The sequence below is a fragment of the Lynx rufus genome, unplaced genomic scaffold (assembly GCF_022079265.1).
Source record: "Lynx rufus isolate CCGP_SWC_20201006 ecotype Redwood Valley unplaced genomic scaffold, mLynRuf1.p SCAF_8, whole genome shotgun sequence".
NCBI lineage: Eukaryota > Metazoa > Chordata > Mammalia > Carnivora > Felidae > Lynx > Lynx rufus.
Window position 1 is genome coordinate 49,767,445 of NW_025814896.1, and position 65,178 is coordinate 49,832,622.

The 65,178-nt window shown below is 45.7% G+C and overlaps 2 protein-coding genes and 1 non-coding gene across 9 annotated transcripts in view; 2 read left to right on the forward strand and 1 right to left on the reverse strand.

Moving 5' to 3' along the window:
- CST7 (cystatin F) overlaps nt 1-12,359 on the forward strand; it is a 12,679-nt gene extending 320 nt beyond the window's left edge. The window contains exons 1-5 of one of the 5 annotated variants that reach the window (XM_047068311.1): nt 1-151; nt 9,291-9,463; nt 10,867-10,947; nt 11,133-11,249; nt 11,827-12,359. The exon at nt 1-151 is cut by the window's left edge and continues 124 nt beyond it. In XM_047068311.1, coding sequence (XP_046924267.1) covers nt 1-151; nt 9,291-9,463; nt 10,867-10,947; nt 11,133-11,249; nt 11,827-11,904 — 600 coding nt within the window. In that variant the 3' untranslated portion in view covers nt 11,905-12,359. Of the gene's footprint in view, nt 152-9,269; nt 9,464-10,866; nt 10,948-11,132; nt 11,250-11,826 lie in introns of all 5 variants that reach the window. The other 4 variants (XM_047068314.1, XM_047068313.1, XM_047068312.1 and 1 more) reach the window with 4 other exon arrangements.
- Nucleotides 12,360-15,641: 3,282 nt separating this feature from the next.
- On the reverse strand, nt 15,642-57,644 carry APMAP (adipocyte plasma membrane associated protein). Of its 3 annotated transcripts, XM_047068101.1 has the most exons (9): nt 57,511-57,641; nt 40,220-40,336; nt 35,183-35,298; nt 28,976-29,068; nt 26,270-26,386; nt 24,885-25,059; nt 24,150-24,284; nt 23,504-23,696; nt 15,642-17,913 (listed from the first exon to the last, which is right to left on the reverse strand). In XM_047068101.1, the coding sequence occupies exons 1-9, from the start codon at nt 57,600-57,602 to the stop codon at nt 17,704-17,706; spliced, it is 1,248 nt and encodes a 415-aa protein (XP_046924057.1). In that variant the 5' UTR covers nt 57,603-57,641; the 3' UTR covers nt 15,642-17,703. The 3 variants fall into 3 exon arrangements, with proteins under 3 accessions (XP_046924057.1, XP_046924058.1, XP_046924059.1); XM_047068102.1 differs by lacking the exon at nt 24,150-24,284 and having other exon boundaries at nt 57,511-57,644; XM_047068103.1 differs by lacking the exons at nt 35,183-35,298; nt 40,220-40,336; nt 57,511-57,641 and adding an exon at nt 37,963-38,161.
- Nucleotides 29,513-29,614, forward strand: LOC124504437 (U6 spliceosomal RNA). Its single transcript, XR_006960418.1, has one exon. It is a non-coding gene; the product is annotated as a U6 spliceosomal RNA (small nuclear RNA).
- Nucleotides 57,645-65,178: the final 7,534 nt, after the last annotated feature.

The window sequence follows — 65,178 nt, forward strand, 5'->3', positions numbered from 1 at the left end:
GGAACTGCCTGGGGCGGGCGGGGGGAGGGGGCGGGCAGGGAAGCGTCCTTTGTTTTCTGCCCCTCCAGAGACCGGGGGCCTGAGAACCGTCTGCCCGAGGGAAGCTTTCCTGTGGCTCCTCCACGGGGACCTAGCCCCGGAATGTCCAATGGTTAGTTCCTGCTGCTGTCCTTCGACTTGGCTCCCGGGAGACTGAATATCAAATACTTCCTGCCGGTCCAGCGCTGGGGGAGAAGGGGAGGGAGGGAGTCGCTGCTGTGCTCCTGGCAGCTGAGGCAGGAGACTGGGTGACTTGCCCAAGCTACACAGCCAGTGAGCACCTGTCCTCACTGGAGCACGGAGAAGCAGGCGATGCCCTCCCATCACTGGAATCATAGGCCAGGGTCACTGGTGGGGACTTAAAGGGCCCCCACTCCACCTCCTTTAACTTATATGGTGGAGGCCTCACATGCCCTCATGGTGACACTGCCTCTGACCTCTGGATTGTCTCAGGTGGGTGCTGCATTTGGGGACATCAGGGACAGGACACCCTGCTTCCTCTCTCTCCCCAACCCTCCTTCTTAGCTCTCATGGTTAGGAGACCCCCCTTCTCCCCGGGATGCCACTGTCTTCCTGTGCCCCCTACTTAGTGCCCATCCCAGGAGGGGACATCAGGGGAAGAAACTGGATGTTCAGCACATTCCTTCTCAAAACCTTAGTGAAGGGTCTGCTGGAGAGATGTGGAGCCTGCCGTCTTAACTATACTGGGATTTCATTATTCACACTCATTGTCAATTGTTTTGCCACGTTCCTCTGCTTGCCTCTGTTTCCTCACTGAACAAAGCAGGGACAGGAACAGGATTGAGTGGGAAATCCAGAGACAGGTGGCACTGGCCAACTACTAGTGGCCTCTTGCTGGCAGGTGCTCCCTCTGCTGCTGCTTACTGCTGGACCAAACCCTCTCCAATCCATGCCCACACCAGAGCCGCCTGTCCCCTTGGGAGGTAGGGGAGATGGGCTCTACCACAGCAGCAGCCCTCTGCTGTGAGACCTACTCTCTGTCACTGAGCAGCATCTGGAAAGTCCAGAGCCCACACTCACAAGCAGAGAGCCTTGGGGCACCATAGACTCCCCAAACCTACTAGCTGTGGAACCTGCAGCCTAGCCTCCCTAAGCCTCAGTGTCACCATCCATGAGATGGGTAAATAACTGCATCACCTTGGAGAGTCCTGACTGTGGGGGCCCATGGAAAGCACTCTCACTGGGTCTGGGGTGCTTGGGAGCCACCCACCCACATCCCTGCTCTGAGTCTCTGCCATGTCTCTGCCATGCTGATAGCTTCCCCCACCCCCACCCCTCTGATGTAATCCCTTCTGGTGCTTCCTTCATTTGACAGATGAAGGCCTAGCAAGAACCTCAGAAAGAGGGGCTTGGAGGCCCCTCTGTCTGGTGGATGGACAGAGACAGGAACTCAGCCCAGCCCCAACTCTGCCTCCATGGCTGACAGCCTTTCCCTTCCCTCCTCTGAGAACAGATTCCAGAGCCTTCCCATGGGGGAGTAGAGTATGACAGGGCCCCTGATGATGGTGCCATTTGGGTATATGACTTCCCCACACACAGACACTAAACTGCACTGACAGAAATGCAGAGCCCCATGGCAGCTTCCCTCTCTGATCCCTTCAGGACTTGGGAAATTGCTGCATCATTGTCCTTAGCCCATCTGTTATCTCTCTGGGAGGCTCCACTGGGCTGCCATGTCATACTCTGCCTCCCTCCCCTGCCCCTAGCCAAACTTGCAATGGCCCATCTTCCCATTTACAGGGCTGCCAGAGCAGAGGCCCCAGAGACCAGCAGCCACCACTCCTTCCACCTGTAAGATGACATGAGTTCTTGTTACCAGTAGCAAGGGCTAGGTACATCTGCCACACCCAGAGACCACCAGCAGCAAGGTTCACATTCCCCTGCATCCTGGGAAGGGGCCCTGAGAACTGCTATAGGCTGCATCTGGGCCCATGGGGGTCACCTGTTTACCCTCAGAGACCCCTGCTGTAGCCATATTGCATATTTGATATTTGATAATCATTACACTATTGCATGTCATTTGTCCATAAAGCTTCATGTGTACTGGCTCCTGTCTTCTCATCACTGCTCTGTGAGGCCAGTGCCATTAACATCCCTATTTTACAGAGAAGGATACAGAGGCTCAGAAAGGGGTAGGCAACTTGCCCAAGGCTTCACAGCCTGAGAGGCATAGCTGGGATTCAAATTCTGAGCATGCGTCAGTGGGTTAAATCAGGGACTTACCATATGTAGCCTCAAAAGGATGGGCCTATCCTTAACTGAGAGCCCCCTGAACACAGCTGGGTGGGTGCAGCCCCATGGAATTCATGGCAATGACCCAGACTTACTGAATTTTTGTGTCTTACAAGAAGAGCACACGGATATGGGGCTCAGGGTGACATCTCCAGGTAGGGGCAGTACCCTACCCCAGTGGACCCCAGTACCCATGAGCCTAACATTCACCACCCACCACCCAAGTTCTTAAGCATAGCCTTCCAGACTGTAAGCTCTAGGAGCAGGAACCTATAGGGCCTCCTCCCCAGGGGTCTCAACACCTGACCCACAACAAGGGCTCAGAGATGCTGTTGGGGAAAGCCCAGCGTGGATGTGTCCAAGCAGCTGCACAGAGGAAACCACCCCAGGTGACAGGGGAAGAGGCATCTGCAGGGACTGTCAGCATTTGGCTCTTGGGCACCCTGGTTCCCTTCTCAGGGATAGTTTCACAAGCTGGGGTTCCCTCCACCTCCAGTAGAACACTCCTGAAAGAGAAAGGTGATGGGGAACCCCAGCCTCCCCAGAGCACCCCCTTTTCCTTCCACTTGCAGGAACTAGCCCCCCCCTCATAACTGGGACCCCCAAAGTAGCAATCAGGGTGGGGCAGGGCAGACCGGAGGGGACCACAGCTCTCTCCAAAGGGTCTAGGCTTCCAAACAGCTTCAGTACTTGGACACATGGCCAGCATCCTGGGTTCTACTGCCTTCCTACAGGACATGTGTCCAACACATCTTAGTTTTTCAGAAAAGTAAATTAAGGAACATCTACCAAAAGCATTTGCTACTGGATTATTTTACCAGCTGTTCTTGGTGAGGAAGTCTTTGCCCCATGTCTCTTACAGACATTGCTTGTAAATTTGGTGGTAATTCCAAGGCAGATTACTCCTCTTTACTCTGTGTAGGAACAGTCAACTGTTGCAGCAGGTAACATCCTGGCAGTGTCCCCAAGCTCTGGCATCATCTGTCCAATTGTGGATTTCATTTAAATTCTTAGGTGTTCTGGGGCCTGTACGTGCAGTACTCCCCTTAGAGAGGAGGTGCTCGGAGAGCACCTTGGGGTGGCCTGCAGAGCCTGGCACACAAACAGGGGTCAGTGTCATACCTCTGAAGGAAAGGGTGTGGAGACAGATGGAGAACAGGACAGGATGTTGGGAGTAGGAATCATTTGGGATTTATATGGAAAGTTACATTTTTAAGCAAGGAATAGCAAAACATTTCCTTGAAGCTCTGCCTCCCATTCTGATCAGAGGGAGAGGAGACTTTTAGACTCCTCTGGGTGTTGAACAATGAGGAGGGGTGGTTTATGGAAGACGACACGGGGAGATCCCCTGGGACAGGCCCCAAGCAGCTGTGGAGACTGTGGGATCCCCGGCTGCCCCCTAGCTGATTCCTACCCACAGGTTCTGCTGCAGTGCCCACTGTCCTGGGCCTGCTGAGTGCACGGCCCCTGGAAGGAGGCTACAGCAGCCTCAGATAAGCAGCCCTCTAACTTTAGCATCTTGCATCTGCACCCCGAGTGCTCAGTCCCGGGTGCTGTAACAACTGTGCATGCTGGGGGCAGACCTCAGTCCCCCACTCAGCCCAGCACAGCCTGCTGTCTCCCTCATCTGCCCCCAGGTCCCCCTGTGCCCTGGTGTCTTGCCTAGTCTCTTGAGTCATTTTCTTCAAGATCAGCTACAGTTATTCCTCTCCTGAGAGCAGGAAGGGTCCCTGGGCATCCTGCTCCCGGGGCTGCTCTGGCAGAGCCTGCATGCCCTCCTTTCATACTTGTCCACCCTGGCCAGGCCCCACAAGGGACATCTGCCCACCTTCATCTTTGCTGTTCCCCCAGGCTTTGTGCCCTTCTGGGCGTGCCCCCCACTCACTCCCCAGCTGGCATCAGAACCATTCAGGCTGTGATGCAGAATCTGGGACTGCACTCCCTAGGGAAGGCCCACCTGCCTGGGCAGGGGCAGCACAGTGCAGCTCCATGCAGAATTTCTCATTTCTCCTCACAAAACTGCTCCTCTGCCCATTGCTCTTTCTATTGTCACCCAGGCCATCACCATGCCCCCGGTCTGAATCCTGGATCAACCTTTGCTTGCTGCCCCCGCCCCCCAGCCTCCAGCTGCCCTGTCAGTCCTGTCTTAGCACAGCCTTGTCCTCTTCACCTGGGTCACCTCCACAGTTTTTTCAGTGGCCTCCCATCTGCCAGCCTCCACCCCCTCCCCCCAGGGCTCTCTTCTTGCCCAGTGTCAGCTTCCTGGGAGCCTCCCGGCCTGCGCACCTCCCCTTCCAACCTCCCCTCCAGGACTGTGGGCTCCCCAGGCTCTGAGTCATTTGGCGTTACCTGTAGTGTAGCACCTACAAGAAATACTTCTTGGATGAGAAAAAAAAAAAAATGTTTGGTCTTTATAATTATTTGAAGCTGATTTAAACCCACTCTGCACTCCTCTGGGGCCTTAGTCTCTCCTGGGTGGAATGGGGACACATGCTGCCCTTGGTTCTGACAAGAAAAGAACAGTTTTGGCTCTCCTGCTCCCCAGACTTCAGCTGCACAGCACACACCCAGATGCCCCATCCCTGACGACAGCCCAGGGCCCCCTTCGTGTGGGAGGGGCTCACCCCTGGCCCAGGCCACCCAGCCTGCCCTGTCATCTCTTGCTCAGAACCCACGTGGTGGCTCCTGTTCTTCTCTGAAGGACCACTGCCTCTTTGGGACATTGATTCTCCATGAAAAGCCTTTCCCTGTTGATTTCTCTTGAAGGATCCTAAAAATAGATTTGACTTTTCAACTTTTTTTTTTTAATTAAAAACCGTTCAGACAACTGTGCTGATGAAGTTTTACTGACTTGAAGCCTACATTTTAGGAAATGTGGTTAAATAAAAATAAACCAACTTCAGTGTTTTCCCTAAACTTTTTGTAACATTACTGAAATTGCTCAGGAACCAACATCACATGTTTGAACAGGACACTTATCTAAGGTTAGGCCGCACCTATTTTCACTTCATTTTTTAATCCTGTTAAATTCAAGGAAAATTAAATTTAATACGTTTTATTTAAAAAAACATTAGCAGTGGTTACCTTTGAGATCATGAGTGACTTCTAATTTTGTTCTTATATTCTTCTGTATTTTTTGAATGTCCCACCAAAAAATACATAAGCTTATAATCCGAAAAAGCAATAAATGTAATTTATACAAAGCAAAAAATAGAAGTCATATTGATCCATAGCAAGGGGGGGGGGGGTGGTCCTCTAATCTCTGAGAGCAGGAATAACATTAGAGCTTCAATCCTTGTACCAACGTGGTTTCATTCTTTCTCTGCCATCTAGACTACATTGATGAGCAGAAATGAAGCTATCAAAATGGTTTTTTGTTTAAACTAAAGATCATGCTACACTTCCTGTGGTCAACAGGCACAGGTGCTAGAGGAGCAGGCCCTGGGCCCAGCCCCTCCCTCCTCACGTTAGCATGTTTGTGTGCAGGGGCCAGGAGGCCCCCCCAGTAACACCACCTGAGTCACAACCACGTGGGAAGCTGGGGAAATGCAGGTTCCAGGGCCTGACCCAGCCCAACCAGCCGAGCTGCTGGTGCTCAAGGATCACAAGTAGTTTTCCTTGTTTCCATCTTCAGAGACTTTAACCAAAGACTGTCCTGCGAGTACTGGATTCCTGCAAGAGAATCCCAGTGTTGTAAGGGACAAAGCTGTGAGGGAAACTGAGGCCAGCAGATGGCCATAACCCTGTGTTGGTAAGGGCACCAGCAGTATGCTGTTTTCACAGGGGACAGAGGGCCAGGTCCTTCGGGCTGCTAAAGCTTTGGGAGCCTTGCAGAGGTATCATGAGCTTAGTCTTGATGTTTCGCCTTTGGCCCAAGGAACCAGCTGGGGAAGATCCATCTGCCAGGCAGGGCCCTGCTTGGTCAAGCAGTGCTGGCCCTCCCCAGACAGCAGGAAGCCCAGGGCCACAGAACACACAGACCTGTACCTTCCCATGCCAGTCCTCCTTCCATTGTACTACTCACACAGGGGAGGAGAGAGCAACCAGCCAGTGCCCACCTCCCATCCCACCTGTCCTGGTTCTCACACTTGGCAGGGGTCTCATGTACACAAGGAGGTGTACAGCATACAAGGCACTATGTGCACAAGGGGGTCTTGTGCCATAGCAGGGGCACAGCACACAAGGCACCATCCTGCTCAGCACTTCCTAGGCCCAGCCAGCCCACTGGCTCTATCTAACCCCTACCCCCACTCCCATACAAGGTAACAGGCATTTCCCTCAGCCCCCTTCTGTCAGTCCCCATGGGTGGGGGACTCCTTGTCCCCAGTGGAACATCCCAATGCAGCTTCCATTCTAGAAGCTCCCAGAGCTTCTATTAAAGCTCTGTTGAACTTACACTGCCACTTCCTCCCCTCAAGTTGAGATTTCTTGACAACCCAGGGAACCAGCAAGTATCTTGACTCCCTGAAGGCCTGCATGCCTTGTCACCATTATCTTCCTCAACCCAAATACACTTGAGTGTCTCCGACCTGAGCCAGACTTTGTCTCTCAGGAGGGGATGGGGTGGGCTGGGGTGGGCTGGGGACAGGTCAGGACTAATCTCTCCACCTTACATATGCTCAGCCCGGAAGCTTGGTTAGTGCTGCTGCTACCCACACATCCTGAGTCTCCACTTCCTGCTGTTTCGGCACCTCTGCCTGGTGCTAAACTCAGGCCTCCCCCGACTGAACATAGCCGCCTGCACCACAGGTGCTCCCCAAGGTCACAGTAGAGGGAAGCAAAGTCTCAGAGCAGCTCAGGACACCATGTCCCTATCTGTACCCACAGCCACAACCACGTATAGCTACTGAGCACCTGAAATGTGGCCATGCTACTGAGGAGCTGATTGTCACAATCTGTTTAATTTAGTTAATGAAATAAAACCACTCAGCTCAGGATCATCTCTGGCATGCTAATATTTCAGGGAACTCTGGGAGAAAGTCTTAGTAAAGCAGTTTACGAATGTAAAATCCTCTTCCCATTCTCCCTCCCACCAGTTTATTTAGACTTTTCCCTCCAAACTTTTGACTTTTTATTTAAAAAAATTTTTTTATTATTATTTTTTACATTTATTTATTTTTGAGAGACAGAGAGACAGAGCACTAGTCGGGGAGGGATAGAGAGGGAGGGAGACACAAAATCCGAAGCAGGCTCCAGGCTCTGAGCTGTCTGTCAGCACAGAGCCCAACGCGGGGCTCGAACTCACAAACCATGAGATCATGACCTGAGCCAAAGTTGGATGCTTAACTGACTGAGCCACCCAGGTGCCCCTGACTTTTTATTTTAATACACCAGTTGTCCACTGTAGAAAAATTGACAAATGCTGTAGAAAAACTGACAAACAGAGAAACCTAAATTCACCATGAGATGAGCCACCAACCAGAAAAGGCCACCATTGGCTTGTTGTGATACAGAACCTGTGGGGCTTTTTTTTTTTTTTTAAGTTTATTTATTTATTTGGACAGAGCATGAGTGGGTAAGGGGCAGAGATAGAGGGGGACAGAGAATCTAAAGCAGGCTCTACACTGTCAGCACAGAGCCAGATGTAGGACTTGAACTCACAAAACTGTGAAATCATGACCTGAACCAAAATCAAGAATCAGATGCTCAACCAACTGAGCCACCCGGGCACCCAATATATTCGTGTTTTCTAGTTTGTAACCCGAATTGGCACACACCCATGCCTCGGCTCTCAGCCCTTCTCTACATGCCCTCCTTGCTTCAGCCATGCTGGGGTCCTGGGCCCTCAGACTCCTCTGCCCTCCTGGCCCACAGCTTGCCCCCGGGCTCTCTGTACAGATTTGTGCAGATGGCACAGCCTGATCCTGCATCTCCTGTGGACAGACCCCTGCACAGCTCCTGCCTTGCTTCACCTGCCTGCTTCTCTAGTGTTTGTCTTGCCTGTTTATTTACGGAATGTGAGCTCCAGTGAACATAGATTCTGCACCCCCTGAGCCTGCGGGATGAGGAGGGCTCCAGAAGGGCCGGTGAGTGAGCTGGACAAATAAATAAAGTCGGGTCCTTCTTCAGAGTGTGGCCTGGCTATGCTTCTGTGGGAGCTGAAAGCAGAGGATGTGGAGAGCAGGGAAGGGGTGTGGGGGTCCCTAGTTCTGCCAGGCTCTGTCAAGCACTGAGGGACCCAGCTGCTGGGGGAGAAGCCCCTCATGTTGTTTATCCCATCTTTTATCCAAATATGGGCCTCTGTGGAATAGGAAGAGCATGGAAGGATGAAAGCAAGCCAGCCATCCCTCCCTCCACCATACACCAGCTCTGCAGTGGAGCTGGGTGGGAACGTCGCCCAGGCCTGACCCCCATCCTCAGACTTGTATCCAGAACAGCACAGAAGGAGGCAGAACGTGAGGGGTACTGGGTGCTATGCTGCTGCCGGGAGCTGGGGCCCCTGGGGAGGCCAACCCAGAGCCTGGAAGCTGGGCAGATTCTGACAAGAGTCACTGAGGCAGGGTACAGGAGTGTAACCACAAGTGAGAAAGTAGGACAGGCCTTTGGGCACTTCCCCATGGTCCACTTCTTGGGGACAAGCTGAGGAGCTGGGGCCAGATGGTGGTGGCCTCAAAGGCCAACTGGGGTGATTCTTCTAACCCCTGGGGCTGCATCCTGCCCAAAGGCTCTGCCACCTGGAGACATGTTTCGGTTTTCTTTAATGCATTAGGAACCTGGGTTCTGAAGGAGGCTGTATGGGCAGGCACAGAGAGACAGGACTATATTTTATTCATCACCAGACCACTCACTGCTCCTGGTCCTCAGCTCTGAGTAGGGACAACCATGGGGACGCATGATAAATGCCCTGTGGGGTGTGGGGTGGCTGGTTGAGGGGGTAGGTAGATGGCTGGAGGCCACACTGGGAGCAGACAGGAGAACCAAGGTATGAGGTGCAACACTGGCCTGAGGACCCTGCTAACAGTAATGTTCTTGTCTAGTTCTGTGCTTCTCTCTTTCAGATTTTTGTGCCCAGACCCTTAACTCAGATGTGAAACCAGGATTTCCTAAAACAATAAACCCCAATGACTCAGCAGTCCTCAAAGCGGCCAGACACAGCGTTGAAAGGTTCAACAACTGTACAAATGACATCTTCTTGTTCAAGGAGTCCCACATCAGCAGAGCCCTGGTCCAGGTGAGGGTCTGGGTCTCACCAACAGCCCATTAAGGACATCCCTAAGAGGCCAGGCTGCAGTGACTCCTGTCTTACCAGGGGCTGGCCCACCTAGTACCCATCCATCAAGAACACAGACCCAGGCAGGCCAGGAGGCTGAGAGCAGCAGCCACACAAACAGCCCATGAGCAGCCAAAGCCAGAGTCACCCAGGGCACAGCCAAAAGGCCCTGAGCCACCTCTTACGAAAGCATGCTTCTGGGTGGAGCCATCAGGTTGTGGCCCACAGCACATTGGAGCTAAACCAAGGAGGGCAGGGGTGGAACGGGGCAACTGGCACTGGGCGTGCTGAAGGCTGCTGGGTGGGAGTGGGGGGTGGTGGTAGTGGGAAGAAGTGGAAAGCCACCCCACAGGAACCAAAGCGAGGAAAGCATTGCTCCTGCAGAGTGCACACACTTGCACCACCCATCAGAGCCCCTGCCCTGTCTCGCCCCCGCAGCAGCCCCATAGGACATCTTGCCATTCTCCATTTGGGCCATGTTCTTTCACTCACAGAGCTTTGCCCAAACCACTGCCCCTTACCCACACACAAACCCCAAGGAAAGGTGGTGAGGTGGTCCTACTCTAACAGTTTTTACACATACTAATAATGGTACCCCTGTGTGACAAGATTATTGGAAATTCTTATCATCTTTATACGTTTTGAAAATTGCAAACTTCTTTATTTTTGAGAGAAAGCATAAGTGGGGTAGGGGCAGAGAGACAGAGGGACAGAGAATACCAAGCAGGCTCCAGGCTGACAGCAGAGTGCTTGATGTGGGGCTTTAATTCACAAACCATGAGATCGTGACCTGAACCCAAGTTGGATGCTCAACTGACTGAGCCACCCAGGTGCCCCAAAACTGCAAACTTGTTAAAGAGCAGCATATTTTTATGATCAGAAAGTGTGTTGTAGAAAGGCAGTCTGGTGTACAGTGGGCTTTGAAAAGCTGTCCCATGGAAATAGCCAAAGTGTTAGCTCTGCAGGGACTCCCCTCAAGGGGCTGTGGGATCTTCTCAAGCCTGGCTCTCACCTCCTGCGGGAACACCATAAGCTCGTGGTGCTCCTGCTGGTGCTCGAGGGCCTACAGGAGCTGGTGGTTGGGAGGTTATCCCTTGGTGACATTGGGGACTTTATTTCACCTGGTTCTTAGTGGGGCTGAGGCTTTATTGAGAGACCACAAACAAGGAGATGATCCAGGTTGCTGCCACATGCAAGTGGAGATTTATTTTGAAACTGGGAAAAAATTAACCACTGCTGGCATGCAGGGCAGGGACTAACCAGCAGGTCAGCACAGGCTGCAGGTGAGTGTTGGGCGTGGAGGGGGCATCACTTCGCCTTCACGGGCACAGGGCCCATCCCTGCTGATGGAGAGTTCTGGGCAGGAAGGAAATGTCTTGGACACAGAGCCGCAGTCTCACCTGGGGACCAAGAACTGGTGCCATGAGCAGGACCAACATGAATGGGTAAGAAGGGAGGGTTCTGGGGTCCAGGCGGCAGTGTCCCTCCCAGAGCTCTCTGGTGAGTCCCAGATAGGCCTGCACACCCTCAGCCCCTTTCCAGGGGTCACGTCCAGGCTTCTCTCCTCCCTGTCTCCATGCCTCCTGCTGGTGTGGCCAAGTAACACAGATGTGGCCTGTTTCCCCCTTAGATTGTGAAGGGTCTGAAGTACATGCTGGACATGGAGATTGGCAGAACTTCTTGCAAGAAGACCCAGCACCCTAGTCTAGACAACTGTGACTTCCAGACCAACCACACCTTACAACGGGTAATCAAAGGGGTCTCACCTCGTTACACGCACTCACTGCTGTCCCAGCCCCTACCCACTCCCCAGGACTTTGGGAAACACCCCCTTCATCACCTCTCTGCCTGCAAAGTTCCAAATCTCACTCACAGACCCAGGAGAACACACAGATGAGACTCCCAAGAGAGCACCTCAACCTGCCCACCCCACACTTCCTCCTCCCGGAGGGACATACCTCCAGGAAATAAACACCACGAACTTGGGGACAGGGGTAGTTACAGCAAAAAGAGTTTTCAAACAGTTCAGAAATTATAGACACACATATACATGCAGGGAGAGAGCAAATGTGGCAAAATTCAATTTGCAAATGAAAGAAGTATATATTCTTGAATCACTCTTTCAACTTCTTTGTAGATGTGAAATTCTTCAAAACAACTTGGGGCAGGGGGAGAGCTTAATAAGGAAAATGCACACACACACAGGTATGTGTGCACATGCATAGCCCACAGGCAGCAGCACCAGAACTTAACCTCTGTGGAGCATGTCGGGAGGGCGGCCTCTGCCCCAGGAAGATTCTCAGGAGGATTCTTCTTTGTTTCAGACTTTCAGTTGCTACTCTGAAGTTTGGGTCATCCCCTGGCTCCAGAGGTTCGAGGTGCCCGTCCTCCACTGTCAGTGACTTCCACCTCACAGCAAGACTGCACCTGTGCTGTTTACTGTGCTCAGTCACAGCCCTGTCCTGGCTGTCACGGACCCTTGGACCTTCTATAGGAGCTCAGCAGTGAGCAGAAGTGCTCACAGGTTCACTGCAAAGTAGCCGGAGTGGAAGAAAAAGATACTACCCCTGGCTAGATTATTTCACATTTTTTTCTAAACTTCATTTTACTAATGCTGTGTCCCAGACAGATTTGGGGTCTGGACACACAGGAGCGAGTCCTCTGGTGGGAATTTTTCAGGTTCTGGATCCCTGAGCAAGCCCAATTACCCTGTGGTCCCACGCTCACCAATGAAAAGCCCAGAGATCCATCCTTCTGACTGAATAACTGTTACAGCACTGGGCAGAGGACCCAAGTCTGCTATTAAGCATCTTTGGCCTTTCATGGATGAATAAAGTCATGAATAAATAGGAATAAAGAACTGACCATCTCAAAGCATCTTTAAAGGGACAGTTAGGAAAGTGAGGTGTTGTGAGGGGTGCCCCTCTTAGTGGTCTAATGAGTATAAGTGACTTCCATAAAGCCCCTTGGAGGCTTTTCCAGCCACTCACTGCTAGCTAAAATATACTGAAGACCAAAGCAGCCAAAACAGGCCAGCATATATCTACATCATGAACTGGCAGGACAGAAAGCACCCGACTTTGGAGGGCACTTACCCTCCAGCTGGGTATTCTTCTGACAGGGAGCCATACACCCAAGTTCTCTCCACTGCCTCTGAGGCTCAGCATGCACACAGCAGCACCTGGGCAGGTGGGGTGAGGCAGAGTGCTGGGACCACTGCCCACAGCACCTCAAAAGAAGGGAGTCGAGGTTAGGGATGGAGGTGTTGTGTTGAGGAGTTGGGAGAAGGAGGGGACCACTGTGAGGTGGGAGGCACTAGGGTCCTCGTAAAAGACAGGGATTGAGCTGGCATTAGAAAGTGCAAGGCTGGGCCACAGAGACACCCAGGAGCTTGTAGACAGAGGCTTCACTCAGAGAAGACAGCCCCCCCAGCCACCTTGTGTAACCCTGGGTTCAAATGCAGAGCCCCTCATGTTGGACTTCTTCCTCTCCAGGTCTCTTCAAACTATAGGCAAAGTACACTGTTGCCTTTAAAAAAAATACAACTTGATAATTCATAGGAAACAGAAAATCTACATTAAATATGTATGACAACTTAGTACACAGTTATAAACTCGATCAGTGTGAACATCATAATGAATTATCCTTTGGCTTCCTTCAGTGAGGACAGAACTACTTTAATAATCCAAATCCTCATTCATTTTTGCTGGCTCGCCGCCTTCTGGTCATTTAATTCAGGGACAGTAATGGCAACTATGCCACAAGACATTTAATTTATTCGATGATTCTGAAGGCCATCCTTTCATAAAGATAAATGAGTTCACCCGGCCCTGTTGATCCCATACATACATTAACAAGGTGGCAGGAACACCACCTTGGACACAGACAAGGGGACAAGAAGACACAGCAAATGAAGGGATGACCCCCTGCTAGCTCCCAGTCAGTCCTCATTTACATTTAAATACGGATCAGAGCACAGAAGGCCAGGCCTCTCCTGAAAATTATTACTAACCCTCCAGTCCCACTGGCCAACGTGGTATCACCTGGCCTCAAGGTCAAAGACGAGAATGCATACATGTCTGGGGTAGAGCAGCCTCACAGTACCACTGCTCCAAGCTGAGCTGCATTTGAACTCCCCCTGCTTAGCCAAGAGGTAGGGCTGACCTTCCCTCTGGGAACAGAGAAGGAAGCCTCACAGTTTAATCTCAAAACTCTCAGGTTTCAACACTAACCTATCCCCACAATTTTCAAAACATCATTTGAAATCTTGTCCTACAGGGATGCCTGGGTGGCTCAGTAGGTTAAGAGTCAGTCTGACTTTGGCTCAGGTCATGATCTCACGGTTATTGGGTTCGAACCCGGCATTGGGCTCTGTGCTGACAACTCAGAGCCTGAAGCCTGCTTCAGATTCTGTGTATCCCTCTCTTTCTGCCCCTCCCCTGCTTGCACTCTGTCTCTCTCAAAAATGAATAAACATTAATTTTTTTTTTTAAATAAAATCTCTTATAAAGTAAAGAGAAGTCTTAGAACTAAGGCAAACCAGCTACCGAAGATGCCAGTTGGCCGTGGGCCCCCAACCTCAGGCGTCTGCAAACCTTCTCTACTTGGGGAGCCTCAGGGACCAAACTCCAGGTGGAAATGGGACATCTGCTGTTTTATTATTTCCAATCTGCTTTATGTACTACACCTCATAGAAAACAATGCTTTAAATAACTCTTACACCAGCCATGGTCACAACAGAAGAGGCTGGGCCAGTGAGCCAGTGTGAGGCTATTCTGATTTTTGGAAGACAAGAGCTGGAATACCTGTGTCCTCCATAGAGACATATCTACCAATCATACTCTCGCAGACGTTTTTTGTTCTGGCCACCCCTGAGCAGGCCCTGAGGGCACACTGTTTGTTCCATCAATGCACTTTGGCCCTATCAAAGATTTCTCTCCAGACTGACCTGGGAAGGGATGCCAGAGAGCCATTTGGTAGGATTCAAACAGATGAAACTAAACACCCACACAGAGATGGTGTAACTTACTGCAGGGAGCAGATGTCAGCCAGTGATGCCCTGAAGTCTCGTCTTGCCTACCCAATTTTACCTGCTGTTTTCAACTTAGAGCTTTACTCTGACTAGGAGAGAATGACTGATACAGAGGGAAGCTGTGATACCATCTAATGTTATTGTCACTGAGAAATGTAAAGTTAAGTACCTGGGATTCTAAGACATACCAGAAATAGGACTGAAGAGAAGAAATACTAATTGCTCAAGGTCTTGAAACTGAGCAAAACCAGTCAAAATTCTAACAGTCTTGCCCTGAGTGTTCTAGCGCTTTCCCCAGCCATGCCTCCTCACTAACTATACACAGACTCTAAGGGATTCAGCTCTACTGTCCCTTCTCCAGGGGTGCAGACAGGCCCCAGCCATGACGGGTGCCTCCCCAACTGCCATGGGGGCCACCTGTGAAGCTTGAAACTATGATGATGCCAGGCCACTCTAGAAGGCCAGGAACCCCAGAGGACTCTGATGTGCAGCCAAGGTCCAACCCCTGGGCTGGGCAGTGACCACCAAAAGGCCAGGTCCTGGGAACACCACCCTGCCTCATCTCCCAGCTTCCCCGGCACATTTTATAGTCAGAGCACGGTTTCTGGCCCAGCAGTGTACTGGCCCTGTGTTCCCAGTGACTTTGGGAAAATCACTCCCCCCAGCTTCCATTCCCCTATAAAATGAGGCCACATCTCTTTCCATCAGTAAAAGGTCAGTGTATGTGAAAACCCCTTTTTTTTTAATTTATTTAAAAAATAAATTAACTCAACACTTTCAGAGAGAGAAAGCACTCATTGGGGGAGGGACAGAGAGAGAGGGAGAGAGAGAGAATCCCAAGCAGGCACCATGCTGTTAGCACAGCACCCAACACAAGGCTCAACTCCAACTCAGGAACCATGAGATGATGACCTGAGCCGAAATCAAGAGTCAGACGCTTAACTGACTGAGCCACCCAGGAGTCCCTGTGAAAACACTTTCTAAACTACAGACCACTCTGCAAATGCATGTTGATGATAAAAATCTCAAAACAGGGCCTCTGTCATATGAAAGGCAATAAGTGAATCCTGACAGAATTTTTGTAATAGATAATAAAGAAGCACACAATGAATGAATCACTTAATTTAATTTTAAAAGCATGTTAGTAATTCACATTAGTGCAAATCTGCTTCATGTTTACAACAAAAGCACACCACATACTTAAACCTAACAAGGCTATATTTTGTACCTCACCATGGCAAATTACCAGATAAAACACAGCAAATGACACTTTGAGACAGAAAATCAAAATCTGAGTCAAAATCAAGACTCCTTTGCTGAAAACTCTGGAAAGCAATTTACCAGCTTCTCTGCACTGCTAAAAAGTAAGCACTAAAACCAAAGCCCTCTGTTCTCAATCAAGAAGTCAACTTATATATGCTCCTCACATTTAAATTGTTTTTTATGGCAGAATGATCAGGCTTTCCCTTTTCCTGTACAGCTGATGTATGGGATGCACCATTATCTACTAAGAAGTATTTAATAATCACTACTCAACTTTCTTTCCTATAAAGTAATATAAATAACATTAAGTCATTCACCCAATACATTCTGCATTGCATCAACTGGACTGAAGCCAATCTCTGACCCTGTGCTACTGCTGCTGCACATAAAGCCATCCCTGAACAGGTAACACCAGATGAGCCAACCACCAGATCCTGCCTGTTTCCCCTAAAATGAGGCCAGCCCAGCACATGGGAGGGGGGTGGCCGCTGTTGGGAAAGGGAATGAAGGGATTAGTGCCAGCTAGTGCAACACCACATAAATGGTTGAGATTTTACCACAGCTATCAATCCTCTTTGAATTTTAATGTCATTACCTATTGAAAATATTTCCTTTGTTAAGTTACTTAAAACAATTCCAGAGAGACAATCTCCTATGGATTCTCACAAACAGGACAGAAAGGAACAGATATCAGGCCCATTTTGTAGGCTGGAAACAGGAACACAGTATGACATCAACAAGCCCAAGAATAAAGCACTTCCAGGAGGCAATGGCTGGAGGGGCTACCCTGTGCCCTGAGCCAGTCAGATGGACTGCTTGTCCCTAAACAAGGTCCTGACCAAAATGATCCTCTTATCAGCCCTCAATGGAATCAAATTCCAGTCCCTGTTAACATAATTATATTAGAGAAAAACTCCCAGGCAACACCATCAAAAAAGATTAATCAGCAGAAAAGTCAATTTAATTATCATTATTACATGGGTTCCCCTGACAAAATTAGGACCAGTGTACAGGCATACCTGTCAGGATATACAGCAACTTCAGGCTTGTGACCCTCTAGCAAATGGCACTAGCATGTGCACTATTCATCTGTGGGCCTAGTGGTGAGGAACAAAGGTATGTAAACAGGACCTGCCTAAATTCCCCCCTGCAGTACCCAGCTGCTGGATCATTCCATCAACGTGGTAAGTTGTTCACAGAGAAGAGCCCAGGGAGTCCTGAGCTGCTGCTTCTATGCATTTACTCGGGTCCTTGCCTTTAAATGGTTATAGGGACTCAGGAGTCTTGAAAAGCCTCTGGTTCAGAGTGGGGCAGGCTGGAGGGTGTGAGCTATGGAAGGGAACACCCAGGATCAAGGTCCCAAGTCCCACACAACTCTACATCTAGAGTTAGAATATGGCTGTAAGGTCTTTACTTACATAGCTCCGCCCACTGGCCTCAATACATGTTTGCACTGAGCTCTCCTTGCCCTTCCCATGCCCCTCCCCCAAAGACAGGTATTACCCCATTTTACAGTAAAGACACTGAGGCTGGCTGGACAGCCAGTAGCAAAAACAAGATCCTTAGACAGCTCATCTACGCTCTATCCACCAAACCTTGAGGCCTGTTATAAGTGTATGAAGTCTCCTAAGTCCTAGAGAATCACTGTACTTAGAAAGGTTTTTTTTTTTTAACAGAAAATAGTTTAACATGGACTTATCCTCCCTATGGCAAATTATGCTTCCCTCTAAATGCAATGTCAAACCCAGGGGAGAGGTATCCCACAGGGGCCCAGACATCCACAGGGTCTCACTGTCCACTTCCAAGGACTGGCAGGTGCAGGTGGAAAGGGCTGTGTGCATAGTACCTCCTGGAATAGGAGTGGTGCCCAGTGTGAGGACTCCTGGCACAGCTACAGTCAGGCTGGCTAAACAGACTGAAGGTTGAGTCTGCAGAGGAAGGGGGCCCTGAAGGAGCCCAGGTATAGGTGCCCATCATGCTCGTGCACTTCACTGATGTAGGAGGCCACCTGCCCGTCGGGATCGTGCAAGCTTCTCCGGAACGCCCCGCTGTCGCTGAGTTCTAGAACAAGGCTGTACCGTGGCACAAACTTCATCACAGTCTCCTGACTAAACAGCTGGGAAGGAAACGGCATGAGGAGAGGTTAGTTTCTGACCAAGGGAGTGGTGTGAGCAGATCCAATTTGCTAAAAACAAGACCAAAGGCCCAAAATGGAATCACTTATGCTCAGTCCCACATCACTAAACCAGATCTAACTTACTTACAGTTTGGGCTCTCCCAGAAATAGAATCTTACATGAGTCAATCAGAAATCTCCTGATCAGCACTAGCAAGGTAATGTGCCTGACAGACCCCTTCCATCCCCTAAAGGAAAACAGCCCGGCAATAATCAACCTGGGTTTTTTTTGTTTTTGTTTTCCCAGTGTAACCCCCTTGTTCCCACCTCTTCCTGCCTGGAAGTCTTTCATTTTGTACAGTTCCTCCAAACTCCTATCTGCTCAACTAGATGCTGCCCGAATCAGGAGTCACTGATCAAAGCCAATAAGATCTTTGACATTTACTCAGTTAAATTTTACTTTTAACAGATGCCACAGCCACTCGCCATCTCATAAGGACCCAGCTCTTCCAGTGACAGGGAAGCCACATAGAATAAACCAGCTCCCTGCCCTTGGCACAGGACCTGCCACCCCACAGGCATCCCCCACCTCTGCCCCCATGCAGATCAGGCCAAGGAGCCTCCTGTCATGTGCACCCAGAGGCAAGACTAGCCCAGCACAAGGATTACAGCTTTCTAACAGCCCTCTGCATGGTACCCGCTAGACCCAATGCAGGCACTACTCCAGACAACCCAGCTGAACCCAGAGAAGGGTTCAGGGCTCCCCACATCTGACAAAGACACAACACTGAAGCCAATGTCCAGACTGACATGGACTCCAGCACAGCTTAACCAGAATGAACGCCAAGCTCTCAGACTAAGTTTAACACATTTCAAACATGCAAGGTGCAAATGATGGAGACATGACGGCAGTTTGTATTGATGAGAAAAGACCTGGACAAGTTAAATGAGCATGTCCCTGCCCCCTGAGCCCTGGCAGCTCTGCTCAAGGCCAGAGTACAGATGGAGGAAAACCCCTCCATGCTAAGCAAGGCACCGTCTAGCAGCCTCCTGACTCAGCCAGGTCAAGGGCCACATGGGGCTACTGAAGGGTTTTAAGAGCAGAGAAACCAGAGGGTGAAATATGAAATTTCTGGCACAGCAGGACACTAGGGAGGAAATGATGCCAGTACGCGACTGCATAAGGCCAATGAGCGCAAATTAATAGGCAGATGTCTACCTCTTTTTAATTTTTTTTAATGTATTCATTTTTGAGAGAGAGAAAGAGACAGAGTGAGTGGGGGAGAGGCAGAGAAAGGGAGAGCGAGAATCCCAAGCAGGCTCCGTACTGTCAGCACAGACATGGGGCTCGAACTCAAAAAACCATGAGATCATGACCTTAGCCACAACCAAGAGTTGGATGCTTAACTGACTGAGCCACCCAGGCGCCCCTATCTACCTCTTAATGTAAGGGGAAACAGCCAAACAACTGCACGTGTCCAGTGGATAATGTCTCCTAGACAAAGGAGAAACCTTGCAAAGGTCCAAACAGACATACAAGTTGACTGAGTTCTAAAAAGTTTTATGGCAACCAAAGTTACATTATAACTTAAAACACTCCATAAGACTTCCCACGGCCTGTGCCATCTCACTTCAGTGTTAGGTCCTCCCTTTTCTGCTCTATCTTATCCCTAAGACATCTCACCCTCTCTCTTTGGTTTAAGTTGCTTTCCCAGAAAGCCCTCAAATCTTCGCCCCAATTTCTAACCCCCAGTGCTGAAACTTCCCCACCCAGACTTTCTAAAAGCTCTTCAAACTCAACAGACTCCCCAGCAGAGGAGACCAGGCCCCTGACACCAGCTGCTGATGCCAAGAACCCTGCCCTCATGCCTGATCCCTTCTCTCCAAGCCATGCAAGCCGGGCTCCATGGGGTCTTATCATGTGTATGTACCTCCCACCCCAGGCTCTGCCCTACCACCCTTCCTGGCTGCCGCAGCCTCCTCCACGCCAAGCTCCTCACAGCCAGTGGAGCCATGCCACAGGCTGCTCTCCACACAGCAGCTTCAGTTGTCACTTTAAAATTTCCTTTGTGCTATATCACTCCCCACCCAAACAATTCAGTCAAGAAGTGACTTGTGAAACCCAGCAGGGTAGGTGTGTGCAGAGGCTGGAACCACAGTGGCCTAGACCAAGAGTCAGTCTTAGCAGGGTGAGGGACAGTCCACGCTGGGGGTAAGGAGAGGGCAGTGGCATGAAGCAGGGCATCAGAACCCAGGCAGGGTGAGACATGTTCCTACAGTGGGGTGATCAGGCACAGGCTGGCAGAGCTCAGGCAGAGTGAGGAGGGTGTTTGCTTGGGGACGACTTGGTGCAGGTACCAGAGCCTCTGAGAGGAAAGGCAAGCCCCTCACATGGCTGGGAGGAGGAAGAAGGCCCAGTGTAGGATGCTAGAGCTCTAGCAGGACCCATGATGGAGGGACAATGGTCAGATTGGTGATGTCTGGGGAATCTGATCAAATAGGTAGGAAAGATAATAGGATCTAGGTTTCTCACTACTAGAGAAGGGAAATACAAATACAGAAGTGGAGAAAACTAGAATAAATCCTGTGGTATGAGACTGGAAGCAGCAATACCAGCATTACTTACCAGCATCAAATTAAATAAACAGATGGCAAATAAACATGTGTGAACATGTGTACATACACTGTATATACAGTTGACCCCTGAACAACACCGGTTTGAACTGCAGCAGGTCCACCTATATGCAGATTTGTTTTGATAAATATAGTGCTGTAAATGCATTTTCTCTTCTTTACAATTTTAATATTTTTTTCTCTAGTTTACTTTATTGTAAGAATACAGTATATAATACATATAACACATAAATTATATGTTAATCAATTGTTTGTTATCATTGAGGCTTCTGGTCAACAGGCTGTTGGTAGTTAAGTCTTTGGGGAGTCAAAGGTTATAGGCATATTTTCAACTGCACAGGGGCCAGTGTCCCTAACCCCCATGTTGTTCAACGGTCAAATGTATTGATAAATGTATGAATACACATGCATATATTCCCTGGTTTTGTCTATTGAGGGAGCCTGGTGGCAGTGATACACCAAAAGCAATGAGCACAAGCAACACCAGATCCCCTCTAGAAGGAACCAGGGCTCCTTGGAGAAATGGTTGATTACAGAGCTGGAACATGGAAAATACTGGAACATGGAAAATACAAGATGAGCCTAAACACTGTATGGTGCCAGAAAGTAAGGAACCACTCCAAAAATGTTAGGAATATGTGCAAAGGTCAGGGAGCCACACTGAAGGGGCTCCCACTGGCCATAGCCAGACAATTTGAGCCTCAAAATAAATAATGATAGTAATAGACTATAATCCATTGAATAAAAAAGACAACCATGAGATCATACTGATGTTTACTTATTTAGAAAGTACTTCTTCACAAAATATGTGTTAATTACTAGTGGAAAAAGAGTGACTTCACAATGGAGAAGCCTGACATTCACCACAGAATCAAGTGGCCAACACTGCCACCACCAGCATGGGACAAGCTGACATTATGTGCCTCCTCACAGGACACACTGAGAACACAACTTCACTTCATGGTCTTCCTGCCAGAGATGCATAACCTAAATCTAACCATTAGAAATGCCAGATGACCCAAATGGAAGTATACTCTGCAACATAACTGACCTGTAATTCTCAAAAAGATCAAGACTAAGGCACTGTTCCAGACTGAAGGAGAATAAAGAGATGTGACAAGTCAAGGCCACTCCTTGTCCTGAGTTGAATCCTCTGTTACGACATCACCAGGGTAACTCCCAAAACTCAAATGGGGTCTGTGGATTGGATGGCCACCACTATCCATGTGAGTTTCCTGTTTCAGTGGGTGGTCATGGGGAGAATGTCCTTATTACAGGAAAATCACAAAAGTATCTGAGGATGCAGGGCATCAGGTCAGCAACTTATTGCAATAGTTCAAGGACAAAAGTCCTTTGCTGCTCTTCTAAGTCTGATACTGTCTCAAAACTAAAAACACAGAAAAACTAAAAACATACCAAAATCCTCAATGACTTCAATCACATTTAGAATAAAATCTAGCCTCTTTTTCACATCTGCAAGGCCTGTGGTCCTCTCCCATTGCACTCAATCTGCCATCTCTGCGGCCACACAAAGGTGCTGAGCTCTCCCGCACCAGGAACATGTGTCACCACTCTGGCTCCTTCTCACACCTGTGGTCTCAGCTCCCTGAGCACACATCCTTCCACAGTAATTCTGAGAGCCTACCGTGTGCCAGACACTGTTCTAGGTGCTGCGAACACAGGAGCGAACTAAAGATGGAGCATGTGTTCTGTCATGCGAAGAGACAAACCACCACCCCCATCACCACATCACATCCTTGCTGTGGGAAGACGGACAGGCACAGAACTGGAGTACTCACTACAGTCAGTACGGGCATTATGTGCATATTCTCATTACATTTTTTCAGTACCTAATGAAATAGAACAATGCTATTATTCTTTCCCCTTGAAAGATGGAGGAATTGAGGCAGAGAGAGATCATATCATCTGCCCAGGGTCCCACAATTGGTCTGGCCTTCTTCAAAACTCCCGTCCTTCCCACCTCACTATTCTGCCTCCTCTTAGGTCCCAGTAGGAACAGATGGTGGCTCTGGAACCAACAAAGTGAAGAGGAAGAATGTGTTATTTCTAAACAGATCAGGATTATCCACAGTGACACACTGAATTTGGAACAAAACTCAAGGCCATGGGCCAGCCCAACAGAGCAGGTACCCACAGCCCCTCAGCAGGGCCCAGACACAGGGCCCAGCAGTACAGAGACTCAGTAATTGCTGCCTAGTACCTTTCAGGGCCTTAAGTTACAATTATTTTAACATCTATTCAATATTCAATATCCAATATCAATTTCAAACATCTATTCGGTCTGTGAAATGGAGCTTGTTAGAAATGAAGGTTTCTGCATGATGGAAGTACCTATATCAGCAGGTTGCTCATCCAGTATAAAACATATAGAATTACACTGAGTACATCTCATGGAACTCACTGGGGAAAAAGGCTTTTGTAAAGGATCTGTGGCTGGCCATTGGTGGGGGTAGGTGATTTTTTTTTTTTAATGAAAAAGTTTGGTTGCTAAGAGGTCAAAGGTCAAGATCTGGTACAGGGTGTAGGAGAGATCGGGATGTGAATGACAGAAAGTTCCAGAAGGTAGGAGGACGCAGGGTGGGATGGGGCCAAGGTAAGTGTGTGCCTGATGACCATTTGAGAAGCAGCAGTATGGTCTGCAGGGGCCCCATATGAAGGCCTAGTTGCAGGATCTGTGGAAAGGGGAGGTATGGAGGGGGCAGGCATGACTGACAGACCATGATGGTGAGGTGACAACAAAACCAGAAGGAAAATATCAAAGGGTTCAAATGTTTCCATTTACATTTCAGGCTGAATAATAAAATATGTTTTAAAGAAGTCACTAACAGTACTAAATATGATCAGAATGAGAATTTTTAAAGCTACGAAGGTCAAAAAAAGATCGTAATTAGATGCATTTTCATTTTGTTTTTTGGAATTGTAGTTTTCATACTTACCTTAAAAATCATTCTTTTAATATAGGGTCTCTCAGATAAGAAATCCAACATAGAAAACCCAGGATTGGAGCGAATGGTCCCCATGCCGACCCAGTACCCGCCAGAGCTGCTAGGTCGGATGTTGTCTGGAAATCCAGGCAGGTTCTCCACGAACAGATCAGCCCCTCCCTTCATCAGGCCAGACACGTAGAATCTGAAAAATTCACCCAAGCAGGTAGTGAGCAGAAGCCCCCGGATTTATGGAAAAATTTTAGCCAAGCACCAAAATTGTCTTGGTTCCAATCAATTTATGGAAACAACTATAAACCTGTCCATCATGAACAAAAGCACAGCTGATGACAAGGGCCCCTGCCCTGGGCCCACCTAGATGCAGTTGCAGGAAGATGGCCCACCTAATGGATAAAGGGACCCAGGATGCATGCAATCAGCATTAAATTGAGACTCTCCAAGGCTGCAACTTTTCAAGCAGGGTGAGACGGGGGAGAAGGAAAACGCATTCCTGAATTTTACTGCTTTCCTTATCACACAAAGGAGAAGGTAATCTGCCGCATCTCAGATCATGTAGGTTGATGTCTCCCAGCCCATCCCAGGCCAGGCCACAGTGAGCTCTGGCCATCCCGACAGCTCAGTGGGTACCGCAACGTACCTTCTTATCCTTGCCATTGTTGTCTCGGCCACCAGGACAAAGTCCTCTGCAGGAGAAAGCTGCACTCCGTTGGGGAGCCGCAACTGGTCCAGTAAAACCTTCACTTCCTGGGTCTTGGTGTCATACTCTAGCAGGCTGCAGGGCGCCAACAGCTAAGACTCACGTGGGAGAGTTCGTGGCCTTGCCCCATTGGAGCCTTGCTCCCCTCTGAGCCTGGGGCAGAGGCCTGCAGAAGGGGATCCTCCTTACACTGCAGTGACAAGGCCCCTGATGGTCCTCTGCCCAGACCTGGCTCCAGGCTGCCCCTAGAGGCCTTCCCATCTGAAGCAGACCCAGGCATCCTCTTCCTGAGAACCCCCTAGTCAGTTTTCTCGCTGAGCTGGAATCTGGCTCAGCACCAGGGAGGGCCCCCATGGCTCCAGCCTCACAGGAGTTCCCCTTTGGAGGGATGACCTGAAACCCAGGCCAGCCTGCACGGTCCCGCCTAGAGTGCCAACCGACCACATGCTCAGATGGACTGGCCTGTTTTAATTTCATTTTTCAAAGAGAAAGTGGGAACATCTTGCTCTGTTGTGTTGCATCCATCACCCATTTCCAGAAGCCATTAATGTCCTATCTCAAAAGCTGCAATATTATGCTCAGAAACACTCCAATGACTCCCACAAATAAGCTCTGTGAAGTCACCCTGACTGACTGATGATCTCATTGAGCAGAAGATCTGAAATAAACACTCACCGCCCATCATCTGTTCCCTCCATAACCAGAAGAAGGTAATCTCGTCTCTGCCATTTGCTGCTAGAATCTGTAAAGTAAATCTTCCTCCCATCCTGAGTTACTGTAAGATCATTCACAAAGGACATTTTCCTCCCCTCTATCGGTGTCTCAGAGGAGAGCAGGAGCTTCACCTCACCTGAGGTAGGAAGGAAGAAAAGAAGGGAGGGAGAGAAGACCTGTTTTCATTCCAAGAAATTGTATCTCAATGATCTCAAAATATTAATCAGCTTACCTGATTTAAAAGGAAAAACTAAAATGAGCTTCTCTCACATGCCAGTAGATTTATTCCCTTACAGTTAAAAACCAGTGTTTTCCTTTCTTTCATCTGTTAGGTGATAAATTTTTTAAACTAACTTCATTAAAGGCAGAATCCTCCCTCTAAGGATGAGGACCTCTTCCTTTTATCAAGACAAACTGACTTTTAAAAATCTATTATGAGTCTTAGGGGCGCCTGGGTGGCTCAATCGGTTGAGCATCCGACCTCAGCTCAGGTCATAATCTCATGGTTTGTGAGTTCAAACCCTGTGTATCAGCACAGAGCCTGCTTTGGATCCTCTATTCCTCATTCTCTGTTCTTCCCCCATTCTTTCCCTCCCTCTCTCTCTTTCCCTCCCCCTCTCCCCCCCAAAAAGAAAAAAAAAATAATAATCTATTACAAGTCTTAGACAAAAGGCAACTTTCTTTTCATTTGCTTGAGAGAAATACAAAATGTTCCATTCACCTGGTTTTAAGTAAAGAAATAGTGATGGTGGTAAACTTTTAAAAATAGGAAAACAACCATTTATGGAATGATAAGCTCTCTCTTTGTATAATCTCATTTAAACCCTCACACGATCCCCCAAGGTAGGCACTACCATTAGCCCTGTATCATGGATGGGTAAACTGCACAGAGAGGCTGAGGCAGCTGCATAGTCACACAGCCAGCAAACAGGTCCCAGGTACTACCCACGATAACAAATTCCTCCATCATACAAACTCCCCTGCTGAAGCACATAGAGAAAAACAGGAGGAACAGGTGGACAAAGAACAAATGAAAAGACAGACACAGAAAACAAACAGACGAGATACAGAGAGACACAGAAAAACAAAGATAGAGGAGTTCTAACTTTTTAAGGATAAGATCCTGCAGCTAAAAAACAAATAGGAAATTAGGATATATGACAAATACCATCATGTAACTGATACATGATACACGTAGGCATTACTTGCAGTACTATTCAATGAATAAGAAAATAATACAAAGTTTCCAGTAGTCTTACTGAACAAATATCATTAAATCCACTTATGTACATATTGTTTAAAACATCTGAAGTCACCACAGAAGGAAAGAAGACATTGTTACATACGTTTCCATGGATTTACTTCAAATAGTCCCTTATACGCATCAGCCACAAAAAGGGTTCCATTGGGCCCTGCCCGGATGCCCAGGGGCCTCCCACAAGCAGGCTCATCATCTCGGGTTTCTAGAGAAACAAATGGTAGGAATCAGTGGCTGGTCCCAGGTTCTACCTGTGTCTCCAAGCATCTCATCCATCCCGTACTAAATATATGTCAAGCTGTTCAGAACAAAAAAGACCATGGCTTTAGAGACAGATGTATAGCCTAGCGTTCCAGCCCCCTCAGAACTTATGACAACTGTCTGGTGTATCCAGAGAGACCAACTGAGAACATGGATCTGAACATATGAACAACAACTGGTACCCGAGAATCACATTCATATCAGCATCCTGAGACTCGGACAGTTAACTCAGGGACATCATCAGGACCCAGGCCCCAACTCTAGAACCCCCACCCCGGAATCTCAGGAATTGTGAGTTTAATCCCAATAGCCTGACCTGAACACTGTGCCCATCTATGGCACTGCCAGTTGTCCCTCCACCTGGCTTAAAGTAAGAGCTACTATTTTAATACCTTTTTAAAACCTGAGGCAATGCATATTTATTGCAGTGGTGTTCACTGCAGGGTTCCTTATGCAGAGGCTCTTACTGCAAGGATCCTCACTGCAGGGGTGCTTATGCAACATGCTTACTGCAGGGTGCTTTCTACAGGGTGCTATCTGCAGGGTTGCTTTCTGCAGGGTGCTCTCTGCAGGGTTGCTTACTGCGGGGTGCTCACTGCAGGGTTGTTTACTGTGGGGTGCTCATATTGCAGAGTTGTTTACTGCAGGTTGCTTACTGCGGGGTGCTCACTGGGGGGTTGCTTACTGCGGGGTACTCACTGCATGGTTGTTTACTGTGGGGTGCTCACTGCAGAGTTGTTTACTGCGGGGTGCTCACTGCGGGGTTGCTTACTGTGGAGTGCTCACTGCGGGATTGCTTACTGCAGGGTACTCACTGTGGGGTTGTTTACTATGGGGTACTCACTGTGGGGTGTTCACTGCAGGGTTGTTTACTGCAGGGTGCTCTCTGAAGGGTTGTTCACTGTGGGGTGCTCACTATGGGGTTGCTTACTGCAGGGTGCTCACTGCAGGGTTGTTTATTGCAGGGTTGCTTACTGCCAGGTGCTTAGTGCAGGGAGCTCACTACAGGATCACTTACTTCATGGTACTCTCTGCTGGGTCGCTTACTGCAGGGTGCTTAGTGCAGGTGCTCTCTTCAGGGAGCTCTCTGTAGGATGCTTTCTGCAGGGTTGCTTACTGCAGGGTGCTTACTGCATGGTTACTTACTGCAGGGTGCTTTCTGCAGGGTTGCTTAGTGCAGGGTACTCTCTGCAGGTTGCTTACTGCAAGGTGCTTTCTGCAGGGTTTTTAAGGGTTGCTTACTGCATGGTTGCTTACCGCAGGGTGCTTACTGCAGGGTTGTTTACTGAGGGGTGCTTTCTGCCAGGTTGCTTACTGCAGAGTACTTTCTGCAGTGTACTTAGTGCATGGTTGCTTACTGCAAGGTGCTTTCTGCAGGGTTTTTAAGGATTGCTTACTGCAGGGTGCTTACTGCATTCAGGATTGCTTACTGCAGGGTTGTTTACTGCAGTAAAGGGGTGAGCGGTGCTTACTGCAGGGTGCTTTCTGCGGGGTGCTTACTGCAGGGTGCTTACTACAAGAATCCTTACTTCAAGACACTGACTGCAAGATCACTTACTGCCAAAATATGGAATGGAAAAGGCAGGTTAAAAAACTGGATATACAGTATGATTCCATCACAAAACCAGAGTATCTGTGAACAGAAAGATATCTGAAAAGCTATTCACTAGAACCTTAACAGTTACATCTGTGAAAACTCTGAGATGATTTTTACTTCCTTCTTTGTACCTTTGTGTTGTTTGCAAATGAAAATGCATCATTTTTACAAAAACATTCTACCTATTAAAAAACAATAACTAGGGGCACCTGGGTGGTTCAGTGGGTTAAGCGTCCAACTTCGGCTCAGGTCATGATCTTGCAGTCTGTGGGTTCAAGCCCTGCGTCAGACTCTGTGCTGACAGCTCAGAGCCTGGAGCCTGCTTCAGATTCTGTGTCTCTCCCTTTGTCTCTGCCCCTCCCCCACTCACACACTAAATCTCTCTCAAAAATAAACAAACATTAAAAAAAACAATAACTAATAAAAAATCTGTGGGTTATCAGTTTTTAATGGTGAGATTCTTCTACTCTCATTTCCCAAAAACTGAGTGACTTCAGGGTGTTTTGACTTTGAATGACACTGCTGAAATTCCTGGGAAGCTAATGTAGGAATGACATTTAAACCTCCAAGTAACAACAGAGCCAACTGTGCTTCCACAGCAGCACTCTGACAATGGCTATAATCTTCTCCAAAGTTAACCTCAAGGATGAACACAGGCCACTATGGAATGGCAGGGGGCGGGGCCCATGAGATAACTGGCAGGTGTGAAGGCCACTGCCTCGAAGAGTAACAATCAGGTACAGTGAGGTCCAGGGACCACAGGGCAAATGAAGAGCTGGTGGTAATGCCCAGGTCAGGTTCGATCTGCCAGGTGGTCAGGGGCTCTTTTTTCTTCAAGGGTGAACCTGACTTCTAGGGAGAGTTAGTTCCACACAGTCATTCAGCACTTTTCTCAGTAACAAGAGACATGTATCAGGGGGACGGTCACTAACTTACTGCATGGGCCTGAACCAAAGCGGGCAATGGTCTCTACTTCACCATTTTCAAGTTTTACGATCCGGCCATCTGCCGTACCAGTAAACATCACATCTGTTTAAAAAAATAAAAAGGAATAAGAGTTACTAGATTAGCCTAAGAACTGTCATAGCCTTCTACAACAGAGGTGGTTTGTTTGTATTTTTCATCTCTAGAGAGAAAATGGCAGTTCTGAAGATGAAGAAGTTGTCTGAGTCCTTAAAAAGTCCTTAAAGCAAGCAAGCAGTGATAAAACCACGGGGCCTGGGGCCCAATGTCCCAGGTATGTGGGCTTAAACCTGACGTTGGAGCAAGGGTGCAGCCAGCAGACACCAATCTGAAAAAACAAGTGAGGATTTTCTACTCTCAAAGGAGCAAGGACTCTCAGGCTGACTCAGCACTCAGGGGCATATATGATCATGTCCGCCTCCAGTGAGTGTCTGCTGCTGCGTGGATTATATCCAACTGAAGAGAAAGAACTGCTAGAAAGTCGCTCGGGATAAAACTAAAGCACACTGAGTGCTCACTTCATCAGCACATATACAATTGGATCAATGCAGAGATTAGCATGGCCCCTGTGCAAGGATGACACACAAATTCATGAAAACACTCCATAGTTTTTAAATGTATACAGGCAAACTCTAGGACAACCACTAAAACAATTCTTTAGAAAAAGTATAATTGATATGCTAAGCAAGAAGATAAAATAGAATCATAAAAATGGTCAATAAAACTATAAAAGTAGCTATACTTGTGATGAATATAGCATAATGTATAAAATTATCAAATCCCTAAGCCGTACACCTGAAACTAATGTTAACACTCTGTCAACTATACTAAGACAAACAAAAAAACATAAAAGGCAGAAAGAGGGTGAAGACAAAAACAGGAACAAAAAACAAAGGAACAAACAGAAAACAGTAATGATTATGGTAAATATTAATCCAACTATATAAATTATCACTTTAAACATCAACGGTCTAAATATACCTATCAAAAATACAGAGACTCTCAGAAGAAATCAAAAAACAAGACCCACTACATGCTGTCCACAGGAAACGCACTTAACATATAAAGATACACCAAGAAGAAGATATACCAAGTCAAATGTTGACAGAGCCAACTTCAGAGAAAAGAATATTAGGGATAAAGAACATTACATATAATAAAGGGTCAATCTTCTAAGAAGACATCACAAGCTTTAATGTGTACGTGCCTAATAACAAATCATCAAAATCCATGAGGCGGCACTGATAGAAATGTAACGACAAAGAGATAAAAACACCATAAGAATTGAAGACTTCAGCACCTCTCTATATCAGAAATGGACAAGTCCTGCAGACAGAAAATCAATAAGGACATAGTTGAACACAAGGGCACCATTCACCAATTACATACAATTGACATCTATCAATTACTCATCCAAATACAGCAGGATACACCTTTTTCTCAAGTTCACATGGAACATTCAGGAAGACAGACCACAATCTGGGCCATAAAAACACCTTAATAAATTTAAAAGAATATAAATCATACTCTCAGACTCTCAAATCTACTCTCAGACCACAATGGAATTAAAATCCAAATCAATACAGAAAGATGGCTGGAAAATCCTAAAATACTTGAAGATTAAACACACTTCTAAATACACCGAGGTCAAAGAAGATATCTCAAGAGACACTGAAAAACATTTTGAACTAAATGAAAATGAAAATACAACTTATCAAAACCTGTGCATGCAGTGAAAGCAGTGCTTAGGAAGAAATGTATACCATTGAATGCATATATTAGGAAAGAAGAAAGAACTAAAATCAATTACTTAAGCTTTCATCTTAGGAAACTAAAAAAGAAAAAGAAGAGCCAAGTAAACCCAAGGTAAGCAAGAAAGAAAGGATAAGAGGAGACTGATATCATTAATATGAAACTGGAAACAGTAAATCAAAAGAGAAGTCAGCAAAACCAAACGATGGTTCTTTGAAAAGATCAATAAATGACAATCCTCTAGCCAGGCTAAGAAAAAAGAGAGAAGATACAAATTACCAACATCAGAAATGAAAAAGGGAATATCCTGATAGACCCCATGGACATAGAAGGATAATAAAGGAATATCATAACAACTCTCTGCTCACAAATTCGACAACCTAGAGGAAATAAACCAATTCCCTGAAAAACACAATCAGCCAAAACACAAGAAAAAATAGACTATTTGAATAGGCCTATATCTATGGAAGCAATGAATCAATAACTATAACCTTCCAAAACAGAAAGCACAAGCCTCTCATTAATGAATTCTTCCAAACATTTATAAGGAAGAAATAACACCGGTTCTCTACAATCTCTTCCAGAAAATAAAAGCAGAGGGAATACTTCCTAACTCGTTCTATGAAGCCAGCATTATCCTAATGACAAAACTAGTCATCACCAAAAGCTACAGACCAAGATCTCTCATGAAGACAAATGCAAAAACCCTCAACAAAATATTAACAAGTCAAATCCAATAATATATGAAAAGAATCATACACCCCAATCAAGTGGGATTTATCCCAGGTATGCAAGGCTGGTTCAGCATTTGAAAATCAATTAAGTAATCCACAGTATCAACAGGTTAAAGAAAAATCACATGATCAGATTGACACATGCAGAAGAGCATTTGACAAAAATCCAACATCTGTTCATGATAAAAACTTTCAGCAAATTAGGAATAGAAGGGCACTTCAACTTGATAAAGCACGTCTACAAAAAACCTACAGCTAACACATCCTAATTCTTGGCAACAAACTTGTAAGCTTTCCCACTAAGATTAAGGAACAAAGCAAGAATATCCCCACCTCACAACTCCTTCACAATACTGTACCAGAAGTCCTTGCTAATGCAAAAAGAGATGGAAATAAAAGGTATACTGAGAAGAAATAAATCCATCTTTGTTCATAGATGATATGATCGTCTATGTAGAGAATCCCAAAGAATCAACAACAACAACAACAAACTCATAGAATAAATGATTATAGCAAGGTTTCTGGATTCAAGGGTTATATTTAAAAGTCAATGACTTTCCTATATACCAGAAATGAACAAGTGGAATTTAAAATTAAAAACAGAATAGCATTTACATCAGCACCCAGGAGAATAAAATATTTAGGTCTCAATATAGCAAAATATGCACAAGATCTATATGAGGAAAACTACAAAACTCTGATGAAAGAAAAAAAAAAACAACTAAATAAATGGAAAGATATTCCATGTTCATGAACAGGAAGATTCAAAATTGTGAAAAGTTCAGTTCTGCCCAACTTGATTTACAGATTCAAAACAATCCCAATCAAAATCCTAGCAAGTTATTTGTAGATATCCTAAAACTGATTCTATGGAGAAGGAAAAGATCCAGAGTGGCCAACACAATATTGAAGAGCAACGTCAGACGACTGACCCTACCTGACTTCAAGACTTACTATAATGCTACGATAACCAAGACATTGTGGTAATGGCAAAAAGAATCAGACAAATTGTTTGATGTAACACAATTCAGAAATAGAGCCACATAAATACAGTCAACTGATCTTTCACAATGCAATCTTATATAATATATTGCAATATAATGGAGCAAAGACCATATTTCCCACAATGGTGCTGAAACATCTGGACATCCACATGCAAAAAATGAATCTAAACACAGACGTTACACCCTTCACAACAGTAAAGTCAAAATGGATCACAGACCTGAACGTAAAATGTAAAAGTATAAAACTCCTAGAGGATCACATAGGAGAAAATTTAGGTGACTTTGGGTGTGGTAATTATTTTTTTGGTACAACAGAAAAGGCACAATCAATGAAAAAATAACTAATAAGTTGGACTTCATTAGAACTAAAAATTTCTGCTCTGTGAAAGACACTGTCAAGAGATTTAGAAAACAAGGCATGGACCGGGAAAAAATATTGCAAAATATACATTTGATAAAGGACTGTTACCCAAAATATACAAAGAACTCTTAAAATCAACAATAAGAAAATGAATATACCAATTTTTCAAATGGCCAAAAGCCTTAGATACCTCACCAGAGAAGGTATGCAAATGGAAAATAAGTGTATGAAAAGATGCTCAACATCATATGTCCATTTGGGAACTGCAAATTAAAACAATGAAATACCACTATACACCTATTAGAATGGCCAAAAATCTAAAACACAGACAACACCAAATGTTGGTGAAGATATAGAGCAACAAGGATTCTCATTCACTGCTGGTCAGAATGCAAAATGGTACAGCCATTTTGGAAGACAGTTTGACGGTTTCTTATAAAACTAAACATATTTTTACAATCCAGCAATTGCGCTCCATGGTACCTACCCAAATGAGTTGAAAACATAAGTCCATATAAAAACCTGCACATGGATGTTTACAGCAGCCTTATTCACAATTGACAAAATTTGGAAGCAACCAAGATGTCCTTCAGTAGGTAAATGGATAAACTCTGGTGCACTCACACATGGAGTATTACTCAGCAATAAAAAGGAATGAGCTATGAAGCCATGAAAAGACGTGGAGGAAACTTAAATGCAAATTACTAAGTGAAAGAAGCCAATTTGAAAAAGCTACATGCTACATGATTCCAATTATATGACATTCTGGAAAAGGCAAAAATATAGAGAGTAAAAAGGTACCCAAGGTTGCAGGGTGGGGAGGGATGAAAAGGTAGAGCACAGAGGAATTCTGAGGATTTGTAGAGCAGTGAAACTACTCTGTATGATATTATAATGGTGGATACACTTTATTACACATTTGTCCAAACCTATAGAATGTACAATACCAAAGGTGAACCCTAAGGTAAACTATGGACTCCAGGTCATAATGACGTGTCAGTAGAGGTTCATGAACTGTAACACATGAGCCACTCTGGTACAGGGTGTTGATAATGAAGGAGGCTGTCTATATGTGGTGGAGGGGTAGGGGAATATGGTAAATCTCTGTACTATCCCCTCAATTTTGCTATGAATCTAAAATGCTCTAAAAAAAACAAATCTATTTAGAAAAATGAAAGCATGTTAATTGGTGATTACTCTTCTCTGGCACCGTCCCGAGGCTAGTGCCTCCTTCTGCTGCCAGCAACATGCCAGCCAATCCCCAGGGACAGCTTCCAAATGAAGCTGGAAGCAGGGGCTCCCTGGGGGCCTCCGTGTGGTTACAGCTGCAGGCAAATTAACAGGCCCCCACTCTGCCTAACCAGAAATGTCACAAGGAGAATAACCAGGGCCTTTAAGGAAAAAAAGCAAGCCCTGGTGGCAAGGTGCAATGAGGGGTCAGTCTAAGACAAAAGGGAGGAACTAAGAAAAGCATTCTCGTTGAAAGATAACGAAAAAGATCACTGTAACTCCCTGAAGTTCCAGTTGTAAATATCAATATTTGGTTTTTCACCAAAAAACACAAAATCTGCGAAATGTATTAATAAATATCAATGTCTTTTAAAGAGAAACATGAGGTTCTATCATGAAGTGCCTATCCCTCTTACAATTTTGACTCAGCCAGCCAAACAAACCAATAGTCACAGAATGCATCAGATTTGGGTCCCACATCCAGCAGCACACAGGATGCACAAGTCCACCACCACTTCACGGAAACACACCATCCTTCGGAACGAGGAGTGGCCTGCCGCATTAAGCGGCTCAGAAATCCTCATCCCATTTTAAGTTCTTTAACTTCTCATTAACCGTGTCTTTTGATTCCTGATCTTAATCTTCATCCTAAAAGGCAGAAAGTGCCTTGTGGCTAGAGATTCAAGAATCAGAACCAGAGCCACATCTAGTTGTTAGCACACAGTTAAGCTACTCTTTTCAAAAATGAAATCTGTACAAAGACAAACTGAATGAAGAAGCAATGTCCTATCAAGTAATACCTACCAAACTCTGATAAATGAGCTAACATCAAGGTCATCATCTTTCCTTTTTCTCTTCAATTTGATGGGCCCAACACTTTGAGCAGAAAAAACTGCTCCACAGACATGAACTCAAAACCACACAGCACTGAAATGGTCTGTAACTCAGACAGCTGAGGGGCGTCTGCTCAACAAGCACAGCGCCTCTGCAACTGAGGAGGACGTCCAGGACCCCCCCACACACAGGAGCAGATGCATCGCGGCTGCTGTGGCAGAACCCCCCTCATAGAGCCTTGACGTTCCAGGGGTTTACTACTTACCCCCAATATTTGCTATGGACTCTGGCCCAATAAGTTGATTTTCAAATAGCCTTTCCGCCTGTCGTAACTTCATATTTGGTTGCAGAACACCAAGCAAGAGAGGGGGTTCTTTGAAGCTGTAAAATAATGCAATTATAGGGATTTGTCTATAAGAAATACATGAAGAAAGTGTTAACCGGGGACCTTCATGCATTATTCCCCAGTTTTTGACAAAGAGGGCATGTTGCAATAACATCCTCAGTTGCCAGAAACACAAAGGTCAAGGGGAAAAAAACATTCTAGGATATCAGAAAAGGTCACTGTACAGAAAAATTAAAATATGATTATGCCTAATGCAAGAACGTTGATAATCACTTAAGACAACTTGGGGCCTCCAACTACACAAGCTCCTGTCCCAGACCTTGAGGCAAGTTAGACCTCTTCACACCCTCTGATTCACACACCCTGGCATTTATTTTCCCAGTGGCTGCCCAGTCTGCCCAGTCATTAAAGTCCAACTAAGGCAGAGGAGAGTGGTGCTAACATTTCACAGCTGATAGAGTTGCTTCCTGCTTCAAGGAGAGGAAATAAGAGGAGTTTGGCCTGGGGCTGGTACCACCAGCCCATCATTCAGCACAGGTGCACTCTACCTCCTACCTGTCCCTCTCAGGGCTCAGCCTGGCTTTTCTCTGAAGCCAGCTTTCGCTGGGCCCTGGACCCTTCCCCTGACAACAGACTTCAGCTCCAGAGATCTTCCCCCTCCACTAGTCCTTCCCATCTACACACAAATACACCTACTTCTCCCGAGCCATCAAATCCTGCTGGAGACACCTACAGAAAACAGACACAGTTTAAAGCCCTTCTCCCCATGTCATCTGCTACCGCCCTGGTCCAGGCCACCACCTTCTCATTCCCACTTCCTCCCTTGTTCCCTACAGTATATCCTCAACCCAGCAGCACCATGCACCTTGTGAGACACAGTCAGATCACAGCGTTTGGCTCTCACAGCCCTGCAACAGCCCCATCTCACCCAGAGCCTACAGCCTTTCAGGGATGCCCTTCCCAGCATACCCACAGTTACCTCTCTCCACTCCTCTCCCCCTGACCGTAACAGGCACCTCCCACCTTAAATCCTTAATCTGTGCTCCACCCTCACCTTCTCAGTGAGGCCTGCTATTAACACCCAATATAACATTCCATACCTAATACTCCCCCAAAAGCCTAGCCCCTACCTACCCTACTCTATTTTTTCCATAGTATTTATCAGCCTCTCACTTCTCTGTTACATTTATTGTCTGTCTATCCCCAGTAGAACACATGGCCCGTGAGATCAGAGATTTGTTTCTATTTTTCACAGCCGAATCTCAAGCACCTGGCATACAGGAGGCTCCTAATGAACACTGTGGGAGGGAGGAGTGGGGAGAGGAAGGGAAGAATGGAGCGGAGAGGGAGAATATCTCCCAATTCCTTCCCTACCTTGCCCTCAAGCAGGGCAGTTTCCCAGCCAGTCCAGCAGAGTGCAAGAACCAAGAGGGAGTGGTGGCTGAGGCTATGGAATGATGGAGAAGTTTCCCCACCTTGCCCAATCCCTTCCTTCCCGGCAGAGCACTTCACTTCCTACTGCCTCCTCTGAGTCAGGTGTGTACTCAAGATACTGTACAATTTCCTCTGAATTAAACTCTACCCCTACCCCCCATCCCACACCTTCACTATACCCTGCCTCCCAATTATGGCTTTCTACCTGCTTTAAAAAAACACTCTGTATAACTAGGAGTTTTATTTCCAAAGGAAGAGAGCAGGGCTGCAACCTGCATACTTTGGTGAGAAGAGCCTAGGCTACAGAGATGGACACGGCTGGGTTCAAATTCTGACCTTGGGAAGGTCAGCCCTCCTGAGGTGTGCATGAAGACTGAACAAGCACATACAGCCAGAGATAGAGGACAGCACACCAGATACTCAGCCACCCCCTACCGCCCAGTCCTTGGACTTTGCCTAATTCCTTACACAAAGGAAGTCCTTAAGAAATATATATAGCATCAACCTAATCAGTATATCGTGCACTGTCCCTGCCAACAAGAAGTCTGAGTATTATCTCGATTGGCAGACACAAAGAAACTTAAATGAAAAAATGTAAAGGATGGGTAAGAAAGGGCTCCCACTCCTGTAGCCTGAGCAGAAGCATCAAGGAAGAATGGCCCCAGGAAGCCCAAATCAGTGCTCTATGGCCAGCCAGGCCACATGGAACCTTGTTAAAGCCTGTGAACTTATCAACTCTTATTAACTCCCTGTTAATTCCTACTAAGTCCTGCTAACTCATATCAAGTCCCATTAAATCCATGTGTTAAATGTATCCTGAAAGAACTGACCAACATCCTCCAGAAATCAGGATGTCATACATGCTGTGTCTACGATGGTCCTCCAATCAGCCAAACAAGGAATGAAAGAAAGTCACCTTGCATGGCAGGTTTTTGACAAAGCCCTGCAATCTTCCTGGTGACTGCTGCTTAGAACTGAAACCAACTTCATATAATCCATTCTGGAGGGATCTGCACCCCTCTTCATTTTTCTCTTTGATTTCTCAGAGATTTCTAAGTGTGGTGTAAGGTCTCACAGGATGTCATGTAAACTAGAGGTAGATTCTCTGAGGCACCTCCATCAGATGCCCTCCCACCTGGCCAGTTGGCTTGGCCTGACCCCGTTCCCTGCCATGTCCCATACTCCTTGGCTCGTGGAGATAACAGAAGCGGAGCAGAAGCTGGTAGCTCTGCTTTTCCATCATCATCAATACTGCAACCACTTACTTGCTCCAGAGAGTGGGTTTCCCCCTTCCTTGCTCTTTTTGCTCTGAATAGAGTTTGAAAGAAGCTTTTTTGCTGTCGTCGCTAGCATTTTCTTCCAAACCTCAGCTCATTCCTATTCTTACACCTTCGCCAGTCTTCTGCTTTTGTTCTGCATTTTGGGGCCACTCCTTCCAGTTTTTGAGTAAGTCATTCCTGAAGTCTGAGCATGGGAGAGATCCCTGTCAGCCATTCTGGTTTCACTGAGTTTCTCCTCCCTTTCCTCCTCATCAGGCTCATCTACTCCACAGACAGAACTTGCTTTGTACAACTTCAAATCCTTAGTGGGCCATGTTTCCTTTCAGTTTCTGGTCAGGAGCAAACACCTATCTTTCCTTTGAATTTCTTTACTCTTTCCACGCACAAATTCACCTCTACTGAGATCAAAGGCCTCTAGCTACCAAAGCTCCATCTTTGCCTGCTCTTTCCACTCTCCTGCTCTTCTCCAAGGTTAGCTCCCCAGCCAAGGTTTTGATCCCCGGCTGTGGACACGGTTCACACTCCCACCTTAAACAACTAGATTACCTAGAAAGCCCCAGGTCAGTTTCTATTTGGGGTGGGTTGAGCTACATCCTTCTACATGTTGAGAGGGGTTAGCAAAGAGAGCCTCCTTCCTCCACCATGTGTCCTGGGAGACCCCCTCAGAGAGGATACCAGTATGCACTTGGGTCCTGCTCAGCCAAAAAGCCACATGCAAGGGTCCACTGACACACCAGGAATTATAAGCTAGCAATCTCATGAGTCTAGAATGCCCAGGCCTTCACCCAATCTCAATCTTATATTTTAACAGCACTTTGTACCTTTACTAATTCTAAATCCAACAACAAAAAGTAGACTCTTGTATACAGATGTCAATCTAAGGTCAGAACTGTGTCCTTTTTATATCCTTGAATCCAGCTGGGTACCTACTTAAAGCACTGTAGGTGCCAAATACTTTCTCAGTAAATTGAGTCCAATATAATGCCTTTTTATTTATAAAACATCAACACATAATTCCATTGTATATGTTATATTCACTCTATAATGGGGACATAGTTCTGGTCTGAAGTTTTTTTTTTTTTTTAATTTTTTTTTCAACGTTTTTTATTTATTTTTGGGACAGAGAGAGACAGAGCATGAACGGGGGAGGGGCAGAGAGAGAGGGAGACACAGAATCGGAAACAGGCTCCAGGCTCCGAGCCATCAGCCCAGAGCCTGACACGGGGCTCGAACTCATGGACCGCGAGATCGTGACCTGGCTGAAGTCAGACGCTTAACCGACTGCGCCACCCAGGTGCCCCAGGTCTGAAGTTTTTAAAGCCTTACATGGACTAACTTACTTAAAATAAACTTCAGAAAGCATCACCTCTGGGCAGTTTCAAAAGAAAAGGGGAATTTACTTACTGAACCAGACTGCACAACCCTCAACATCAACGTCATAAATCATCCCACCAGTAAGAGCCTGGCTCTGCACTATTATAATTACAAGTGTGAATACATTTCATGGGGCCCCTAGGTGTATACTATTTTTTTCAAGTTATAATGGACTACATTACTCATAGATGCCCACCAATGAAAGGTAATTTAGGAAAAACAGAACACTAATCACAAGTTTAAAAAAAAAAATCAGTTACTTATATGGGCACCTGGGTGGCTCAGTTGGTTAAGCATCCGACTTCGGCTCAGGTCATGAACTCAGTTTGTGGGTTCGAGCCCCACATCAGGTTCTGTGCTGACAGCTTGGAGCCAGGAGCCTGCTTTGGATTCTGTGTCTCCCTCTTTCTCTGCCCCTCCCCTGCTCATGCTCTGTCTCTCTCTCTCTCTCTCAAAATAATAAACATTAAAAAAATTAAAATAAAAATCAGTTACTTATAAATTTTAAACAAGGTAACAACCTTTGTGTGTGCTTTTGCCACTTCAAATGAATTCAAGTTTTAATTATCTCTAACACATATTCGGGATTCATATTCGGGATTTTTTCTGGGTTTTGCATTTGGTTTGTATAGTTTTGTTTTTGAAAGAGTATCATGGACAATACCATGCATATATTTTGGTACACCTGAATCCACACAAAGCACAGGCAGTAAAGAAATCACAAGTCTCTGTCTCTCTGTCTCTCTCTCTCTCTGTGCCCCCCCTAGTAACTTACCTTTCAAACCAAATTGGTTTATTACCCTAGATACTATCCCAGCCTACTCTATCTGCCATGCAAGCCCTCCCAAGAACGGCCAGGGAAGCTCACCTGAGAGGCTGTGGGTCTATGGGAGAATCCAGCAGCAACAAGGCTCCAAGCAGGGGAACTGTGAGGGAGACAGCCAGCATCAAGAAGGTCACTCGGAACACACGGCCACTAAAGGAGCTGACAGAGATGGAGTATAAAAAGGCAATTAGCAGAGGCTCAGCCAGGACAAGCTAGGCTGGTCTTAAAGCCCATCAAGCAGGAGCAGGCCTCTAGCCTAGATTCACCCCAAGGCTGCCAACCTCTGTGGCTTGCGATGACACTTTAGGACAGCGGTGTGGGAAACTCTTACTTGCCAGTTACTGGCCAGACAGTATGATAGGTTGCACCTTCAATCCTCTAGTAATGTCTCAAAGAGGGCAAATCAAAGAATTGATAAACACAAAAATGGGAGAAAAGATGTACAAGGAGGTAATGGAGACACACTCGTCTATAGAGAAGATACATGCTTCCCAAAAGCCACTATTTCCTGGCACATAGATTCAAAGCAGCAACCTTAAGATTCCCAGATTTTGTAGATACAAGAGAAACAAATTCATGAAGCAAAAAGAACACAGGACAACTTCCTGAGTGACCAACTCTCCAATCATTTTTCCAATCACACTTTTAAGAACTCAAAAGCACATCCCAGCTCTCTACCTGGTAGAAGTCTGACAGATACTGACAGTTACTTAAAAAGAATCTATACGATCACAATTCCAAGTCATCTTTACTAAAGCCTTACAAAGATCTAGAAGATGTCTTGGGAATCCTGTGTGACATTTTTGGACAAATGACCAATGGTAACTAAAATAACTCTCAAATGACCTCACATACATCATTGCTCATCTGCTAAACAAGAGAACACTTTTAGCCTCTTGCAACTAAATAAACTTTATAGGATCATTATTTGCTGTAAATGAAAATTTACTAAATACATCAAGATTGGGGCGCCTGGGTGGCGCAGTCGGTTAAGCGTCCGACTTCAGCCAGGTCACGATCTCGCGGTCCGTGAGTTCGAGCCCCGCGTCGGGCTCTGGGCTGATGGCTCAGAGCCTGGAGCCTGTTTCCGATTCTGTGTTTCCCTCTCTCTCTGCCCCTCGCCCGTTCATGCTCTGTCTCTCTCTGTCCCAAAAATAAAATAAACGTTGAAAAAAAAAATTTTTTTTAAAAATAAATAAATACATCAAGATTAACTTAAAGTAAATAAAATCATGAGCTCCTAAGGCAGAGAATCTTTCTCTGTCCAAAAAAAAAAAAAAAAGTTGACTTAAAGAAAAAAATCCAGACTCACACTTAACAAACACTTCATTTAAGGACAAAGTTTTGTTTGACTTCTGACAAGCTAGGCTTCCACTGTATAAACCTGATCCAGGTAGAGCATAGAAATGTGGGGGCTTCAGAGAAAGTCCTAACTTTCCCAATAGTCAGCAACTCCACTTCAGGCAAGGTTCTTCACCCAAAGTCCTTAAGTTTCCCACTATGAAATGGGGTTTGGGGCAGGATAACCTCAAAGTCTTGCCCAATTTGAACATGCATGATTTTAATAAATGAATATGGAAGAAAATAAAGCATCTGTTTCTATTGAGTAGAAATGAAAGACAAAGGGAAAGAAAGACAAAAGAGGAGAGTGAAAAGCTTTCATAGTGTCACCTTGCAGAACCATGGACAGCATAACTGAAGAGTGTTTCCACCAACAATCTGAATGGGCAAGAGAACAGTCTCCCTAGAGCCTCCAGAAAGGAACACAGCCCTGCTGACACCTTGATTTTAGCACAGTGAGACCTGTCCAGCACTGCTGACATCCAGAACCACAAGTTAATCCATTTGTGTTGTTTAAGCCACTAAGTGTGTGGTCATCTGCCATGACAGCCATAGAAAACTAACACAGTCTTCTAATTAAACTACTTTTGTTGCCTGGAAGTGGGGGACTGCTGTAACATGTGGAAATAGCTTTGTAATTGGGCAGTAGATAGAGGGAAACATTTTGAGAAGCAGGACAGGAAAAGTCCGTACTTCCTTGAACAGACATGGTAGAAAAATGGATGTTAAGGACTCTGCTAGCAAGGGCTCAGAAAGCAGCGAGGAGCATGGCAGAGAAAATGTACATCATCACAGGGAATGATTAAATTGTTGGGAACAGACTGTTAGCAGAAACACGGACAGTGAAGGCACTGCTAGCAAGGGCTCAGAAGGATGTCAGGAACAAGTTACTGGAAACTGGAAGAGAGCAAATCCTTATTATACTGTGTCCTGCAGCAATGTAGAAAGTAGAACTTGTAAATGACGAGCCAGGATGCTGCTGAGCTGAGGCCCTTTCCAAGCAAAATGGAAGGTGTGGCCTGATTTCTTCTTGTCCTTTCTCCTCCAGAGGACAGCATAGGGGGCAGCACTAAGCACTTCTTTTGGCCTTTGACATTTCCTCCTTTGCTAATGAGAACTCTAGTCTGTGTTTACCTTCCTTCTAATAACCTTCCAAAAATGAATTTTGTTCCTAACTTCCTTCTCTTCACTCACACAGGGCTCCGAGCCCAACCCCCACCCCAGGCCAGGTCATCAGTCATTACCCTTTTGCTAGCTGGGAAAGAAGGCAGTCCCTCCCACAGAACCCGGCTGAGAGAGGCCAAGGGTGCCCAAGCTCCTAGAAGGGGACAGGTAGCCAGAAAGGGAAAATTCAGGCCAATTTCTCCCTCTCAGCCCTGTCTCCAAACCCTAAGCCACAGAGTCTTCTAATGTGACTGACACCAGTCAAGGGTACAAGAATACAGTGCATGAAAATGCACATATGGCACAGATCAGCTATGACCTGACATGACAGCTGGCTAAGGCAACCTGAGAGATCTGCAGCAAGGGAAGGAATAAGGGCCATAAAAAGAGTAATGATAAAAACAGTGACAATAAGAATGTGCCATACAATGGGCTTCACATGGGTAGTCAGGTAGAACTATGTACCTCTCTGCTTTCCAAAGAGAAAAGAAAGCAGAGAGAGACAAGTGGGCCCACAGCCCACTGCCAGAACTGGAAGAGCACGATGGAGGGCCAGATCTGAATGTAAGGCTGTAGTCACCGTTAACAATGTTGCCTGCCAAGGACAAGTGGACGGGGAGAAGATGCCCAGACCTGGAGCCCTCGGAGCTGGGGTTTGAAAACTCTGCACAACTTAACCGTGTTTTGCCTATTCTAAACATTTCATATATATGGAATCATATAAAAATGTGACCTTTCACAAATGGCTTCTTTCACTCAGCATATGTTTTGAGATTCATCCAGGTTGCAGTATGTTATCACTACTTCATTCTTTTTTATGGCTCAACGATATTCGATTGCAAATATATACAGGCATGTCTCTTTTACTGCGCTTCACAGATATTTCATTTTTTACAAGTTAAAGGTTCAAGACTTCAGTGGGAGATAACTGCAGATGTGGTGGAAACAGCAAGAGAACCATCAGAAGTGGAGCCTGAAATTGTGATTGAATTGCTGCAATCTCGTGATGAAACTTAAATGGATTAGGAGCTGCCTCTTTAATTTTTTTTTCAACGTTTATTTTTTATTTTTGGGACAGAGAGAGAGACAGAGCATGAACGGGGGAGGGCCAGAGACAGAGGGAGACACAGAATGGGAAACAGGCTCCAGGCTCTGAGCCACCAGCCCAGAGCCCGACGCGGGGCTCGAACTCACGGACCGCGAGATCGTGACCTGGCTGAAGTCGGACGCTTAACCGACTGCGCCACCCAGGCGCCCAGGAGCTGCCTCTTAAAGATGAGCAAAGAGTGGTTTCTTGAGATGGCATCTACTCCTGGAGAAGACTTTGTGAAGATTGTTGGAATGACAACAAAGGATTTAGAATATTACATAAACTTAGTTGATAAAGCAGCAGCAGGGTTTGAGGGGATTGATTCCAATTTTGAAAGAAGTTCTACTGTGGGTAAATGCTATTGAACAGCATCACGTGTTACAGAGAAATCATTTGTGAACGGAAGAGTGAATTGACGCATCAAAACTTCATTGCTTTATTTGAAGAAATTGCCACAGCCACCCAGCCTCCAGCAACCACCATCCTGATCAGCAGCAGCCATCAACATCGAGGCAAGACCTTCCACCAGCAAAATGATTATGACTCACTGAAAGCTCAGATGCTGGTTAGCATTTTTAGGTAGTATTTAAAATTAAGGTATGTACATTGTTTTTCTATACATAATGCTATTGCACATTTAATAGACTACAGTGTAAGCATAATTTTTATATGCACTGGGAGACCAAACAATTCATCTGACCCACTTTATTGAGGTAAAAATGGTCTGGAACAGAACACACATTATCTCAGAGGTATGCCTGTAACACAATTTGTTTATCCACTCATGGACATTTGGGTGAGAGGGGGAAATGAGTGATTACTGAATGGGTACAACATGTTTTTATGGGGTGATGAAAAAGTTTTGAAACTAGAAAGTGTTGCCCAACACTAAGTATCACTGTACACTCTAAAGTGGTTATTTTCATGTTATATTAATTTCACCTCAATTTTTTAAAATGTTAACAGTGATGAAAATGTTCTAAACTTAAGGCTGTGGTGACTGTTGCAAAACTCTGAATATACTAAAAACCTCTGATCTGGACATTTTAAAATGGGTGAATTTCACAGTATGTGAATTATATCTTGTTTTAAAAAAAGTCAATGACCCAAACTATGCAAAGTGCCACTCTGAGGCCAGGACACTATAACTCAAAGTGATTTTCTTTAAGTGGCCTAAAGTCTTTCAACACACGGGAAATAACAATGTTTCTGTATGGTAAAGCAGGGCTATTTACAAGTCCAAATAACAGGAATAACTTTGTGTGATTCTTTTAAAAGAATCCCAAGAGAGACAAATGCAAAAGCGTGTGGTGAACGTGTGTGGCTGCACTGCACACAGCATTCAGGTAAGGTCCAACAAGGAGGTCCTGTCCTTACAAGGAGGCCAATGTAATCACCCCTCACCACCCCTGCTAAAGGTGCAGTCAGCCCCAGAGCAAGCTGCATTGTGCAATCTTTCACCACAGAGTTGTCATTAACAAAAATGGTGACACTCTGGCCAAACTGCGACTTTACCTTTTCCTTACCTAACATGATTCTACATAAAACACATCCTTCTCATTTGTCTCAGACTCTAAACTCTCCTTTACCACACCATAGCTTACATTTATTTTAATCTTAATTTAGTAACCCAATTCAGAGATCTCGAGTCCCTGCTTGAATATCTGGTTGCCCCTTTACATAATAGTAAAAAGCTCACTGATCTCCAGAACAAAAAGTCCAGCCAGGACTGAAAGCAGGTGCTTACAGCTAAAAAGGCAGCCAGAAATTGGAAGTCCATCCTTGCCAGAGTTCTAGCTACTGTCTTCTTACAATCACAGTCTAAAAAGCTAAAGAAAATTCAGAGGCCACCCAGTCCTGGGCTCCCAAAGCTGCCAGTCCCTGGAGGGCCTACACCAGATAACTAGGGCAACTTTATTTTTTTTTTTTTTTTTTTTTTTATGAAGTTTATTGACAAATTGGTTTCCATACAACACCCAGTGCTCATCCCAAAAGGTGCCCTCCTCAATACCCATCACCCACCCGCCCCTCCCTCCCACCCCCCATCAACCCTCAGTTTGTTCTCAGTTTTTAACAGTCTCTTATGCTTTGGCTCTCTCCCACTCTAACGTCTTTTTTTTTCTCCCTTCCCCTCCCCCATGGGTTCCTGTTGAGTTTCTCAGGATCCACATAAGAGTGAAACCATATGGTATCTGTCTTTCTCTGTATGGCTTATTTCACTTAGCATCACACTCTCCAGTTCCATCCACGTTGCTACAAAAGGCCATATTTCATTTTTTCTCATTGCCACGTAGTATTCCATTGTGTATATAAACCACAATTTCTTTATCCATTCATCAGTTGATGGACATTTAGGCTCTTTCCATAATTTGGCTATTGTTGAGAGTGCTGCTATGAACATTGGGGTACAAGTGCCCCTATGCATCAGTACTCCTGTATCCCTTGGGTAGATTCCTAGCAGTGCTATTGCTGGGTCATAGGGTAGGTCTATTTTTAATTTTCTGAGGAACCTCCACACTGTTTTCCAGAGCGGCTGCACCAATTTGCATTCCCACCAACAGTGCAAGAGGGTTCCCGTTTCTCCACATCCTCTCCAGCATCTATAGTCTCCTGATTTGTTCATTTTGGCCACTCTGACTGGCGTGAGGTGATACCTGAGTGTGGTTTTGATTTGTATTTCCCTGATAAGGAGCGACGCTGAACATCTTTTCATGTGCCTGTTGGCCATCTGGATGTCTTCTTTAGAGAAGTGTCTATTCATGTTTTCTGCCCATTTCTTCACTGGGTTATTTGTTTTTCGGGTGTGGAGTTTGGTGAGCTCTTTATAGATTTTAGATACTAGCCCTTTGTCCGATATGTCATTTGCAAATATCTTTTCCCATTCCGTTGGTTGTCTTTTAGTTTTGTTGGTTGTTTCCTTTGCTGTGCAGAAGCTTTTTATCTTCATAAGGTCCCAGTAATTCACTTTTGCTTTTAATTCCCTTGCCTTTGGGGATGTGTCGAGTAAGAGATTGCTACGGCTGAGGTCAGAGAGGTCTTTTCCTGCTTTCTCCTCTAAGGTTCTGATGGTTTCCTGTCTCACATTTAGGTCCTTTATCCATTTTGAGTTTATTTTTGTAAATGGTGTGAGAAAGTGGTCTAGTTTCAACCTTCTGCATGTTGCTGTCCAGTTCTCCCAGCACCATTTGTTAAAGAGGCTGTCTTTTTTCCATTGGATGTTCTTTCCTGCTTTGTCAAAGATGAGTTGGCCATATGTTTGTGGGTCTAGTTCTGGGGTTTCTATTCTATTCCATTTGTCTGTGTGTCTGTTTTTGTGCCAATACCATGCTGTCTTGATGATGACAGCTTTGTAGTAGAGGCTGAAGTCTGGGATTGTGATGCCTCCTGCTTTGGTCTTCTTCTTCAAAATTCCTTTGGCTATTCGGGGCCTTTTGTGGTTCCATATGAATTTTAGGATTGCTTGTTCTAGTTTCGAGAAGAATGCTGGTGCAATTTTGATTGGGATTGCATTGAATGTGTAGATAGCTTTGGGTAGTATTGACATTTTGACAATATTTATTTTTCCAATCCATGAGCAGGGAATGTCTTTCCATTTCTTTAAATCTTCTTCAATTACCTTCATAAGCTTTCTATAATTTTCAGCATACAGATCCTTTACATCTTTGGTTAGATTTATTCCTAGGTATTTTATGCTTTTTGGTGCAATTGTGAATGGGATCAGTTTCTTTATTTGTCTTTCTGTTGCTTCATTGTTAGTGTATAAGAATGCAACTGATTTCTGTACATTGATTTTGTATCCTGCAACTTTGCTGAATTCATGTATCAGTTCTAGCAGACTTTTGGTGGAGTCTATCGGATTTTCCATGTATAATATCATGTCATCTGCAAAAAGCGAAAGCTTGACTTCATCTTTGCCAATTTTGATGCCTTTGATTTCCTTTTGTTGTCTGATTGCTGATGCTAGAACTTCCAGCACTAAGTTAAATAACAACGGTGAGAGTGGGCATCCCTGTCGTGTTCCTGATCTCAGGGAAAAAGCTCTCAGTTTTTCCCCGTTGAGGATGATGTTAGCTGTGGGCTTTTCATAAATGGCTTTTATGATCTTTAAGTATGTTCCTTCTATCCCGACTTTCTCAAGGGTTTTTATTAAGAAAGGGTGCTGGATTTTATCAAAGGCCTTTTCTGCATCGATTGACAGGATCATATGGTTCTTCTCTTTTTTTTTTGTTAATGTGATGTATCACGTTGATTGATTTGCGAATGTTGAACCAGCCCTGCATCCCAGGAATGAATCCCACTTGATCATGGTGAATAATTCTTTTTATATGCTGTTGAATTCGATTTGCTAGTATCTTATTGAGAATTTTGGCATCCATATTCATCAGGGATATTGGCCTGTAGTTCTCTTTTTTTACTGGGTCTCTGTCTGGTTTAGGAATCAAAGTAATACTGGCTTCATAGAATGAGTCTGGAAGTTTTCCTTCCCTTTCTATTTCTTGGAATAGCTTGAGAAGGATAGGTATTATCTCTGCTTTAAACGTCTGGTAGAACTCCCCTGGGAAGCCATCTGGTCCTGGACTCTTATTTGTTGGGAGATTTTTGATAACCGATTCAATTTCTTCGCTGGTTATGGGTCTGTTCAAGCTTTCTATTTCCTCCTGATTGAGTTTTGGAAGAGTGTGGGTGTTCAGGAATTTGTCCATTTCTTCCAGGTTGTCCAATTTGTTGGCATATAATTTTTCATAGTATTCCCTGATAATTTTTTGTATCTCTGAGGGATTGGTTGTAATAATTCCATTTTCATTCATGATTTTATCTATGTGGGTCATCTCCCTTTTCTTTTTGAGAAGCCTGGCTAGAGGTTTGTCAATTTTGTTTATTTTTTCAAAAAACCAACTCTTGGTTTCGTTGATCTGCTCTACAGTTTTTTTAGATTCTATATTGTTTATTTCTGCTCTGATCTTTATTATTTCTCTTCTTCTGCTGGGTTTAGGCTGCCTTTGCTGTTCTGCTTCTATTTCCTTTAGGTGTGCTGTTAGATTTTGTATTTGGGATTTTTCTTGTTTCTTGAGATAGGCCTGGATTGCGATGTATTTTCCTCTCAGGACTGCCTTCGCTGCGTCCCAAAGCGTTTGGATTGTTGTATTTTCATTTTCGTTTGTTTCCATATATTTTTTGATTTCTTCTCTAATTGCCTGGTTGACCCACTCATTCGTGAGTAGGGTGTTCTTTAACCTCCATGCTTTTGGAGGTTTTCCAGACTTTTTCCTGTGGTTGACTTCAAGCTTCATAGCATTGTGGTCTGAAAGTATGCATGGTATAATTTCAATTCTTGTAAACTTATGAAGGGCTGATTTGTGACCCAGTATATGATCTATCTTGGAGAATGTTCCATGTGCACTCGAGAAGAAAGTATATTCTGTTGCTTTGGGATGCAGAGTTCTAAATATATCTGTCAAGTCCATCTGATCCAGTGTCTCATTCAGGGCCCTTGTTTCTTTATTGACCGTGTGTCTAGATGATCTATCCATTTCTGTAAGTGGGGTGTTAAAGTCCCCAGCAATTACCACATTCTTATCAATAAGGTTGCTTCTGTTTATGAGTAATTGTTTTATATATTTGGGGGCTCCGGTATTCGGCGCATAGACATTTATAATTGTTAGCTCTTCCTGATGGATAGACCCTGTAACTATTATATAATGTCCTTCTTCATCTCTTGTTACAGCCTTTAAATTAAAGTCTAGTTTGTCTGATATAAGTATGGCTACTCCAGCTTTCTTCTGGCTTCCAGTAGCATGATAAATAGTTCTCCATCCCCTCACTCTGAATCTAAAGGTGTCCTCAGGTCTAAAATGAGTCTCTTGTAGACAGCAAATAGATGGGTCTTGTTTTTTTATCCATTCTGATACCCTATGTCTTTTGGTTGGCGCATTTAATCCATTTACATTCAGTGTTATTATAGAAAGATACGGGTTTAGAGTCATTGTGATGTCTGTATGTTTTATGCTTGTAGTGATGTCTCTGGTACTTTGTCTCACAGGGTCCCCCTTAGGATCTCTTGTAGGGCTGGTTTAGTGGTGACAAATTCCTTCAGTTTTTGTTTGTTTGGGAAGACCTTTATCTCTCCTTCTATTCTAAATGACAGACTTGCTGGATAAAGGATTCTTGGCTGCATATTTTTGCTGTCTAGCACCCTGAAAATCTCGTGCCAATTCTTTCTGGCCTGCCAAGTTTCAAAAGAGAGATCAGTCACGAGTCTTATAGGTCTCCCTTTATATGTGAGGGCACGTTTACCCCTTGCTGCTTTCAGAATTTTCTCTTTATCCTTGTATTTTGCCAGTTTCACTATGATATGTCGTGCAGAAGATCGATTCAAGTTACGTCTGAAGGGAGTTCTCTGTGCCTCTTGGATTTCAATGCCTTTTTCCTTCCCCAGTTCAGGGAAGTTCTCAGCTATGATTTCTTCAAGTACCCCTTCAGCACCTTTCCCTCTCTCTTCCTCCTCTGGGATACCAATTATGCGTAAATTATTTCTTTTTAGTGTATCACTTAGTTCTCTAATTTTCCCCTCATACTCCTGGATTTTTTTATCTCTCTTTTTCTCAGCTTCCTCTTTTTCCATAACTTTATCTTCTAGTTCACCTATTCTCTCCTCTGCCTCTTCCATCCGAGCTGTGGCGGTTTGCATTTTGTTTTCCATTTCCTTTAAAGCGTTTTTCAGCTCCTCGTGACTGTTCATTAGTCCCCTGATGTCTGTAGCAAGAGATTCTCTGCTGTCCTGTATGCTGTTTTCCAGCCCAGCGATTAATTTTATGACTATTATTCTAAATTCACTTTCTGTTATATTATTTAAATCCTTTTTGATCAGCTCATTAGCTGTTGTTATTTCCTGGAGATTCTTCTGGGGGGAATTCTTCCGCTTGGTCATTTTGGATAGTCCCTGGTGTGGTGAGGGCCTGCAGGGCACTTCCCCTGTGCTGTGGTGTATAACTGGAGTTGGTGGGCGGGGCCGCAGTCCGACCTGATGTCTGCCCCCAGCCCACCGCTGGGGCCACAGTCAGACTGGTGTGTGCCTTCTCTTCCCCTCTCCTAGGGGCGGGATTCACTGTGGGGTGGCGTGGCCCGTCTGGGCTACTTGCACACTGCCAGGCTTGTGATGCTGGGGATCTGGCGTATTAGCTGGGGTGGGAAGGCAAGGTGCACGGCGGCAGGGGGGGCAGGCTTAGCTCGCTTCTCCTTAGGTGATCCACTTCAGGAGGGGCCCTGTGCAGCCGGAGGGAGTCAGATCGCTGCCGGAGGTTTGGCTCCGCAGAAGCACAGAGTTGGGTGTTCGCGCGGAGCGAGCAATTTCCCTGGCCGGAGCCGGTTCCCTTTGGGATTTTGGCTGGGGGATGGGCGGGGGAGATGGCGCTGGAGAGCGCCTTTGTTCCCCGCCAAACTGAGCTCTGTCGTCCGGGGGCTCCGCAGCTCACCCTCCCTTTGTCCTCCAGCCTTCCCGCTTTCTGAGCAGAGCTGTTAACTTATGACCTCCCAGACGCTAAGTCGCGCTTGCTGTCGGAACACAGTCCGTCAGGCCCCTCCGCTTTTGCAAGCCGGACTCGGGGGCTCTGCTTGGCCGGCGAGCCGCCCCTCCGCCCCGGCTCCCTCCCGCCAGTCCGTGGAGCGCGCACCGCCTCGCCGCCCTTCCTACCCTCTTCCGTGGGCCTCTCGTCTGCACTTGGGTCCGGTGACTCTGTTCTGCTAATCCTCTGGCGGTTTTCTGGGTTATTTAGGCAGGTGTAGGTGGAATCTAAGTGATCAGCAGGACGCGCGGTGAGCCCAGCGTCCTCCTACGCCGCCATCTTCCTAGTCTCTCCTAGGGCAACTTTAAATAAAGTCCAGAAATTCTGATTGGGCAGGACCAACAGGGGCCTGGGAACCCTTTTTCTGTTTTCACACTCCCCAGTTGTTCCTGATGTGCAACTGGATACCACCAACCTTGTCCAACTCCCTACCAGGTGAAAGAAGTCCATCAACATCTCCCTGGCTGATCATGAGACACAGCCTCTGATGGAAAGTTCTATGGTCAAGTTTTAGAAACAACAGCCTAAACTTAAACTCCTTGAGCAGTGCCAGCTAACAGAACTGTCATGATAGAAATACAGCAGCTACTAGCCGCATGTGGCAGCTGAGCACCTGAAATGGGGCCAGCATGTTATACAAATGAGCCAAAGATGGCCTCTGTATATTGGCTCTGTGTTGTTTATTTCTTTACTGCAGGCTGAGACCTTTAGTTCAAAAGGCCCACCAGCACCAAACTTTAACTTTTACATACTCAATTATCTTTAAAACAGCCAAACAAGCAAACTTTTAGCCATTTAGAGTCACCTGCCTTCCATACTCTATGAAAGCTCGTGGAGGGCAGTTACCCATTGATAAGACAGGCCTTGAAGTTTTAAGGCCCTTACCTGCTACTGCTGCCCCTGGGGCTCTCTGACACAGAGACTTACTGAGATACAGGTGGCCCCTCTCCTTCCCCCTTGACTCCCCTCCCCTTCTGGACTGTGGACCCCTCTCCTGCTCCCATATGCGAAACTGTCCAAGTGTCACCCAATAAAGCTCATGTGTGCCACTGCTCCCTCAGTTGTATCTTTTTTTCTTGATGGGCCCCCAAATCCCTCACACTCCCTACATAGTGCAAATGAGGAACTGAATTTTTAACAGTAGTCCATTTAATTTAAATAGCTACATATGGCAAGCAGCTAGCACATCAGACAGCTCATTTAACATTCCTTCACACATGAGCATTTAATAACAAACCATATACATGTGCCAGGTACTATCCACGGCCCTGAGAGGATAGCAATAAATAAAATAGTTTCCTGCCCTCTGTTTATTTTAGTAAATAAGTAGATGCCAAACAGTGACAAATACAATGAAGAAAAACACAGTATGATGGGGTACAGAGGGGGAAGGTTGGCCACACACAGGGGTCAAAGCAGATGACCTCTGAACAGAGACTTCAGTGAAGCTGGGGAAAAAATCAAATACCTCAGGCAGAGCAATGTAGACAGAGGTAACACAGTAAGATTCAATAAGCACTTGGCATGAATAAAGAATACATGCTTTAAGGGGTTAACTTTAAGCCCCCATTCCCAAACCTTGACCACACAGACAGAATGACCAAGGCAAGCATTGAGGGGAAGCTGCTGGAACAGGTCAGGCCCACAGCCAGGGGCAGATCCCACAATGCCCTGAAGGTCGGGGAAGTGCTTGCTGGCATGCAGGGTGAATGTCCATGAAGGCTACAACATAGAGCACTTCCCTACTTCTTTTACTTGGGGGACATTGGCTGCTCAGGTCACCTCACACAATATGTTCTGCGAAACACACTTCATCTCTGCTTGCACTGACTGGGCCCAGCTGTGTGCCTTCAGGGGCAGCAAACCCTTGACCTCCCAGACACCCAAGATCACACCACCATCCTTGGGCAAAGCATCCCCAGTCCTGCAGGAGTTCCTCAGATGGTAGGGATTGCAGAACTTTCCTGGTTGTTTCAGAGTTTGTCAAAATTCCCCAATAAATTAAATGTGATGCCCATCTGTGATGGGTATGGAGCCGGATTAAGATTCTTTCTCCCTCTCCCCCTCCCCCACACACCCCACAGGTTCCCACTCTCATGCGCATGTGCTCTCTCACTTGCTCTCTCAAAAAAAAAAAAAAAAAGTGGTGCCAGAACTCAAAGCAAAGCTCTAGTTTAAACCATAACCATCATTCCACAAAATGGCTTTAATTGCCATAACTGAAAAATAAGATGACTCTACATAAAAATCTGGGTTTCCAACTTCTCTGGAAAAAAGAGATCTATGAAACCTAAGGCTGCAGGACAGGTGCACAGGGCTTTCCACTCTTCAGACAAACACACACTCTTTTCTTCTCCCAGCCCCACACCTGCTACAGACTCTACCACAAACAAAATGACCACTACATGTGCAGTGCTAAGGCCAGGGCCTGGAACATCTAAAGCACTGGGGTGTCTGGCTGGCTCAGTTGGATATGCATCTGACTCTTGATTTTGGCTCAGGTCATGATCCCAGGGTCATGGGATTGAGCCCTGCATTGGGCTCCACACTCATATAGAGCCTGCTTAAGATTTTCTCCCTCTCTCCTTCTGCCCCTCTCCCCCACTCTCTCTAAAATAAAAAATAAAAATAAAAGCACTCCCTAAATGGTAGGTAGCAGGAATGCTGCTCCCCTGGCAGCATCTGAGTCTGTGACTGTGTGGCAATGGGGCTTCTGTACCCATTTATTTTAGCCCAAGGTTCATTCCTGCAAACTCACATTTACCTATAATTCTGCCTTTCCTCCATGTCTGCCCCCTGCCTCTGCACATCTGCCTTATTAAATTAAGGACACTCCATTTATCTCTATCCATTTTCACTGACAAAAGTGCGCATGTTCCCACAATACTCTCTTTCCCAATCTGTGTTGACACATCCAGGAAGGCTGGCAACTTCCGTTCCAGGGGCAGTTTGGGAAATCAATTTGTTTGCCCAATCTCTTAGAAAACCCCAGAGTGATGCTCACCTTCTTGAAGACACCTGCACCCTGAAATTTCCAACATTTCTAAGGGCAATAGAACAATCATGGTGATACAACAGGATTTGGCAACTACTATTGGTTCATCCATGATTTGCAAAATCCTCTATAATTTCACCAGGCAAACCTGAAAGATGTTCTCCAACATCAGGGCAAGGCATCATTCATGGACTGAAGATTTCATGAGATCAAAAACAACCTGTGATTTTGTGGAAAACCTATTAGCCACAAATCTGTGGGGCACCAGAGGCCCAGGTGTCAAGGTGACCCGTGGAATCTGAGAAAGTCAAATAGCAGCCAGCCTAGTCTTTTAACCAACTGCACCTTGAATTTGTTGGTGTCACACATTACTTTAAACTGGGGCTCCTGGACCGTAAATGTCTTCATTTTAGCATTGAAAATAATAAGAAACAAGTTAAAAGAGCCATTTGAAACACACACTCAGGGGGAAGGGCTGAGAAGAAATCATGGATTCCTGACTCTTCATGTCCATGACTTTATGATGGCCACATCTGTCTCTCCACCCTGCCTCCCTTTTTCCTCAGTCTTAAAAAGAAAAATGAATGTAGTAGAGATTTTTAATTAGCCTAAAATCCTTTAGAAGTTTATTGAAAAAGCAGTTGTTAAATTTCAATGTATTCAGTCTTCAGTCCTTAACAGTTACATAAAGACATTAAGCAGCTATTCTCTCTTCCAGACTGAACTATGTTCCAAAAGAGGAAGAATAGTTTCAGTGTTACAATCATTCTGACAGAGTTTCTAAAGCATACGGGGAAACTAATGCCAAATAATTATCAGCTTGCTCCAGTATTGTTCAAGTGCTTAGTTCATCTATATTCCAAACTGAATAAAAGGATTTAATGACCACATTCCCCATTATAGCTTAAGTACAGAAATTCAAGAGCTTTGGTATAAAACCTTATTTCCAAAGCATAATTTTAAAAATATGCTTCTCAATCCTTGTCCAGCTGCCAGTGCTATCCTCATTCATTCATTTCTGCTTCTCTTTTGACTCCATTACTCTAATGTTATATAAATCACTTCACTCACATAGATCTCAATGACCTTAGCAATCAGAGCTAACATCACATTTTATGTCAAGAGTCAGGAGACTAGCTAAGGTATCACTAGGCATCCCTTCCACTAAAATCTACTGTCCTATTTCTGTTAATTGAATAACATATTATTCAAGGGTTTGTTTTTTTTTTTTTTCCCTGTTTAGCACATCTAAAGTTTATTCTATAGTTGTCAGATTTCTATTTCCTTTGGTTTCCTTCACTTCACCCACAATACACAATGCTTCCCTGTCTTTTGGTGAATCCTAAATTTTTAAGGTAAATCAAGAAGACAATGAGAAAATTTAGAAAAACAACTATAACTCTATAATATACAATACTAAATGTAAGGAAGAAGGTGAGAACTCATTTTGAAAAAAAGATCATTACAGATATATGGCAATGGGATCAAATACATAAGAGAAAGAAGGAAACACAGGAAAATAAGAACAATGTTCATGGACAGGGAAGTCAAGAAAATTTCTTAAATAAACATAGTTTCGTAAAAGACACAGTGGAAAAGATGAGCAGCAGATGATGATTCTGGAACACCCAATTTATCCTGCCACTAAGTCAGAAATCCCAGAGAAACTGAAAAACAATTTAATTCTGCCCCTCTGTCCTGTGGTCAGGAGTGTTCAGAGGAGCCCAGGTGAGATGGGCCCATCCCACAAGTGCCTGCAGAAGCTACATGCCCTGGTTTCCAACACACTGCACCTCAAAGCAAACTCAGGGCCAGCTACTCTTTCATTTCTCATATAGCAAGTATGAAACAAGTCTCGTTTTCATGGTTTCTGCCATAAAGCACTGCCAATCCTTGCATGTTAACTCTAAAAACCTCCTCTGTCATCAGCAGACCATGACTTCACAATATCCACAATAAGTAGAGTGACCAACGTGTCCTGGTTTGCCCAGGGTTAGCATTGAAAGTCCTGCATCCGTGGAAACCTCTGAGTTTATTCAGCATACTCCTGACCTTTCCACAGGCACCGGGAGTCAAAAATAACCATAATCTCTTCTCTGCCATTTGCCTTTCTAGAGTCAAAACACTCGTCTCTGCTATAGCTCTCCTTCAAATGTGGTCCTCTTATTATCAGTGAATAAATTCAGTCTTTCCCCACAAAAACTGGCCCTCATTCAGTATGCACCACACCCTTTGACATACTGATATTTCCACTAAATATCTCCATCAACTTAGAATTCAATCAGTTCCACAACTTTGAGGTTGGTCTACATGAAGCCTCTTGGTTCTCCCTAAAAATTCAAAGTTACAAGCCTCAGGAGACAAAATTAAAAAAAGAAGCTTAAGTATTATATATGTAAATAGATGTTTAAGGGCCATGCTTCAGTTTTTAGCTAACAAAATAGTGTGCTTAAATTCTGGAAGGTTGGGAGAAACAAAGGCCAAAAATCTGAGATTTCTTTATTAGGTAGGCATCAACTAGTTTCCTATGCTTCTCCGTCCCTATCAGGAAAAAATCTGCAAGCTTGAATTCTCACAAAATTTGCTTAACATTAAATGTCACTTCTGTTCTCTACTTTTCCCTGAAAACCACGGTGAAGGCTGGTGACCACGCAGAGAGAGGTGGGCAGGTGCAGAGGCCAGCTCTACGCTGGAACACGAGGCGCGACCTGAGCATTTCGGACCTTCCTTCCGGACAGAGCGAGCCGGGGACAGGGAAGACCTTGGACCCTGGCCAGATGGCTCTCCCCCGGGGATCAGGTAAGCCAGCAAGAAGAATAGGGCGGAGGAGTAGGAGGGGGGCTGAGGGAAAGGCGAGGAAGCAACTGCTCTAGAAGTTAGGGTGAGATTGAGACGAAGAAAGGGGCAGATGGGAAGCAAGGCGGTCTTGAGACCCCGAGAGCCGGGAAACAATGCTGAGATTGGAAGCAGAATGCACCAAAGCCTCAAGAAGACGGCAGGTGCATTTCCTTGGCCAGGGCCTGTTTCCTGCCCTGTAAAATGAATTTAGCCAGAGGAATTAACTGGAATGGCACCTGCACCCCGCTTGGCAACGCATTTACCCAACTGCTGTTATTGCTGTCCTGTTGGTTAGGAGGGTCGACCCAGCCATTCGCGGCCCACGTCCGGGGTCCCGGCCTACCTGCCATCCTTGGCCTCGGGGACCTGGCCATCGTCCGTGACGACCTGCGGCCGCAGCGGCCGGCGCTGCCGCAGCCCGTCCGCCTCGCTCATGGTGCGAGCGCCACGGTTCCCAGCCCCGCTACAACCCGGGAGACAGCAACGAGAGCTCAGCACTTGCCCAATCCCGCCGCACAGCCCTCGGCCACGCCCCTCACCCGACAGCGCGCGGATGTGACGTTACGACCACCGCCCCTTCCGGGAGCTAGCGCGCGGGGCCTCCGGAGCGTAGGTCAGAGGTTCCTCTCCGCCTGGACTAGTGAGTGGCTCAGGTCTGGGGTCACGTACCTGGCTCGGGGTGCGGGGCTCCGAAACGGGTCCCGGCCCAGTGCGGACGCCTTAGAGGCATCGGGAGGCGCGTAGCCTAACCCCGGGGTCGCCCAGCTCAGCGTCTGCGCTTCCTGTGTTTTCATTGCAGGCGGTGGGGAGGCCGGAAACGTTATGCTCAGAGTAGTGCACATAGGCGGTGCTGGACTTAGGTGTTGGCCTTTTGTGTCGGTAGAAGTTGGCGCTGCTTGTGAAGTGACAAAGACCCTGGCTCATATAAGCGGGTTAAAAAAATAACAATTTTGTATTTTGGGAGGGACACGAGTGCAAGTAACGCCCGCCTGAAATTTATATTACCTTTTACAAACATCCACTTGGGAAAATTTGGGACAAATATGCCGCCCTTTGGATTAGGGACATTGAGTATTAAATCTTTTTGTTAACAGAACATTTGATAAAGTTTGTGAAAGAGTTACCCTTAGAAGTAAAAGTGGGGCTGACATAGTCATAAGAAGAATATATGCAACTAGAGAGCTTATCCCAGGTCTATACTTAATAGAACCACTGGGTAGAACAGTCCATTGACTGAACGTGCAGGTGTTTTCACTTAATACACTGCAAAAATCACGTTAACTAATACATGCTGTTTTGTCCATGCTGTAAGTGTATGTATCTGAGGTAGCATACACTGAGTTGTGGATAATGATAGACAGAATGGGAAACCCATTAAGCTGTGTACACCTTGCATTTCTTTGATGAAGAGGGGGAAAGTAATTAAATGATTGGTCAGAGGATTTGCAGAACAGGCCAAGAAAGTGACATTACTGTTTTAAGAGTCCCTCAATATAGCAAGAGTAGAAGCAGAGTGACTTTAGAATGACAAAAAAAGAGGAATTTTGAAAATTATTGTTTTGTAAGTTTAGGATTTTTCACGTGTGCATTACTCATAATGGGCATTACTAACCACAGCTATGCCTGTTTTTATTTTAGTCCCTTTAACATGATTTAATGTGAATAAAATCAGAATTTGTCTAAATAAAAAAAAAGTAAAAGTGGGGTATAAATAGAAGCTATCATTAATTGCAACAAATAAGGTTTAAGAAAGCAGGAAGCAATCTTCAGTTCGCTCGTTAGCAATATTTTAGTCAACTAGGTATATTTCTAGGTGCTGGGAGGTGACAATGAGCAAACCATAGACAAGTCCCCTCACTGAAGGTAAACTAATGAGAGATGACTTTAATCAGGTCATCATAAAGATAAACGTAAAATGTGAAATGTAATAATTGAACTAGAAAAGAATAATATGATCTTGTGAGAGCATTTGACACATGAAGGAGCTGAGAAAGGATTGGATTTGGGGGAAAAACAGGATTTCCAATCAGAGGAAACCAAGTCCTGTTACTGTGCATCATCTCTAGAAAAGGCATGTTCAGGATGAAGTATTAAAGAATTAATTTCCAGGGTGCCTGGGTGGCTCCATTAAGCATCTCACTTGATTTCAGCTCAGGCCATGATCTTGTGGGTTTGAGTCCCATGTTGGGCTGTGTGCTGACACCAGGGAGCCTGCTTGGGATTCTCTCTCCCTCTCTCTCTCTGCCCCTCCTCCCCTCATGTGCTCTTGCACTCTCTTACTCTCTCAAAATAAACTTAAAAAAAAAAAAAAAGGAATCTCCTTATTGCACTTGAAGGTTTCCCTGATCAAACATGCCATTATCTTTCTTAGGCACTAAAATCCCACATGACTGTTTAATAAGAAACCAAGAGCCAGCATAAGGGAAATGAGTATATATAAATCCAGTTCAGGGATTCCAGGACTGCCAGGGATATAGTTAAGGCCTGGGAAGTATTTTATTTCATTCCCTCTCCAATACAACTGGTATAGCTGTTGTATCAAGGATAATTTAAACAGCACTGCATGACCTGGCCCTTCCTGCCTGTCTGGACTATCTCTCCGGTTCTGAATCCTATCTTTCAGAATCTCAGCATTGCTTGCTGTTTCTAATTCTCTGCTGAAACCCCTTCTCCTAATTTCTCAACCAGAACATCTTTATGTCTAAGACACTTTGAACATGCCCAATTATAGGACTTAGCTCATTGCATTAGATTTATTTGTATTTCATGCCCAGCGGTAAGGACCACCAACAAAAAACAGCCAGGAACAGAATTGTAAAAAAAAAAAGTAATAATAATAAGTTTATTGAACTTGCTACAGCAAAGGAATTCACCAGAGGACCTGTGAGGCTCCTTAAAAGGGGGGAGTTATGGAAGCATCCATGTGAGGGTTAGGGCTGGTGTTAGTAACAGATAGTCTTGGCAGGGATGGGTCAAAATTTATAAACTAGGAGAGTCATTGGAGGAGTCAGTGGTCTTATCTGGAACACATGAGTCCATGTGGAGTCCATGTGGAGTTATTGGGAGGTCAGCTTGTCTTATCTTGGAGCAAATGGTCTGAATGAGCTAAATTAGTTAAATGGTCTGAATTTAATGCTTGTTTTTGCTGGGCAGCACAGTTTAGTACCGTTTTTCTGTTTGCAAGTCATGGTGAGGTCCACATTGCTGTTTGTGGCTTCAGTTCTCCCCCCAGGCTCCAGCCTAGCTGCCACCCAGTTATCAGCAGGGAGATGGGACCCCTATAATTGGTTAGACCAAGTTTCTCAACTTCAGCACCACTGACATTTTGGGCCAGATAATTCTTTGTTGGGGGTGGCAGGGAGAAGCTCTCCTGTGCATTGCAGGATGTTTAGCAGCATCCCTGGCCTCCATCCACCAGATGCCAATAGTGTCCCACCTAGTGATGCTAATTAGTAATGTCTCCAGACATTTCCAAGTGTCCCCTGGGAGACAAAATAGCCCCTGGTTGAGAACCACTGGGTTAGACCAACCAGAAGCCACCCTCTTTGCACCCTGAGACTGGGGATGAGGCCCACTTCCATTGAAACTTTGGCCCACATGGAAGGCAATTGATTTCAATAAATCAGGGTTCTACCAGCATGGAAGGAGAGGCAGTGATGCTGGGCAAGCAGCCAATTGTATGCCTCACAGCTTAAACTAGAAATACTCCCTATTTCCAGTCCAGTGCTTTTTCCCAATCCCATACTGTTTCCATTTCTTTCACAGATATCTGCTGAGAGCCTTCCAGGTGCTCAGCCAAGTGCTGTGACGAAATGAAGGTGAAATAAGGTGAGCCAACATGCAGACATGTTATAATCTCAGAGGGGAGATAAGCCTAATAACTGATATAAAATAGTGTCACGGAAGAACTGCATGATGCCTTGAGGGCCACAAGGAACAAGTGCCATCAGGTAGCAATGCCCAGAGAAGGTTTCATGGAGGAGGTGATGTGTGAACCAGGCCTTGGATAAGTAACATTATAATGGGCAGGTTGAGGGGATGGAAGAGGACAAGAAACAGGCCAAAAGTATGGAGTGCCCATGGATTGGTCGATAAGGTGATGACAATCAGGGCAGACTTCAAGGTTATGAGTAATCAAGGAAGACAAACCATCTCAAAGGGGTAAAGAAGAGCAGCAATAGACAGAGCCCTTCTCCCTGCCCTGAATCCAGGGGAGAGAAAGAGTGGCCTGCCCTAAACAGGGCTTCAAGCTAACTTGTATTGTGATAGGAAGCTCTGGTGTCAGCTCGGGCAGGAAAGTGGAAAGTTAGAGAATGTAGAATAACTTGTTCACTGTAGAAAAAGCATCTTAGAGATCATGCAGGTGCCAGGCACAGACATCCACAAAAGCCCACTTAAGATGAGGGAGGGATCTATTGGAAGGATATGGGGATATCTCACAGAATACCATCACAGAAAATACAGCCAAGCCTCACAGGGACTGGAACAAGGGCCTGGAAAAACAGGAACAATGTTCGTCTCATCCTCCCTGGGGCCTCGCCATGTTTTGTCTCTTGGTCCCTGCATGTTTCTGGGGCAAGCCCTGTTATTTGACTGCCTCCCTTCTTTTTTGCTGCCCTCTACTACAGCTGGATACATTGTTACTTTTCCAGCTCTTAAAGCTAAGGTGGTCCTAGGCTAGATTCTGGCCTTGAGATAAAGAAATCTAGGGTTTCTTTTGACCTCTAGGAAAAGTTTTTGCTTTTCTGATAAAAGGGAGAGATAGGCCTTGCCCTTTCTTCTGCTCTGAACCCCAGAGTTGTGCTTAGAGTGACAATAGTGTCTTGTGACCATGGGAAAACACTTTGAGGTCTAAACGACAGCAGTCTGAGAACAGAAAACCTAGGCTGCTCACCTCTGCCAGCAACCACCTACACCTGGGCTTTCAGATTGCATGAGGAAAACAACCCCTCATGCATGTGAGCAGTTTGTGCTTGCACCTGAATGCGTTCCATCTGACACGCATTCTCTGCATGGACATGTCCATGGCAGAAAACTACTGCCTCAAGCCCAGTTCTCCATGACTTCCCATTTCAGGAATCCCACCAACTAACTACAGTCTCTTTGTCCCAAGTCCAGATTCCTGAATTGAGACTCTAATGTTCCCAACTTTGGTGAGGTGCCCAAGCCTGGTGCTGTGTTAGAGGACAAAATCCCACGTTCCACTGAACGTTCAGGAGGAACGAGAGAGGGAACTAGGCGGCAGGACTATGCGTGAGCAGGACAGGACAGCACAGCACGTTGAATGATGTCTGCTCCAATGAGAAGCAGGTAGGGGAAGAGGTAAGGATTATAAATAAGTTGACTAGAGAAAACTCCCTTAATTACACTAATGAGGAAGATTCTTAAGGTCGACCCAGACTTGATAGGAAATGGTTCTCAGTAAGAAAGACATTCCCCAGTGTCTGCATGGACATGGACATTCATTGTTATTATTTCTGTTGACAAGTAGCTCATCTGTCCCATTGTTCTTTGGGAATCTTAACACTGACATTTCCTATTTGGCACGGGTCACTTGTTAATCACGTTTCATTACACCCAGAAATCATTTCTTGAAAGCAACTAATTATTTCCCTTAGGCAATTTCTACTCTGCCTTTTTGAGCAAACATACGCATACTTGTAAGTGTATGGCTCCTGGGTGACTCAGTCGGTTAAGCATCCAACTCTTGGTTTCAGCTCAAGTCATGATCTTAAGACCTGTGTCAAGCTCCACGTGAGCCTGCTTGGGGACTCTCTGTCTTAGCCCCTCCCGACTCATGCTTGCTCTTTCTCAAAATAAATAAACTTTAAAAATATTCAAATAAAAGAGTTAAGTGTTTCCTTGACTCTCAAGAATAAAGAGATATATGATTGGCGGAGATGACGTCCTTCTTTGGGAAAGAAATCAGCCCAAAATATGTCTGTGCATCCAGAAGGCTGCTTGGCAGAAGTTTGGGTCTGCAAGAGCAAGGAGACTAGACAGAGTTACCCAGTTGGTGGCTCTTACTAAGAAAATCCCACCCTGCGGGCACCTGGGTGGCTCAGTCAGTTAAGTGTTCAACTTCGGCGCAGGTCATGATCTTGCAGTTCGTGGTTTCAAGCCCTGTGTTGGGTTCTGTTCTGACTACTAACAGCTCAGAGCCTGGAGCCTGCCTTGGATTCTGTGTCTCCCTCTCTGCCCCTCTCCCACTCGCACTCTGTCTCTTACTCTCTCTCAAAAATAAATAAACGTTAGAAAATCCCACCCTATTTGCAAGAGAAGTTGGCAGGCCAACTATTCCAACAGGTTTTCTAAACTCCTTGGTACTTCGCAGTTTGTTAATAATGTCCTAGGACAGGCAGCCACAGCTTTCTTCCCTTGTCTCTTGCTCAGTTTATTTAGAGTCGGATTTTTGCCTCTGGCTTGTCACCTCTTTGGCCATGGTTGGTACCCTATCGTGCAGATGTCAGGGGCACTAATCAGCTCCTGTGCTATTTGGAATAAAGGCTGGTGCAGGCAGGAATTCAGCTTCACGTTTAGCAAAGGCCATAGTGATGGAACCCTCAAAGTGGTACTCTTGGAGGGTCACAGTTTGCCTCTGGCATGACTGGCTGGGAACAAGTTTGGTGGTGTCCCCTAGTTTCCCCATATCCTTATGATAAGGAGAAGAGGAATCCCAGCAACCAAGCAAAAGAGTGTTGAAATAGAGACTTCTTTTTTTTTCTTCCCACTCTTTTCCCTCCAGAGAGCAGGGTGAGAACAAAATGATTCCCATCTCCAATACTTGTACACCAAGACAGCCAGCAGGAGGGGTTTTTTTGTCCCATAGGCAGCCACAGGGTTTGGTCAAAACGGGCTGTGTTCTTCACAGGCCTGTGCCATTCTTTCACAGTGGCACCTTCCCCTCATTCCACCAGAGAATTCCAGAGTGTGTGTCTTCACTCTGCAAGACAAAGAGCCATTCTTGACACATACCAGCTACCAGCTAGGCAAGTGTGATGTCTATTCATTCAACAGATACTAAGCACTTGCCATGTCATGTGTTAGGCAGTACTCTAGGCACTGGTAATTTGCAGGTGGATCCTGCCCTCAGGGAGCTTACCTTCAAAAGAGGAAGGAGACTGTAGATGCACGTACACTGCACAGTGGGTGAGAGGGCAGGGAGTGGGGGCTACTGTTTGTGTGGGGTGGTAGATGGAAGCAGTTGACACTAAACTGTGAATAAAGTCCACTAACTGAATGTGAGTGGGAAGATCGGGGTCTTGGTGTTTGGGTATTATTTGCATTGTTTATCAGGGTGTGGCTGCAGACATAGGCTGTGAACACGTTTGCTTTCATTCCCGTAAGTGTCACCAAGCTCCTAAAGTCCTTGCAGGGAAGTGAGCCCTGAACACAGGGCATTTACAAATTCACGGAGAAAAAGGATTCCTGAACTTATCCACTGATTTTAAGTAGTTACACTTTCTCAAGGGCATTTTCTTGTTCTACTCTTTGCCCAGGGTCCACACACCAGAGACAACACCAAGCAGATGACTGCTTCTTCTTCCCCTTTCTGCCCCATAGTACTGCTCTCTCAGCTTGCTTCCCCTTAAATCACCTGTGCCAGGAGGACCATCCTAGTAGTCAGATGCCATAATCAGAGTGTGTGGCCTTCACAGTGTCAACAGCTGGACTCAAAGGCATAAAATGAAGGTAAAAATAAAGCTGATTCTAGGCAGCAGTGGCTCAGTGCCTCAGTGGGTCCCTAGTGAATTATTTTGCCCCAGAGTGCTGAGCTTCAAGACAGTGGTTCTCAACTTTGGCTGCACATTAGAACCATCTGGGAAGCTTTAAAATATGGTGATGCCTGCATTGGTTGAGCATCCCACTCAACCAATTGATTTTGGCTCAGGTCATGATCCCAGGGTCATGGGATCGAGGCCTGCATTGGGCTCCACACTGAACATGGAGCCTGCTTAGGATTCTCTCTCTCTCTCTCTCTCTCTCTCTCTCTCTCTCTCTCTCTCTCCCC

What these genes read in the sequence shown, in the direction of transcription:
- APMAP (XM_047068101.1), bottom strand. Translation starts at nt 57,602, where the DNA reads ATGAGCGAGGCGGACGGGCTGCGGCAGCGCCGGCCGCTGCGGCCGCAG. An exon ending in GTCCATAGCAAATATTGGGG is followed by an intron (nt 29,069 to 35,182) that starts GTAAGTAGTAAA and finishes TTTTTTAAACAG; the next exon opens with ATGTGATGTTTACTGGTACG. An exon ending in TGAAGTAAATCCATGGAAAC is followed by an intron (nt 25,060 to 26,269) that starts GTATGTAACAAT and finishes TTCCTACCTCAG; the next exon opens with GTGAGGTGAAGCTCCTGCTC.